This window comes from Dendropsophus ebraccatus, chromosome 1, assembly GCF_027789765.1.
Source record: "Dendropsophus ebraccatus isolate aDenEbr1 chromosome 1, aDenEbr1.pat, whole genome shotgun sequence".
NCBI classification, from domain to species: domain Eukaryota; kingdom Metazoa; phylum Chordata; class Amphibia; order Anura; family Hylidae; genus Dendropsophus; species Dendropsophus ebraccatus.
Window position 1 is genome coordinate 170,489,350 of NC_091454.1, and position 72,089 is coordinate 170,561,438.

At 41.4% G+C, this 72,089-nt stretch overlaps 2 protein-coding genes across 3 annotated transcripts; one reads left to right on the forward strand and one right to left on the reverse strand.

Annotated features, from left to right (window-relative positions):
* Positions 1–24,322: 24,322 nt before the first annotated feature.
* On the reverse strand, positions 24,323–48,112 carry WDR93 (WD repeat domain 93). Its single transcript, XM_069984587.1, has 16 exons — positions 47,780–48,112; positions 46,016–46,350; positions 42,019–42,214; positions 41,863–41,927; positions 41,701–41,779; positions 40,720–40,835; positions 39,059–39,143; positions 38,229–38,412; positions 36,655–36,719; positions 35,470–35,556; positions 32,563–32,697; positions 32,278–32,473; positions 31,807–31,867; positions 30,297–30,453; positions 25,287–25,449; positions 24,323–25,196 (listed from the first exon to the last, which is right to left on the reverse strand). The coding sequence occupies exons 2-16, from the start codon at positions 46,280–46,282 to the stop codon at positions 25,094–25,096; spliced, it is 1,959 nt and encodes a 652-aa protein (XP_069840688.1). The 5' UTR covers positions 46,283–46,350; positions 47,780–48,112; the 3' UTR covers positions 24,323–25,093.
* Positions 47,870–57,339, forward strand: PEX11A (peroxisomal biogenesis factor 11 alpha). Of its 2 annotated transcripts, none has more exons than XM_069984566.1 (4): positions 47,870–48,187; positions 51,034–51,110; positions 51,284–51,399; positions 54,409–57,339. In XM_069984566.1, exons 2-4 carry the CDS (start codon positions 51,055–51,057, stop codon positions 54,954–54,956), a joined length of 720 nt encoding a protein of 239 aa, XP_069840667.1. In that variant the 5' UTR covers positions 47,870–48,187; positions 51,034–51,054; the 3' UTR covers positions 54,957–57,339. The 2 variants fall into 2 exon arrangements, with proteins under 2 accessions (XP_069840667.1, XP_069840676.1); XM_069984575.1 differs by having other exon boundaries at positions 47,870–48,170.
* Positions 57,340–72,089: the final 14,750 nt, after the last annotated feature.

Sequence of the window (72,089 nt, forward strand, 5' to 3'; positions counted from 1 at the left end):
TTTACTGCACCACGTTACTATTCAGTAGCCAACACAGAGACATAGTACCGATTTCCTTTTACATATAACTTAAATTTAGCAACGATTTCGTGATATGCCACTTTCTGAGGATTTGTAGCGGCGGTAAAGATTATCTGGCCGGTACTGCAGTACCGACCGGATGATCTGTTCTGACACCGGCTATTCTGTGACCCGGCTGGGTCACGGAATGGCCGGTGTCATACCACGTCTGAACATAGCCTAATAGCTGGAGAATATGGATGTCATACTAGGCACAGTATTTCATATTTTCATACTTTACTGCATCTAGAACACTCGTGTGACCCACTATATCGCTTATGTCTGTGATTTGTCTCCACTTACAAATGCATTGTATATTTATGTTTACTTTTAAAAATGTAATAAAAAAACTTATGAAACGAAAACTGGAGTATAAAACACTGGTATGGAAGTGTCACTTAAATTAGAACAATACAAAGAATACAAAGCTCTTCCAGTGAACTTCTCTATGACAAACAGTATAGTTGGGAGTGCTGTCACTGTATGTCTGGGAGCTAGGCACAATTTACAGCTTTTCTTTACAGATTTTACCTGCGCTTTAGGAGAACCTGATGCCATTGATTCCTACAAAAACTGGAGATATTTGAGACCTGTTTTCTTTAAAATGTATGTCTCATTGTGGCCTCAGGCTGCTTTTTTGCATGTCAAGATGTCAAGAAATCAAGATGGAGCACACATGATATTAGCCAGGAATGAAGCCCAGAGGATATCTCATTGTCAATATGGAAAGGTTATCTTGGCGGCAATGAAAGTAGGGACATCCATAATCTATATTGTCCAATTACATGGACTGCAATGAAATGCTGATTTGTTTCAGGTGCAATGTAATGTTTAAAGTGTCTGTAAAGCTGATAACAGCAATTCCTATCTCTAGTCTATGCCGTGCATAATAAACATGCTGGTACCCGTGGAAATAAAGAAAAACTGCCTAGTCTGATAAGCATCAAGTGGGCCGAGAATGAAGGGTGATGAAGTGGTATCTAGTGGCTGAGATAAGTGCTCTCAGAATTAATCATTTGCATCGACCAGTCATTTGTATTATGATCATTCTGTAAGTGAAGACATCACGAGGTAGGATCTACGTCCTCATAACACGTTATATGGAGTGGCACACCTCCTTTTGTTATGAGAACACATTTTAGAAAAATGTCTAAGTGCCTTTGTTCTCCACACATTGGGGGCCAATTGTTGAAAATGGAGCGGACAATAATACAAGTGATGGAGACATTGGTGCCATATTCATATTACATATAGATGATGCTTTTGTTTCTCTATTATACTGATATTGGCACTGTCACTTTCAAAAACGTGTTGCACAGAGTGAACGTAGCCTTAAAGGGGTTTTCGCATCATAGGAAATCCATGGAAACTACAGCCACAATGTTGATCAGCTGATCACAGCAAGTCTGAAAGTGAAGAACCAAAGAGAACAGCTATTTTTTAAGGAGACATTACTATTAGAAGCTCATTTCTGCTGAAGCAATCTTTACAGCAATACATGGATAGACAGGGACCATCTGAGTAAGACCTGTTCCCCACTATGACATCCATGTGCCCTAATAGGGTCTATGGAAAAGGCATGTCAAACATTTTGATCATTTGGGGTCTCGGGGCTAAAACCCACATGTGCGCAGAAGTGCGCTAAGTGCATTTTCTCTTAGCTCTGTTCATGAAAGTGCCGGGGAGCCTTAAGTGCATTCTCTCTTAGCTCTGTTCATGAAAGACAGAACTTTTATAGAACAGGCCTGTCTCCTGCAGTGCACACAGTGTGGGAGAAGCAGCATTCAACCCCCTGCTTCTACCCCTCACCCTAGTAATTAGTAGGATCTAAATACCCAGACCCCCACATCAAAATTTTTGATATGGCACAGAAAGTAGATAAAGGTAGAATAGATATGTGCCCCATACATAAAGCTATTTGCACACACTCCTTTGCCCGTTATGTTGCTTACATCTGGAATATAAACAAAAACATGTTCACATGCTATATTTTTACCTCAATTTTACAGCTGTATTTTATTTTAATTTTATTTATTTCACAGAGTATGAACATAGCCTTAAAGGGGTTTTCTAATCACAGGAAATCTCTGAAAACTATAGCCACACTGTTGATCAGCTGATCACAGCAAGTCTGAACCAAGGCAACCAGCTATTTTTTAAGCAGTCATTACTGTAAGCTGCTTCTTTCCTTGAAGCAGTCTTTACAGAAGTGGAATTAAGTACATCCATACAAAGACCTGTCCCCCCACTACGACATCCTTGTGGCCTAATAGGGTCTTTAGAAAAGAACTGTTGAGATTCAGTTTGGTATACTCACCAGTTGTTTTGGTGTAATTACATAAGTTCAATAAGTGGGTGCGACATGGAGTAACATGCCAATTATCTGTATCCAGACAGCCCCATAAACTTGTAATGGAGCTGTCTGAATGAAGAACACTGCAAGTTGGGGAATGAAATCCGTTACCACATACTGTACTTCTCCCAAACTATTTTTCTGATCGTAGAGGTTTCATCAGTGAGATCCTGACCGATCAAAACCTTTGACATACCCTGTGACATGTCCAAATGTCGGCAGTAAGGGCTCTATTACACGGGACGATTATAGTGCAAAAAATCGTTATATCGTTCAAATTTAAACGATAATTGTTCTGTGTTATTGCAGGCAACAATCAAAAAATCGTTCGCGTGTCGTTGATCGTTAATTTAGATCTGAACCTAAAATCATTGTTAATCGTTTGCTAATCGTTCGCAGTAATTCCACATTTGTTCACTTGAGTTTCGCATTTAATCACTAATCATTCAGTGTAATTGCACTTATTGCAAGTCATCGATGATGACATCAGGGGTCAACGATCATGTTGTCGATAAGGTTATCCTTGTTGTCAATAAATGTCATCAATGATGTCATTGAGGATGTCATCGATGATATCGTCACTACTCGATGTTATTGATAAAGTTATCCTTGTTGTCAATGATTGTCATCAGTGATGTCATTGATGATGTCATTGATGATGTCTTCAGTGATGTCATTGAGGATGATTACTCGATGATTATATACAAATAGGCAGGCACCACCTACAATATATCCAGAGTGCCAGTCCCTTCCAGATCCAAACCAACCATATATGTGTACCAAAAGAAATTGATTTGGAAAAATTGGGTCTGCACATCCAAAATGTAATCAATATCCTTTATTTAGATTAAATCAAAAACACACAGAAAAAAACTATTTAAAACCACTTAAAAACATGGAAAATCCTCTTCCTGGCCACAATACGGCACAGTAAACCACCGATCCACCCCACATGATGATGCAGAGACAGCAGCAATATGAAAATTGTATATAAAAGTGATATAAAGTGCTTGAATAGGAATGTAAACTATCTAACCCTATCACTAAGTGCCACTAAGTACAAGTGCATGGGCCAATATAAGAAAAACAATAACCTGAAAAAAGAGAAATTAATAAATTGTGGAAAATAAAAAAATTACAATGCAAATACAAATTTACTAAGGCTGGGTTCACACTACGTATATTTCAGTCAGTATTGTGGTCCTCATATTGCAACCAAAACCAGGAGTGGATTGAAAACACAGAAAGGATCTGTCCACACACTGGTGAAATTGAGTGGATGGCCGCCATATAACAGTAAATAACGGCCATTATTTCAATACAACAGCCGTTGTTTTAAAATAACAGCAAATATTTGCCATTACATGGCGGCCATCCACTCAATTACAACATTGTGTGAACAGAGCCTTTCTGTGTTTTCAATCCACTCCTGGTTTTGGTTGCAATATGAGGACCACAATACTGACTGAAATATATGTAGTGTGAACCCAGCCACAAAAACAATATAATAGAATATCATAATTGCTGTCTCACGGATGGATCAGGTAGATTAACCCCACGCGTTCCGTCACATGGACTTCATCAGGGGGTAAGTATCCTGTGTCATAGTGCTAGTATATATAGTACATATAAAGACTTGAATTCAATTACCATGATTACAGTGATGGGGTAGCATATAAAACATGGATGCACTTATTTCGGCTCATATATTAGATTGCCCAATCCCGCCAGCCACATCACATGCAATACCTGAAAGGCAGCGGCACCCTATAAGCTGCTAATGCCGCCGATGCCGCCGGCGTCCAGATGTATGGGGCTCCGGGACGGAAGTATGTCATCAGAGTACCATGTGATCACATGTCATGTGATCGGAGAGAGCCACATGGCGAGAGGCAATAGGTACACCTGCGCACTCTTGAATAGACAGGCGCAGATTGCCATACCACGCATGCGCCACAGATAATCCTTCAATGAACGAGTTCAGCATATCACAGTGCGCCCGCGTCACCCGGCCCAAACATCACAGGGCCAACAATGAAATACATACGCATGCGCCAGAAATCCATCACTTGAAATCCATTTCATTGATAATGTCATCGATGATGTCATTGATGATGTCTTTGATGATGTCAACGATGATGTTGTCGATTAAGTTATCCTTGTGGTCAATGATCGTCATCACTGATGTCATCACTACTCGATGATGTCAGCGATGATTTAAACAATCATGTAATCAGTGATGTCAATGATGATGTTGTCGATAAAGTTATCCTCTTTGTCAATGATTGTCATCAGTGATGTCATTGATGATGTCATCAGTGATTACATCACTGATGTCATCAGTGATGTAATCACTATTCGATAATGTCATCGATGATGTCCTTGATGGTGTCATCAGTGATGTCATCACTACTCAATTATGTCATTGATGATGTCATCACTACTCGATAATGTCATCGATGATGTCATTAGTGATATCAAAGATGATGTTGTCAATTAAGTTGTCCTTGGTGTCAATGATGTCAACGATGACATCATTGACATCATTGACGATAGTAATGTCAACGATGTTGTCGATAAAGTTGATTGAGGATGTCATCACTGATGTTATCACTACTTGATGATGTCATTGATGATGTCATCAGTGATGTCATTGAGGATGTCATCGATGAAGTCATGGATGATGTCATCAATGATGTCATCAATGATGTCATCAATGATGTCATTGATGATTTCACCAATGATTTAATCAGTGATGTCATCGATGATCTCATCAGGGGATGTCATCGGGGATGTCATTGATGATGTCATCAGTGATGTCATCAATACTCGATTCCATCGATGATGTCATCAGTGATGTCAACAATGATGTTTTCAATAAAGTTATCCTTGTTGTCAACGATTGTCATCAGTAATGTCATTGATGATGTCATCAATTATATCATCAGCGATGTCATCACTATTTGATGATGTAATCGATGATGTCATCAGTGATGTCAGCGATTATTTTGTTGATAAAGTAATCCTTGTTGTCAATAACTGTCCTCAGTAATTTCATTGATAATGTCATCGATGATGTAATTGATGTCATCACTGATGTCATCACTACTCGTTGATTTCATTGATAATGTCATCAGTGATGTCAACGATCATGTTGACGATAAAGTTATCCTTCTGCTCAATGATTGTCATCAGTGATGTAATTGATGATGTCATGGATGATGTCATCACTACTCGATGATGTCATTGATGATCTAATTGATGATGTCATCACTACTAGATGACGATGGTGTTGTAGATAAAGTTATCCTTGTTGTCAATGACTGTCCTCAGTGATGTCATTGATAATGTAATCAATAATGTCATCAGTGATGCCATTGATGATGTCATAAATGATGTCATTGATGTAATCACTGATGTCATCACTACTCGATTATGTCATTGATAATGTAATTGATGATGTAATCAATGATGTCCTCAGTGATGTAATTGATCATGTTGTCAATAAAGTTATCCTTGTCAATGATTGTCATCAGTGAAGTCGTTGATTAGGTTATCGATGATGTTATTAGTGATGTCATCACTACTCAATGATGACATTGATCATGTAATCAGTGATGTCATCGATGATGTCATCCCTGATGTCATCACTACTTGATTATGTCATCGATGATGTAATCAATTATGTCATCAGTGATGTCATTGATGATGTTGTCAATAAAGTTATCCTTGTTGTCAATGATTGTCATCAGTGATGTCATTCATGATGTAATCGATGATGTCATTGATCATGTAATCAGTGATGTCATCGATGATGTCATCCCTGATGTCATCACTACTCGATTATGTCATCGATGATGTAATCAATGATATCATCAGTGATGTTAACAATGAAGTTGTCAAAAAAGTTATCCTGGTTGTCAATGATTGTCATCAGTGATGTAATTGATGATGTCATCCGGGATGTAATTGATGATGTCATCAATGATGTCATCAGTAATAACATCACTACTTGTTGATGTCATCGATGATGTCATCAGTGATGTCATTGATGATGTCATCAGTGATGTTATCATTACTCGATGATGTAATCAATAATGTCATCAGTGATGTCATTGATGATGTTGTCGATAAAGTTATCCTTGTTGTCAATGATTATCATCAGTGATGTCATTGATGATGTCATCAGTGATGTCATTAATTATGTCATCGGTAATGTCATTGATGTCATCAATGATGTCATCAGTGATGTCATCATTACTCGATGATGTAATCAGTGATGTCATCATTACTCGATGATGTCATCAATGATGTCAACGATGATGTTGTCAATAAAGTTGTCATTGTTGTCAATGATTGTCATCAGTGATGTCATTGATGATGTCATCAGGGATGTCAACAATGTCATCAGCGATGTCACCACTCGATGATGTAATCGATGATGTCATCAGTGATGTCAACAATGTTTTCGATTATCCTTGTTGTCAATGATTGTCATCAGTAATGTCATTGATGATGTCATCGATTATATCATCAGCGATGTCATCACTACTCGATGATGTCATCGATGATCTCATTAGTTATGTCAGCAAAGATGTTTTCGATAAAGTTATCCTTGTTGTCAATGACTGTCCTCAGTGATGTCATCAATGATGTTATAGATTATGTCATTGATGTTATCACTGATGTCATCAATACTCAATGATGTCATTGATGATGTCATTAGTGATGTCATTGATCATGTTTGCGATAAAGTTATCCTTCTGCTCAATAATTGTCATCAGTGATGTAATTGATGATGTCATTGATGATATCATCACTACTCAATGATGCCATCGATTATGTCATCGATGATGTCATCACTACTCGATGACGTCATAGATGATGTCATCAGTGATGTCATCACTGCACGATGAAGCCATCGATGATGTCATCAGTGATGTCAACGATGGTGTTGTCTATAAAGTTATCCTTGTTGTCAATGATTGTCATTATTGATGTCATTGATGATGTCATCACTACTTAATGATGTAATCGATGATGTAATCAATTATGTCATCAGTGATGTCAACGATGATGTTGTCAATAAAGTTATCCTGTTTGTCAATGATTGTCATCAGTGATGTCATTGATCATGTTGTCGGTGATGTCATTGATGTCATCGATGAAGTCATCAGTGATGTCATCACTCTTCGATGATGTCACCGATGATGTCATCACTACTCGATGATGTCATTGATGATGTAATCAATTATGCAATAAATGATGTCATTGATGATGTCAATAAAGTTATCCTTGTTGTCAATGATTGTCATCAGTGATGTCATTGATGATGTCATCAGTGCTGTCATCATTACGTGAAGATGTCATCAGTGATGTCAACGATCATAATGTCGATAAAGTTATCCTGCTCAATGATTGTCATCGATGATGTAATTGATGATGTCATCAATGATTGATGATGTCATTGATGATGTCATCAGTGATGTCAACGATGATGTTGTCGATAAAGTTATCCTTGCTATCAATGATTGTCATCAGTGATGTCATTGATGATGTCATTCAACACTGATGTCATCACTATTCGATGATGTAATCAATGATGTCATCAGTGATGTCAAAGATGATGTTGTTGATAAAGTTATCCTTGTCAATGATTGTCATCAGTTATGTCATTGATGATGTCATCGGTGATGTCATTTATGATGTCATCACTACTCCATGATGTCATCGATGATGTCATCAGTGATGTCAATGATGATGTTGTCAATAAAGTTGTCCTTGTTGTCAATGATTGTCATTGATGATGTCATCAGTGATGTCATCACTACTTGATGATGTCATCAATGATGTAATCAATTATGTCAACAATGAGGTTGTCGATAAAATTATCCTTGTTGTCAATGATTGTCACTAGTGATGTCATTGATGTCATCACTGATGTCATCGATGATGTAATCAATGATGTCATTGATGATATTTCCAATAACGCACAAGATGCAGCTCTGTATAGGCTCAGCAACATGCATGCATAGATCCAGAAAACTCATTCATGAAAGACGAGATTTTCATTTAACAAGGTCAGTGTGACATTTTTCACCAGGGCTTAAGAACGGGATTTAAAACATATAAAATTGCTCAAAACACTTCCAACAGGTTTTACAGCATTCAGTGCTGAATTCAAATAAAAATGTATAATTTATATACTGTTATGTTCTACGTGGACTGTCCAGACTTGTACCAGAAAATGCAGATGGTGTCCTAATTCTTTTGCTCTCTGAACTTTTTTTCATGTCTTTTCACTGAATACCCAGCTTCATTTAAGTAGAGCATTGTGGCACAAAACAGATGCAAAAGAAAGCCAACATAATTTTACTCATCTGTTTGACAGGAACACAGTTAGGACCCTATTACACGGAGCATTAATCAACAGAATCAGCCTGATTGTGCAGATTATCACTCCATGTGATAGAGACAACAATCCGCCAATGAAACAATCATTGACTGATTCTTTCATTAGGCCCAGACCTAAAATCATCGCCCAGGGACTACTTTTGGCTTCGTCCAATAGCGATGTGTGGTCGTTGGCTGACAACTGCCCAAACAGTTAATACTTTACCTGTCCACGCTCCCGGTCTTCTCCTGTGCTCTGGAGCCGTCCTGGCACCACAGGCTATAGCTTTAGAGCGGCCTGTCTGAGTTGACAGGCCGCTCAGCCAATTATTGGCCAGGGCCACCGCGGTCAGTGATTGGCTAAGTGGCCTATCAGCTCAGACAGGCCGTTTTGAAGCTACAGCATGCTGTGCCAGGACGGCTACAGAGCATAGGAGAAGGCCGGCATGTAAAGTATTAACTGTTTGTGCAAGAGCTGCACGGACATGGCTAACAATGTCCCTGCAGCCCTAGCTAAATGATTATTAGGCCTTGTAAGAGGCCTTTTAAACGAGCACCAATCTAGAAATATTTATCGGGCCTTCATAGACCCTTACCATACAGATAATATACTGTTGGATTCTATAGTTTGTTTTAGATTATGTTCATGCAACGTTTTTTGAGGTAAAAAGATGGACATATTTTGATAACTGCGTCCGTAAATAAGGATCATGATCATAATATTCTCCATGCTGCTGCTACTTTCTGAGTGTGTGTTATAGTGATATAAGGGTGCAGGATCTCCTCTCCTCTGTGTGTGCAGTGAATGGTAGGCATCATAGAGGCTAGGCTACAACGATTAGCTCTGGGATAGCTAAACAATAGAGATGAAAATCTAGTGAGCAATGTCCTATACAAGTTATATAATAGGCAAAAATAGTGCTACCCATATCGCAGCTTATCCGGAAAAACTACATGAAATGACATGCAGATATCAGTGGTTATTACGCTATTCTGGATTTGTTATCAATGTAGTTATACAAGTCAACTCAAGAACAGCTATAAAGAGTCCAATTTAGGTATTTCTAGTCTATTTCCATGTGTTTTTTTATTTTCTTTAATGACACAGTTTATAATATTTGGGAGTGCTATATAATATGTGTTCGGTGACAAAGCTCCGCTAGTACTCATGTACTCAGGTGTATGACGGTAATGATACACTTCTCACTAGCTTCCTTCTGATGTGACAAGATAATCTGCTCTCCCAAGTGTTTCAGCTATGCTGTCATCTTGACCCAGTAAGTTATATAATACACTTAACAACACTCAATGTGTGCACTCAAGACACAGCGTCCTGCTTCTCTGTCACAGTGAATACCCTCATTTCAGCTTTTGCTTAAAAAAACAAAAGTGAACGGCAAAAGACAAAAATAGGCTCAGAGTGGAGATATATATATATTTCTAATATGAAGTGGAACATTATCTATACTTAGAATCTGACTTATTAGGTTATTGTTCCTTTATTTAGACTCTTGTTTTTGTCTCTTATATCTGAATGCAGGAGACTTAGGAGGACATTTATTAAGTCCGGCGTTTTTTGCGCCGGAAGTAAAAATGTCCGTGCAGCTCCGACACTACGGAGATTTATGTAGAGGCGTATTGCCTCTACAAAAATCCTGTGTGCACCAGTGTTTCCTGACAACGAAAATGATAAATGAAGTTGACCCAGAGACCGCGCGCCACGTTCCGCCCCCTCCACACACCCTCCCCGCCCCACTGGTGGAGCTGGCGTAAAATGGCCAGATGAGAATATTTTATTTGCAAAACAGCCATGTGCGAATAAATTAATTTTTACGCCAAAAAATGCAACTTTCTGGTTTGATAACTTTCCCCCTTACTTCCCCCCCTATATGAGTAAAATGCATATACATTATCCACAAACATGATCTTGCCCCTTTGAATGTTTGCCTATAGAATATCCTACTAGGCTTGTAAATCTGATAATATGAATTAAAGGGGATGAACCATTAACTCTTATTCCTTATGTAAATAGGTCATAAGGGCATGATCATAGGGGAAGGGGGGTGGGGTGGTTTCTGACCACAGGACCCACCCATGATTTCTGAATAGAGCAAAGTGAAGTATGCTCACTGCCATTCCATCCATAACCTAAAGAACTGCTGAAGATAGTCAGATGATCATACACTTAGAGGGTCCTAGGGTATGGGTCCTAGGGTACTGGCTACAGAAACCTTGTACAGCAAATCTCTTCATGGCTACATGGATGTAGACTCTTGTAGAAGTGGATGCCTTTTTTCAGCAGCTGGACTAGGGTTCAAGCTTTAGGACGGTTTAGGAGTAAATAACATAACCCTGCCATATTCTAGAGAGTTCCATGACCTGTTTGCTGACCATCTGCACTCATATCTTCAGGAGGTCTTCCACAGCCACAAAAGGGCAATGCTTCATTTCATCAGGCTCGGATTACTTTGGTAAGAAAATGACAATTATTTATCCACTGCCTTGGCCCCCAAAGCCACCGGACTGGTACCCAGTAGAACATGTTTGGGATATACCGGAATGGGTTGTGAGTAGTGTTAAGCGGAATAGCTGAACTGTTTGGACTCAGCAATGTTCTCCGAGCCTGAACCCTTGGCATTTCATTCCCAGTGGCTGGAGAAGTTTGATACCGCCCTAGGGAGTCCTGAAACCATGGATACAGCCATAGGTTCACAGCGAGTTATCAATTTAATAGATGACTTTGGTCGCAGTAAAATAAAACTAACATTGGCATCCATGATGCATTGGATCCATGATTCATAAGAACAACAGCAAATATGCATGAAATATTAATGTTCATTCAATTTCACATGTGAATTAATACAGAAAAAAGTAAACAGCTGCGATCTGGGTTATTGGAGGCTTCATTGTGTTTTGTTTCTGGAGAAGGTTAGTCTATTCTCTCTGGTACAGCAAGCTTAGTTTCAAAGAAGATGTTTTGTTTGTAATGTTTTATGGATGTCCCATGTGTTCATGTGTAAATTGCATTTAGTATTCTAAACGTGTCGGGATACTTCAGCTTTAACAAAAAAGAGCAAAGCCATACAGTATTTATACATACAAATAGGATGGCTCAGAGGCTATGTTTTCTGGCTAAAAGAATACTGCAAGAAAGGAATTAGGTAAAATTAAAAACAAACTGTGTGCCTTTTCTTGGCAGACTCACTGCGGCAGCATCACCTCCATTTATTGTTCCTATTAAAGGGGTTATGCAGTCTAAGGCCACGACCACACAGCATTAAATGGATGGATGATATGGGCCCTCTGTCAGGATGGGATTCAACGACACAGGACAGGTATAGCCCTGCACTGAGACCCGCCCCGCTGTCCCTGCCTACTTACCGCTAACTACTCTAGACGGCAGTGGGTAATTGGGCGACAGTCCCTGACCTGAGTTGGTGTAACACTGAAACGGAGACAAGACAAACAAACACAATAGTCTCTAAGTGAACAAGCCAGGTCGGTAACAATCGGTCGGTGTAGTACAAAATCAGTAGTTGGGAGAATAGTCAAAAGTAAAGCCACATCATAAAAGTCAAGCTATCAATCGGAAAAAACAGGGAATAGCAATCAGGAATAAATGCTAGCTTAGTCACACCCTAAAGAGGCTCTATCGCAGGCAAGGAAACATGATGGGAGTGGTGGTTAAATGGAGGCTAGAGTCCCAGACCGAGACGTGATAGGGGAAGAGACTCCAGCTCCCAGCACATAGTATGGAGCTGACTGGAAGTGCCGGCCGCCAGTCAGCAGTTACAATTCAGAACACCTATGCCGTGGTGGAGCTCCGGCCGCGGCAACAACAAAGACCACATTGCCAATGCTTCCCTAGCAACCAGCCTGGCCGGTCATCAGGGACACCATCGGCGTTGCCAGGGGGCGGCCATACACTCCGACCAGAGCATGGGCAGCCTTGCAGTTCCCGACACCAACTTTGGTGGAAGCAGGGAGGACAGTGTCGGCCCTTAATTCTGCCACTTAAGGTATAATAGTATATAATTAAAAATTAGACATTGTTTTAACATTGATTGGTATTACAAATATACCTTTATTAAAGCAATTTTAAAAAAGCTCTCTTTCTCTCTGGAATACCCCTCTAAAAAACTGTAAAATCTACATTGGCACAACAGTTAAAAGGTTATTTCCATTACAGCTTGTTATCCTTAATTTATAGGACAGGGATAACAAGCTGATTGTTCGGAGGGGGGGGGGGGGGTCCAACCGCTGAAACCCCCACCAATCCCAAGAACAAGGAAACCCACTTTAACTCTCAGTGTATATATGTGTAACCTGGGAATGATGGTGGCTGCACTAAAAATGGTTATTTAACTTCCTAGTGCCCTTCAATAACACATTAAGGGACATTTATGAAGTCCGGCGGTTTTTACGCTGGGCTTACAAATGTCCCCGCAGTTCCGGAGCTCAGAGAATTTATGTAGTCGCATTACCTTTACATAAATCACGATCGCACAGAGCCGGTCCATGCAAAAGATTTTGAAGGCATAGGTTTAGGGTCATTTTTTTATTGGAAAAATGATAAATGCGGCGCACGCAGAAGCCGCACCCCCTCTCCGCCCCACTGACGAAGGTGGCATAGATGGGGCAGATGCGAACAAAATATTTGCAAAAATACCCTTTGCAAATATTTTGACACCAATCTGCCCCATCTGCGCCAAAAAAAGGCATTTTTGCCTTTTTATATATGTCCCCCATTATGTTCCTGGACCCTGTACATTAAATCTTTAGGCTAAGTTCTCGTTTTCAATCAATAAATGCTTGCACATTAAATACTGGCAGGTCACCTAATTCTTTTTAACATCATAAACTAACCATACAGCATTGCACTTAACATTGTATGGATGTTATTGTAACCCAAAAGTAGCTGTTGGTTTGCAATAACCTTTGTATGTATTGTCCTTATAACATAGATGCTTTAAAATAGTCTCCTGATCACCAGAATACCAAGACCACCACCTCCACCACCATGTACTGTATATTGGCTCATATTGCTTTGTGCGCAGCAGCATCTGCAGAACAAAAGGTGGTTTTGTCACAGCTGACATGTCAGTTCTTTCAATGAAGTTCTGCTCTTAAGGCTCCATACATATATAACATATTAACACAGGTAGTTTCCATGCATGATAATATCACATACCTCTAAAAAGGTTAGTAGAGTTAGTAAACAACACCAGTACTAACAATTATCACTATAACTGATAAAGACCAAGTCCAGTTTACTAAGATCAATAATACCAACAGCAACAGATTACAAGTTGCAAAAAATTCCACCACAATGTTATTGAATATAATTCACTATAAAAGACCAATATTCCCCATACAGTGCCCATATAAAGGAAGATATCAGCTTTACACAGGCTCTGAAAACCATAGAAGAGTTTATAGTGAACTTTTATCCAGTGACTTACATGAGTCCGGTTCCGGCGCCATGCGATGAGGCTGCATCGAGCTTCAGCTCCGCGCCTGCAGTGAATATACAGCTGCCAACTACCCGCACCACAGCCCGGAACACGGCCATCGAGACCCCGGCGAGCTACTGAACGCACTCATGGACCGCTTTGTCCAGAACAAAGGTCCGAGGACCAGGGGTCAGTCGCACACCAGGCTCGGGAAGGAACGCACGCGTGGCAGAGAAATGGCGGACGACGCGTCCATGTTGGACTCCAGGGAGAGCTCCCCATCCCGCTCCACCAACTACATGTCTGAAGGTGAGGACTCCCTCAAAATAAACTATAAGAAACTGGCCCTGGCTGTGGCAAAACATATTTTACCTGACATCCAGGAAACCTTAGCCACCATGGTCTCAGCCTCCCTGAAGCTGTTGCAAGCTGACATAGCCCAACATGCCAGCCGCCTGGATGAGGCTGAAACACGCATAATGAATCTGGAGGAGGGCATGGACTCTTTGATTCCCAAAACTAGAGACTTGCAGGCTGATAACCAGAGACTGTGGGAGAAAATTCAGGACCTGGAGGACCGCTCCAGGAGAAATAATTTGTGGATTCTTGGGGTTCCTGAAGCGGTGGCGCAGAAAGAATTAGCCGCCCTTTGTGAAGTTACTATCCCATCGCTGCTGGGACTGCCTCATACATGTATGGTGGAGCGGGCCCACCGCTTGGGCCCTGACACAAGGATGCAACCGCAGGGGGTCACTCAGGCTGCTTTGCAGCATCGTAATTGCCCGAGACAGATAATTGTTAAGTACCTGGACTATACAGATAAAACTGAGATCTTGAGGGCGTTTCGCAGGCTGCGCGAGGATCTGGTATATCAGGACCAACGACTCTTCATTTTTGCTGACTACTCAGCGGAGACTACACGCCGCAGAAAGCTATTCTCTCCAATATGTTCGGCGCTGTACCGCAAGAAAATCAGATTTGCTCTGCTTCATCCCGCCATCTTGCGGATTTTTCACCAAGATGGGTCCTTTTCCACATACAGATCGCCTGAGGATGCGAGGGAAGGCCTTCAGATGATGGACGAACCCTCCCCAGCCCGGAGGTCACGTTCCCCCACTCAACGTAAATCACGCTCTCCTCGTGAGGGAGAGAAGGCTGCTAAAGGGGGGCCCTCATCTGACTGGTACAGTGCACCCAAGAAATAGCGGCCCCGCAGATCATCGCTGCCTGACATATGAACTCGCGCCTAGATCTTTGATAAATGGTTGAAGGTACAAAGACTTACCAAGGGACTCCGCCGAGGACATTTTGATGGTCACTGTTCCATTTTTCCTTTTTCTCAACAGAGGATTAGTTGGCCGCCTACCCCTTTTAACCCTTTACTAAGCGGAAGCTGTAATTTGAGTTATTGTTATCAGCTGTTCAAATGAGAAGTTACTGCATGGAAAAAAGTGAGGTCTCTAGACGCTGCTCTCTGGCAAGAAGGAGGGAAGGGGTACAGCCAGAGCAGCTTGTCAGTTATTTGGTTGGGATTGTTGGGACTGTTGGGGTAGGGGGTGGGAGGGAGGGGGGGCTCGCTTGCAGATCAAAGGTACGTCCATATGCCTAGTAATCACTGTCCTATGTCCCGGAAGCCGCCATGATCCATTTACTATCATGGAATGTAAAAGGGCTCAAGTCGCCTAACAAAAGAGTGATGGTCCTCAGACATTTGAAAAGGTTTCACCCTGACTTGGTTCTTTTGCAGGAGACCCATATGACCCAGAAAGATTATTTTAGACTTAAAAAGCTGTGTGTTAAGGAGGTGTATGGGTCTCCGGCAATCGAGCGCAAGGCTGGGGTACTTATCTTAGTAAGTAAAGCATTTTCGGGGGAAGTCATGAGCTCCTCTCATGATGAGGAAGGGAGACTCTGCTCACTGCATATACGGGTGGGGGAGGAGGATATCATGATATATAATGTATATGGTCCAAATGGACATAAGGCCGGCTTCTTTACATCCCTTACTAACCGCCTACTCTCTGACCCAATTCCAACAAGAATGTGGCAGGGGATTTCAATGAAGTAATGTCTTTGGTAGAAGACAGGACATCTACTCGTTCTGCCAGGGGTAATATGCTGCCGAGATCTTCTCAGTTGGCGGACTTGTGTCAGACAGTAGGTCTTGGGGACACCTGGCGCTATCTCCACCCCGACTCTAGAGAGTTTACATTCTATTCCTCACCTCATGATTCTTGGTCTAGAATAGACTATGTGTTTGTTACTAACCCATTTCTCTCTAGATTGCTTTCTCACTCTATTGAAGATATGCTTATATCTGATCACTCACCTCTTTTCTGTTCCTTCTTATCTCAGATTCAAAGGGGACAAGATTTCCTATGGCGTGTGAAGGTGTTTGGCGTCTGCCCGCATGTCCTGATGTCTTCATGGACTTTTAACCACAAATGTTATGAATAAAGAAGTCGTTGTGCCACACATGGGTGAGTGCCCTCATCTTTCTTTCTCTATATGCTTGGATTCTGCATGTTGTAACATGTGAAAAACTTTAATAAATATATGTTTGAAAAAAAAAACAAAAAAAAACAGGACATCTTCTCCGATTCGAGTTGTTTACCTCTCCCTTTCTTCTTAATTCAGCATGGGCCATTACCTCTCAACAGAATCTGTGGGCCAAACATTTTAGATTCTTCACTCCACCACAATCTCAACTCTACACAAACTCCCCATGTCTATTGCCCCTGTGGGTCCTCATATACTGTTATACCAACCTCTGTGACCCCATATAGTATTAGTCTCCACTATGTTCCCAGATAGTATTAGGCTCCTCTCTGTCTCCATGTAGTAGCCAGACCTCTCAGTGCCTGCTCCCATATAGTAGTTAGGTTCTTCTGTGCCCCCAAATAATGTTGGGGCCCCTCTGTGCCCTCATAGTATTGTCAACCTCTGTGCAGCCCCCATATAGCATTAGGCTCCCTGTGTGCAGCCCTTATATAGTATTGGAGCCCTCTGTGTACCCCCGAAATAGTAGATAGCCCCCTCTGTGCAGCCCCAATGAAGTTTGTGGCCAACTCTGTGAAGCACCCATATAATGGCTTTTTCTGTCACTCTGCCCCCTTCCCATGTCCCTCATATAGCATTAACCCCCTTGTGCAGGCCAACTATATAGCAGTTGGCTCCTCTATTCAGCCCCTATATTGTGTTAGGCTTCTCTGTGCATCTCTCATTTTAGACAATAGGGTGTGATTTACCTGAAAGCAACTGTGGTTTTACTAAAGAATGGACATGACTTTAATGCGCCAAAAATGCCCCAAATCTTGGAACTAATTTTTAATGCAAAGCTAAGCCACTTAAACAGATTTTCACGTAATATCAGCCATAATAACAAATCTGGTGCATTATTACACGGTTTAGTCTAATACACTGACTTTACACTGTCCAAGAATTAGGCCGTTTTAATTTATCTTCAGAAAAAAATGCTCTACAACTGTTAACTCATGAAGAATACAAGTATTTACTAAGACAGGTCAGGGGTGGTGATAGGTCCTAATAATATTTCAATGTATTCTCTTGATAGAATGGAGCCGTAGATTAAATAAGTCACTAAGTCTAATAAGTATGCTTCAGAGATGGAGCAGATTTAATGTACCTTTCTGAGCAATAAAATGTGGAGCCAAGCAAGGGTACAAAGTGTCCCAGGGTATGACGCTGTCTTCGGTCTCTGTGATCAAAGCTTTGGTGCACCACACTGTATCCTAGCCAAGGACATCTCAAGGTCATGAGTTGATGAAACAGCTTGCTATTACCTTAATGATACTACTTACAATGCATACACTGACACCCATGTTAAAATATGTTCCTACATTACCAGGACATGAATCACTTGGTTTCTAGTATATGTTAATCTAATAAATTGATATCCTTTCAAGGATTATTCTTGGATTTCTTTATAACATGCAATACAGTTAGGTAGATTTCAAAGACAACTCATATATCATTATAATGATATTGCTTCTACATTTAGAGTAAATAATTTTATTAAATAGGAAGTATATGAACTCAATGGAATCAGTAGAAACTTATATTCACCATGAGCCCTGAGTATATACAATGACTTATTCTACAATGAATGTACAATTAATTTTAATGATTTTTGAACCAATTGTTATAATGATCGATATACTTTTCTTGCTGTTATGCTAAACTTTAAATATAGCACCATTACTTCATAATATATATATATATATATATATATATATATACACACACACACACAGTATATATAAAAAAAATGGTTTAGGCTGGGTTCCCACCAGTGGCATAGCTTTAGAGGCCACAATTTGGCATCTGCCTATGATTTTTACCAACAAAGGTAATTTGTATGAACCTGAACTCTCGGCTTCTGATTCCCGCTGTCTGCCCGCTCCGTGAAGAGGGTGGATACAGCCTGAGGACCACCTGGAAAACTGGGATACAGCCATAGCCATAGGCTGTATCCACCCTCTCCACGGAGCAGGCAGAGAGTGGGAATCAGAAGCCGAGAGTTCAGGTTCATACGAAACCGAACCTCGGACGGTTCGCTCATCTCTAACAATCATGCATAAAACCATAATGCGTGTGATCCCCATTTTGCACCCAAATAGAAATGTCAGATTGCTGCCCAATATAGATACTGGGGGTTGCTTTTCCTGCTGCACTATAAAAAAGGCTCTTAGAGGCTACTTTTAAAGAGTGTACCTTGTTGCGAAGTCACTGACTTCTAAACATGCTTCTAATATGCACTCAAACACATTTTGCAGAGTTTTCAGACTTCAAGACACTGTCCTGACCAAGCTGTAAGGAGGTGTTGGGAGCAGTGGATATGTGACACAGCAACAGGCTCTGGACTGCCCAGACAAACCACCAGTAGAAAGGATCATTACATCCACCAACAAGCAAGAGAAGCTCCTACACGTTCCTTGTACTCCATCCAGACACAGGTATCACCTTCACTATACACCCATCTTAGCCCACTCCATTTTCGGACACTAAGTAGAAGGAAATCTATCACAGTGCCCATTACTTGTTCTGCCATTGAGAGCCAGCCACTATCACTTTGTTTACAGTGGTGGACAAGAAACTGGACTGCTATGGACTAGAATCTAGTTGTGAATCCAGGTTCTGTTTGGGATCCAGTGGTGGTTGGATTTAAAGGTGACAGAATTCCCTGTCAAAATCTTGCTGCCATGCTCCTGAGACAGCTGAGAAAGGCGAACGCCGAAACGTCCTTTCGTATTTATGCTGGATATGTATTCTCTACAATAAAAGTATGAAGCATTTATGGTGAGTGCGGAGATTGACTTTTTACAGTATTGCTGGGATTTTTTTCCTACTATGTGCACCACCCACAGACACAGAAGTGCATTCTAAAGACTTTTTATCCTTTTATGCTCTTGATGCAGGCGTACGCCGGAGATGCATTATACAGTGCAATCAACTAAGCTGCTGGACAATTCCATCTCCCGTGCGCCTGCATTAGGAGCATGGCAGCAGGATTTTGACAGCATATTCTGCCGCCCGCTAAAGATTATAGGTATACTTCAAGTTTTGAGGCATCAAAGTGCCCACTTCAATCCTGCCTTTGCTGTGAGGCAAGACACTGTCCCAACTGAGAGTAGGGTGATCCGGGGATCTTCTAGTAGTAATACGAGGGGCACTCGCTGATGGGATGGCGAGGGACAGCTCAGCAGTATGTTAAGGACATCCTATGGCTACTTGTGTTGCCTCTCATGATGGGGCTTCCAACTGGCATTACTCAGCACGACAATGCTTGCCCACATAGAGCAAGGTTTTCCCAGGAACGTGTTCACCAGACTGCATAACTTCCTTGGCCTGCTGGGTCACCAGATTTATTGTAAGTCAAGATTTTATGAAGTGCAGCCCACAAGTGTGAAAGATCTCCAGGCCCTTCTGAAACATTTGAGAGCAAATGTACCACAGGAGGCCATACGGAACCTGTATGTATCCATGCCTAACTGTACCTCATCCTGTATGCAGGCTAAGAGTGGCCCAGCAGGGTACTAGAGCCTCCTGCTGTACTGTTTTTCCAATGATGTTATCCTTTCACTGTAATATAGTAATCACTTACATATATGATTATTACATTATTATATTCTCAAAAAAATAAGTAATGCACCTCCAGTATTATTCTTGCTGCACAGTGATTTATTTCCTCAAGAAATAATGCCAATAAAGTAATGCACATTCCTTTTCATTAGTCCCATCATGACTATTGACTTTTTTTAAAACTTAAACTTTTTTTTAACTTAAAAGTATGTTAAAGAAAAATCCAAGAGACATTTTTTGTAATTCATGAAAACACCCTAGCAGATTTAATTTGAGTCAAAAAGTACAATATTTTACAAGATTAGGCCAGGGCTACACTGTGACTTCCTGTAGAATTAAAAAAATTATTTTAACTATTGAGCGGCAGCTGCGGTCCAAAGCCTTTGTTGGGCTCCATGTAATCCTGTACACTGCAGTTGTCACTCAATAGTTAAAATTAATCTTGTAGTGATAAAAAAAAAATGGAAATGTACCTTGGTTTTAGGTTACTTTTACACTAAGCGATTTTTAAACGATCAATGATTAACAATTTTAAACGACCGCTATGGCGAAGGACCTGAAATCGTTCACCCAATTACACGGAACGATGATTGCCACTTATAAACGTTCTTGCGGTCATCTTGTCATCACTATTACATTCGTTGCTACTGCGAACGACGTCTTATTCCATGCGAACGATTTGCGAATAATCAACAATAAAAATAGGTCCAAATTCTATCAAACGACCAACGATTTCTCTTTGGCCGTTAAATCGTTGTCTGCTATTACACTAAATGATTATCGTTCAAATCTGAACGGTCTAACGATTTTTCAAACAATAATCGTCCCGTGTAATAGGGCCCTTATAGAGGGAGATTAGAAATTTCTTCTTTAGTTTAATGTATCATCCCAAGTTAAAAGAAAGATCCATGAAAGGATCTGTTTATATACATGTTAGCTTAAACACATCAGCATCAGTTCTTCTCATATATAATTATTGTTACATTATGGACCACTAAGAATAGAAGTTATCATTTGTATGTTGTAATCAATGTGAAATTGGCACATCTCTTACATGAAGTTTCACTTTAACCCTTGCTTGGATTACCACAGTGTGTTGTTAACATAATTTTCAGCAGTGGTCCCTAAATTTCTAGTATGGTGTAACAGCTATAACAAGGAGCCTGCGTTGGGGATCAATATGCATTATAATAAGAAACGCATAGTTCTGTCTCTAAATAGACTATTTACAAAGTAACACGAGTAACAGTATGTTTTATGTGACATATGCTAGTAGGCTGTCAGTTTGTTAAGAGATGGAACCACTATTCATTAAGTATATGGGTACGTACGTAGCCTCAACAGGCCAGAAGATATATGAAGACAGGAAATTCATGCTTTCACTGTATTTTTGGTCTATGATCATCCATATAATATTCCTGCAATTTCAGAATACTAACAGCAGGAATGTGACTTTAAGGACTTCTGAGAAAAGCACTTTGAACATATTAGCCCCCTGCTCAAGATCGCCCACTCATACTATTCATATATTCCTGATACTTGAGGATTTCAGGATATGGTGACAAGTAATAGAAGGTAGAATTAGTAATCTGCAGTCAAGCCATTTAGGAAGCTTAACAGTTAAATACAGTTACATTGGGGATGGATCCAGGAGTGATATATGATGTCCGGGGGGGGGGGGGGGGAGTGCGTTACTTGGTCATGCCGAATTTTTCCAAAAACAGAGCCATATCCATCCACATGATGGCGTAAACAAAAAATACCCCTAGTCAGATACCAGCTCTAGTTTGGCATTCTGTAGAGTATTAAAACACAATAGACCATATAAGAGAACACAGCACTGACCAGACACAGTTATAGGCAGAATACACAATTGAAGGGATATTCCGGTATCAGAAAATTGTATTTAAATTTTTAAACAAAACTATTACCCCAGTATACTATTCATCTGAATGGATGCTGCAGGGAAAATCCATGAAAGGATCAATCGTCCCCCCAGCAAAATCAGCTAATCTTTGTCTGCAATGAGATAATATTGAGATGCAATAATCCCCTTTACAATTGGGAATATTCCAGCAATAAATCAAAATGGCTGCATACATGGACACCTACAGATACATATGGAACGGATATATTATGCTACATGTAAGCCATTTCTTTGTAACAGATTCCCACTTTGTACAGTGGTATATAGGACAGCAGGCTTGAGCAGAACACATCATTCACGATAGCCGTAACACTGCAGGCAATACATCTGTGATTGTGATATGATGTGCCTCCAGCCTGCACTGAGCATTTCCAGTGAATAGGCTGCTGCACAATCGTCATAGATAATAAAAGAACAACCCCCGGGGCAAGGATAGAGGGGTGATAAACCAAATATTAAAATAATGAGATTTTGGGGGATAGGAGAATCAGTGTGTCTGCTTAGCTGTATTCTTGGATCTTTGCTACAGATGAAATTGAAGCCTGTCCAGAAAGGGAAAGGGAATGGGAATGCAAGTGTGCTTAAAAAACATTTTGACAAAAGGTAAAAAGTGTTTTTTTTTATTGTTTTGTACTACAAACATATATATATATATATATATATATATATATATATATATATATATATATAAAACCAATGTGCAGTGCTTAAAACATATAGAAAAAAAGTCTGCAGGGCATAAAATTTTAAATGTTCATACACGTGCGTTAGTACAAAATTAAAGGAGACTTACAGGAATACGAATTCTTGTTGTCAGAACAACAATGTAATTTTGGGGTATAGGGGAGACAGTTCACCTGTTTTCAGCAGCTGAGCTTCATACTAGTCCTACAGAAACATGTACTACAATTAGGAATCCAGAACAGATGCAATGAATTCCCAAATGTTAGAATTCCCGATGTTAGAGTCTTCCGTAAGTTTATTTTTGCATAAATTTGTGCTATATATTATTATATGGAACTGTAATAGAAGTTATCATGAAAAAGTGGCTTCATCCGCACATTAGTAATTCCTCCTCTGTACTTGAAAATATACAGGTTCTGGCTGATTTCTATCTACAGCCTCCTAAGAAGTGACTGGGAACAGGTAATAGAGAACAACCTTGCCCCCCCACATCCTGGCTTCTTCCTAGTGCACTGCCACTAAAATGAGTCACTCTTGCCATCACTATTTGCGATGTTCTGGGATCTGAATCATGCGAGATCCTATTAGGATATATAGTCCGGGAATCACAATCTTGTCTACTGGACAATCAATCTGTGCAAAAGATACTAATGATCCAATTGATCACTTATCGGCGTACGTTTACTTCTCCGGACAAGGATAGATGGCCATATTAATAATTCAGCCATTATGACCACTGATAAGCATTTGATATAATCGGAGCGTCAGTGACTACATACCTAGCAGCTGTTCTGTGAGCGATGTCAGACACTACAAATTGGATAGAATTCTTCTGTATGTAGATCGGGTTCTGACCATGGGAATGTAAAATCTGAGATTGTTGATGGGTTAGTAATGAAATACAATAAAACAAGTTCTGCCAAGTGTCAGTGCATGTGAAGCATCATTTGTTAAATTGACTGTTATACATTGTGCACATTTGTACTTGCAAGCTTCGCAGTGACAGAAAGTGCTGCCTAAACACCGGTCTCAGGATTTGTCCATACATATGAACACTTTGCATTCATGTGTTCTCAATGGGACGAGGGAGCGTAAAGTAACATGCCCAATCCTAATCCATCTGTTGGTGGAGAGTCAGGAGGAACTCATGCATTTTACATAAATGATGCGCCTGGCTGACACATCTGTAAAGTGTATGGGGGAGTTTATAGCAAAGGTACCTGTTCCCTGTCTTTGTCGCTTGTATGATTGTATTGGCACTCCTAAAGATTGTTTAAAAGGGATATTTCCATCTCAACTTCCTGTCCCTTATCCATAGTAAGTGCAGCAGTCAGATCCCCCCCCCCCCCAAGATCAGGGATAAATCTGTCCCAGGATGAATGTTGTGTGTGCACCACGCATGCACGACCTGACTTGCATTTATTCTCTATGGGGCCAACTATTTTAGAGCACTAAATCCACAAATGTTTGGCAGCCCCTAAGAGAATGAATAGAGAGTTGGCCATGTACAACCAATGCGCACCATTCACTCCAGGGACAATTTTGTCCTTGTTCTCTGGATCGGTTGGGGCCCCAGCGGAAGGAGCCCACCGATCAGCTAGTTATTATATGGATAGAAGGTGAGATGAGAAAACCAATTTAAATGTGCTGCTTTTACCCTCACAATTTTAACAATTGTGTTCTTTTTGTTCTTTCTGTATTCCCTACACGTTTTAATGGACAGTGATTAAGTATAAAAAGAGAATTCTCTGCTGGAAATTAGACAGGGGAAGGCACTTTTTTGGACTGTGGTGGATGCAGGTATCAGACCCCTACAGATAAAGAGATTTATGTTACTGCAAATGACAAATGAGCATAAACCATTGATATATAGCACTGCAGTTAAGACTCTAAGCAGGAAAACTCCATTGCAGTACTGAATTCCTGTCTACATCCTCTACAAAGGTCCAAAACACTATTTTAATACAAAAGTTTTATGATGAAGGTGAGCCATAATCTAGAATCTGCTACATGTAAGACTGGGAAACTTGGCATTGGTCCGATATCATCTGGGTAGTTTTCTTTGTCTAATTTAATAAAAATAAATTAAGTTTTAATAGCTTTTGCTCCTCTGCTTCTCCGTCACCTGGTCAGGTTGCTGCTCCGTGTAAAATCGGTGGCCTGTTTTCTAAGAAGTGACCATGATTCTGTTATCTGTTTTTTCCTTTCTGGAAAAGTTTGTAACCTAAAGAAAACATAACGGCACATACAGAGATGGCTACTATTTCCTTCTGATAATTTCATTTATTGTATGTAACATTGTCCATGTACTCACCTCATCTGAAACAATGACTTGCATCTTTCCTCCCAGCGTACACTTTGCGAAGGGAGGACGACCAACTGTTGAGGTTTTACCATAGATTCCAAACCATCCAGACTAAATGCAAATATAGAATTTTCATTGCTCAAAATTTCTCCAGAAACCCTGTTCTCATTTGCTGGAGAATGAAGACAGAGAATGGTAAATATGTTTTATCTTCTGAGGAGCAACATTTACACTTGAGCTGCAATACAAGGTACAGTTGCTGCTGAGTATAGAGCTATGCTGGATAGGAAATGAAAATTAGTGCTGCTGCCCCATCAATCAGCTGATTGCCAGGGGTGTCACTGATCGGATATTGATGACCTATTCTAGAGTCATGAGATGCATACTGCAGAATATAACTATAGCAAAGATTTGGTCATGATTTAGGCTGCAGATTGGCCAGAATCCCCAAAGAGACGCATGGACACATCACTGTTTATGTTTCTGCTCACAGATTCGGGAAAACTTGCACCATGTGAACTACGGTGTGGAATCCCAGTAATGATAACATATTGTGTTATATTATGTTATCTTAGTAATTATAACATATTAACCCCCTCTCACCCAACCCAATACACATTAGCTGGCTAATGCCATGTTCCCCTTGCTGTAACTTCATTAAGTTCCTGCATACGGAGCTGTTAGCACGTTCATGCTGTTACACTGACAGCCCCAGACTGTACTGTGATAGACGACTGGGACGACCAGTCCATGTCACTAAAACTAGAAGCACATCAATCATATTGAGGAAGGGGTCCCTAAATGACGAAACAACTGCTTCTCCATGCTACATTCACTGCTAGAGAACCCAGTGACCTCATTCACGTCCCAGGGATTCCCTGTGTACTTGAAGCTTGCAGGCATGCAGAGAGGTCTCAGATCACTCTGTATATAGATCACTCTGTGTATAGATCACTGGTAACAGAGATTTCATTGAGTGTTACCATTAGTTTACTGCTGATCATCATTGATGTGTTCCTGCTAACCTGAGCCCCTATAGTAATGCATGGGTATTAACTGCTCAGACATTAATATGATCCTATCACAAGTAGGTACATTACCCCATTCATATACAATAAATACCCAGGCTCTATATCAGTGATTTTCAACCTTTTTTGAGCCGCGACACACTTTTTATACTTAAAAAATCCCGGGGCACACCACCAACCAAAATAGAACAAAATGACAGTAAAACAGTACATATTATACATATAGTTAATAATATAGATTCTAAATGTATTTATACTCACTCAGTGTGAAACCTGGGCCAGTTTTTTTCTCCCCCTGTGCTTCTCTCCACCATACTTCTCCCCCCTGCTTCTCTCCTGTGCTTCTCTCCCCCATGCTTCTCTCCTGTGCTTCTCTCCACCATACTTCTCCCCCCTGCTTCTCTCCTGTGCTTCTCTCCCCCCTGCTTCTCTCCTGTGCTTCTCTCCCCCATGCTTCTCTCCACCATACTTCTCCCCCCTGCTTCTCTCCTGTGCTTCTCTCAACCATACTTCTCTCCCCCCTGCTTCTCTCCCCCATCCCCATGTTTCTCTCCCCCCTGCTTCTCTCCCCTGTTTCTCCCCCATCCCCATGTTTCTCTCCCCCATCCCTAGGTTTCTCTCCCCCATCCCCAGGTTTCTCTCCCCCATGCTTCTCTCCCTGTTTCTTCCCCCCCCCCCGTTTCTCCCCCCATGCTTCTCTCCCCCATCCCCAGGTTTCTCTCCCCCATCCCCAGGTTTCTCTCCCCCCCTTCCTCCTCACCTCCTCTGAGATGGTCACCGCTGCTGTCCGCCTCAACTACTGGCCGCCCGTAGGGCCCGGACGTGCTCCTCCAATTAGTGGAGACCGGGAGCATGGTGCGCTGCGGCGGGTTGTAGCACACACGTTGATTGGATGTGTGCATCACGGCCCGCTGCAGCGCACCACGCTCCCGGTCTCCGCTGATTGGATAGAAGGAGCACGTCCGGGCGCTACAGGCGGCTAGTAGGTGAGGCGGACAGCAGCAGCGGGGTGATCTGCAGGGGCACCATAGTTTGGGGAACTTTCCCCGCGGCACTTTCGACCATGTGTCACGGCACACTAGTGTGCCACGGCACACTGGTTGAAAATCACTGCTCTATATGTTCTCTTTACTAGAACATTTCTGTAAGTAGAAATTTATGGTAAAAAAATGGTGTCTTGGTATTATGCAAATGATATCCTAGACCACAGGTGTCAAACTCAGGCTCTCTAGCTGTTACAAAACTACAATTCCCATCATGCCTGGACAGCCAAAGCTAAAGCTTTGGCTGTCCAGGCATGATTGGAATTATAGTTTTGCAACAGCTTGGAGGGCCAGAGTTTGACATTCCTGTCCTAGACAATGAATCAGAATTTTAAAGCTGCATGAACCCACACTGTGTGGTTTTACTCACAGCAACCAATCACAGCTCAGGTTTTATATTTCTTTATATATGAGCTCTGGTAAAATCAAACCTGTGCTGAGATTGGTTGCTGTGGGAAAAAACAGACAGTGTGGGTTAACGCATCAATCTAGGCCAATGTGCATAGATTTCACATCATTATTCTCAAAAGAATTAGATGATTCAGTTTTAGGGTAATTATAATTGACTGGACAAACTATACTACAAAGAGAAAAACACTTTTTTTCCTGTGACTATTATTCCCTCAAAAAAACGTACAAAATAACGGACACTAGGATGCAGACTTTATATAGCTGACAATACTTGGAGCAACCAAGGTCGGAAATCATTCTCATTCTGGCTGTTTAAAGAGGTTCTCCATAGAAACCCCATTGATGGTCCACAGGATAGGCCATCAATAGCTGATTAATAGGGGTCCTAAAAAGCTGTGGCACCGCGAGCATTGGCCTGAAGGTGAGGCTGTGCGGGCTGGGGGTAGACAGTGTCACAGACACACCACTGTGACACTGTCAGGCTAGGTTAAAGGAGGAGTCCAGAAAAAAAAATTATTAAAGTATGGTATTGCACCCCAAAAGTTATACAAATCACCAGTATACACTTATTACAGGAAATGCCTATAAAGTGCTTTTTTCACTGCACCTACTACTGCATCAAGGCTTCACTTCCTGGATAACATGGTGATGTCACGACCCGAGTCCCAGAGCTGTGCGGGCTGTGGCTGCTGGAGAGGATGATGGCAGAGGGACACTGAGGGACACAGGGCACTGGAGGGACATTGAGCAGGGAAAAAAACAGCGTATAAGTGTATATTGGTGATTTGTATAACTTTTGGGGGGCAACACAATACTTTAATAAAAAATTTTGCAGGACTTCTCCTTTAAGGGTACGTTCACACTTACCGGATCCGCAGCTGATTTTCTGCTGCGGATCCGCAGAAGATTTCATTTAAATAACTGAACACAGCATCAAATCTGCACCATCAAATCTGCTGCGGATCTGCTGCAGATCCTGTAGGTGTGAACGCACCCTAAAGATCAATTTTTATGAAGATGGCGGATCACAGGGCAGCGCAGAACAGTAAGTATGTACTGCTCCTGTGATCGGCAATGGGAAACTAACAACTGGGAAACGGATATAAGCATGTCCGTGCTTTCAGTTTCTCTTTAACTACTCAATGAATACATATCCCTGTCAGCCTCAGTAAATATGTTTTTATGCTTTTAATAGTCTTTTATCAGATATTTTATGACTGCTTAAAAGCAGATACAGTAAAAGTAACTATACATTTGCTATCTAAATACAGGGTATTGTTTACAATGAACCCATTCCGATGCTTGTGAATACTGAAGTGATGACATTCATTAGCCCCGTGTCTCTGCACATTATTTATGAAGCTAACCTCTATATCAACAGTCATTGTAATGCACACATCTACATAAGCATCCATTTTTAGATGAAAAGACAATTTGTATAAAATTATATCCTTGCACTCTCTTACATACTGAATCTGTGCAGAGTAAATTGCTTTGTACATAAAAAAATATGGGGCTGTGATTGTGCAGAGGAATTGTATAGATTGTGGCAGGCGTCCAGGATGAGTCTCAAAGGGATATTCTTAGAAGAAGATCAAAAGGTTTCATTTCAGAGAAAAAGAAACAAAGAAATCATTTTAACTGTTAAAATGTTATACAAATGTGACACTGGATATTTTAGGTTAATATATAAACTGCTATACCATCCTCTATAGCAATAAGACATGAAATACAGTCTTTAATTCAGGTAATGACTATATAACATGACTTGGGTGAAATCTATAGTTAACGGGGTTACCCAGGATTAGAGAAATATAGTAATTGTTACAAAAAGAGCATCACGTCTGCCAAAGGATGTGTCTAGTACTGCAGCTCAGCTCCAGTGAAGTGAATGAGGCTGAACTTCAATACCACACACAGCCCACAAACAAGTGTGGTGCTGTTCCTCTAAGAAAGCAGCCATATTTCTAATCCTGGACAGCCCCTTTAAAGTGACACTGTCACCCCCTTTGTGCATTCTGACTTCTCTACACAGGTGTAAAGGGTAAATTTAGCGTTTTTCATACCTTATTTCATATCATACGTCATGGAGCTTGTTCAAGTAAAAAGTGTCCTTTTATCAACGGCAGATTGTATTAAGTGGGCGTGGCCACACGGCATTAGCGCCACTTAGCCCCACCCCCTTGACGTCCATTGGTTGGCCGACGTAAAGGGGGTGGGGTCTAGACCTTTTGGCCAGCCTGTTCCAATGGCCGGCGAGGGGGCGGCCCACTTAACTCAATCTGCAGTTGATAAAAGATGACTTTTTACTTGAACAAGCACCATGACGTATGATATAAAATAAAGTTTGAAAAACGCTAAATTTACCCTTTACACCTGTGTAGAGATGTTAGAATGCACAAAGGAGGTGACAGTGTCACTTTAAAGTCATAATCCTATATCAAAGAGAATAAGAAACAAATAAAAAGTCCTAGTAAAATTAAACTTCAGCACTTAGTTCGCAATCATAGAAACATGTTTCAATGATTATTACTCACCTTTAAGAAAAACAGAGTGTTTTGTTGCATCAAGAACATACACAGGTTGCCAGGGAAAAGCTACTTTATAGGGAAAAGGGAGACCAAACTGGCAAACCAGTTGTCGTTCAGCAATGTCCATAAGCTTCACCATACCACTGCGGTAAAACAGAAGCACCTAAAAAAATAATAATAGATTGTTAATAAACCTATTCCGATATTTTCTATACAACATGCATAGGCATTTTGTATATTCTTGCTTTGCACCTATGGTGTACTATGGTACAAATAACTTTTCTTTAAAGGTCTTTATTAAAAAAAAAAAAAAAAAAGTGTTTATTTTAGCTTTGACAACCTTAGTTGGTGTATATGGTGTAGTTGGTGTATAGTTTGGTGTATAAATGTAATTTTTTCTTTATGACTGTACACAACAAATATGATTCTCTCCAGCAGGCTGCCTTAAATCTGCTCTACTCTCTCTATACAGCCTGTGTAAGATGTCCCTGCCTATAACTACAAAACCAGGGGTATCATTGGGATTAACTACAATGGTAGGGGCATCATGGTGGTTTAACTACAATACTAGGGGCATCAAGGGGCACAATACTTTGCCATGCCCTGGGTGCTGCCAATCCAAGCTACGCCACTACCGTGCACAGCATAACATGGAGTGCAGCAGCCATGTAGTGTAGGGCTCTCGAATGAATTTATCATTTATGTACGAATGTCCCTCAACAGGAATAGGGTTCCTCACTCCTGCTATAGGGGCTCATAACAACATATCTTAAAGACACAATCTAAAGTCAATTGACATTTCAGTATGTATCAAGCATATAGTCTGAGCAAAATTCTTATACAAATAAAACACTGAAACTCTATATAGACGTTGTCCATGGTCAGAGTCAGATTCAAATTTTGGACAAAATGCTTTAAGACAACAGTGCCAAACCCTGCACCTCCATATTGTCCGAACTTACAAAAGCATAATAAGTTTACACACTAGGCCAACCAACCCTATGGAACCTGCACACTTCTATCACTAAGAGAGTTTATGTATCGGACCCAGCATAAAATGGGCATAATTTATAGATAATGATACGGGACGCTAGCGTATAGAGAAACATGCCATGGGATACAGTTAAACATGCAGGCGAAGAACATGACATTCAGATATCGATTGAAGAAGTAGCATATATCAGTTAAAATGGAAAAACATAGGAAAATGACATTCATGTTTATAAAGTAGAAAAGTAAATACCAATATTTATTGAATTATAGGGAACACAAATATATGAGTCATAGGTAAACATAGGAAGACAACCATATTCCGCCATATCCCATGTGAGATACATGCAAACATGGGCGGAATACTAAGACTACTGTATACTCATGGGGTAAAGGAAATAACAGCAAAACATAGAGACTAAAGAACACATAGTAAAATAATGCTAAATCATAGGCACAAAGATGCGATAAAACATGGATGCGTAAAGTTCAGATGAAAGGTTACAGGTAATAAACTAAAACTCACACCATTAGGAAGTGAGGGGTCTGGGGCCACGGCACTTATCAGTTCATCAGAGAAGCCGGCACTATAACAAGAATAAAGACAGAGGGTAATATACCATATTAGGTCTACCTATATATTATACAGCCTCATATACTGTATATAGTGCAGATTACCTCCGTTATGCTGTCTTTATTACCTACTTAGTATTATAAAAAGTGATCCCTATTTAGGAATAATGCATGGAATAGAATGTACAAAGAAACCATTTATAAAAATGAATGCGTTAGAAGCAACTAAACAACCAGTAATTATTACATACAGAGCAATCTACTTATTACCAACCAGTAAGCATAATCATGGATAAAAGTGTAAAACGTGGGACGGATTCTATAGCTTGGAACACACATGTACCGTTATAGCCAACAACTGGCTCACCAAAACCATACACAGGAAGAACGTATTCCATTTATAGACCAGGAGGAGAAGTCTCACCTGTCATGGAGAAGAACAAGGCTGGACTCCTTTCCCCCAGCTGCAGTCATGAGGTAGAGAGACTTATCCGTACACCACACCACAACCTGGGCTCTGGGTAAAGCTGGAGTATCTCCGTTACAAGTTATGTGCTCCAAGAAATAAAAATTACCTAGGGATTTTCCCTCTGGCAGGACAACAACACCTAGTGGGAACCCTGAGAAAGAAAGAAATTTTCAATAAATAAGTACAATAATCTGTGCCAAATAACATAAAAACAGCCCACAAACAAACACAGAAACCCACCAGAATACTTCATATCCCAGATCGTAAGTGTTTCATCTTCAAGGCCAAAAGCGAAGTATGCAGAGCAAGAACTGACTGCTGAGATCCTTATAGGAGCTGCACATGGCCACACCATATCTGGTTTTATGTCACCATCTAAAAAAACAAAATATATAAATTACAGGAGGAAGCAATCTAACCCCTACTAGACCGGACCCATTACCCACCATTATGACCAGACGCATCTGCATTTCTTATATATATAAGATACATAAGGTTTTTATTTATTTGGTTATTTAAACAATTTTTGTGTAATTTCTTTTATGATACATCAGGCTTTCTATTTAAACAGAGGGCCACAGCTGTCTGATACTGTTCTTCTCCGATCTATGCGAAGAAAGGATATGCAAAATAGCTCTCACACCTCTTGAGCAAAGTGATGTCCCTTCAAGTCAAGTATCACTCAATCAAGGAGTCTTAGAACATGGACTGGGGATTTCTATGCCAAGCCAAACAATCTCTCCGATCTATGCAATGCTACATACAGCTAAAAAAAGATAACAACTTTGAAGCTCTAAACTCAGGCTGTCAATCAAGCCTGACTGGCAGGCGGAGGGTGTGAAAATTAAGAAAGCATGAGTCCTCTCTCTGTAAATGCATACCTGTTACAGCTGCTCAAAGTTAATATTTTGGCTTTATGTTGCATTGGCGTGTACAGTTCTCTTCACCTGTCAGGTCCTAGGACTGTATGTAAGGCACCTGGAATCTGACAGGTTTACCATTGGGCCAATGGGCAATATATGACACTGAATGGCTATTCAGAGACATAAGCCAACATAGGACAAAGAGAAAGAGAGACACATTTGTGCAAATACTGGCATCAATCTGACTTGATCTAGTTTGTCAACAGGTACTTTATATTCACAGTAATTATAGTACTGAGAATAAAAAGTTCAACCCAGCACCTTATAGCCTAAATATGATCACAGACTGGCATAGGTACAAATACTCGTCACTGCGGTCAGAATTTATACATGACATTTAGTTGTGAGACTTACGGGTCAGCAGTCTTCAAAAACTGATTTTATTTGTTCTCTTGGGATTCTTTTTACTTTGCAGTAATTGTACTCTACTGTATTATTTGGTTGTACGATATACCTAGCTTAGGGTTTCTACCTTTCTTACTGAACTAAGCTATGGACAGCTGTCAGCACAATACAGTATTGCTGGATTTCTGCATTATCCAGGTCCAACAGAATTACTACTGCATGGTATGGTATGGCAGAGCTTGTCACTAAGCCAGGGCTACAATGTGACTTTTTATAGGGCTATTTAATTGCGGTGGTCACTCAATAGTTGATATCAATCAAGTAGTTCTACAAAATGTTCACAGTGTAGCCATATAGTAATACTGTACATTTAACAAATAAATGCTAAATATTCAGAATTTACTATTGATTCAAATTAGAGACAAACCCAATCTCCTTTGTGGACAGTAATCCTGCAGCTCACAAGATGTTGGATTTCTGTTTTTGAATATTACAACAGTCTGGAAAAGACACTAAGCCATTTTTCTTAAGTATACAGTGGTACCTTGGTCTAAGACTAACTTGGATTGAGAGCGTTTTGCAAGAAAAGTTTTTCAAAATTGTGACTTGGTGAATTGTGACGTGGGGGAGGGGCATGGTCTGCATAGCGGGGTCTACAGCACTGTACTCTGACCCAGGAAGTGTCTCTCACCTTCCAAATCATAGCAAATGCACTTCAGGCTGGGGCTTGCATCAGGGGACAGGACTGTGTAGGTAATCTCTCCATAGCTGTAACCAGGGGAGTAACTAGAAATGGCTGGGCCCCATAGCAAACTTTTGATTGCCCCCCCCCCCCCCCCCCCCCCGACTGACCACTAAACGGTCAAGTGAAGTCATAACTACATAACTGCTAGCTCTGGTCAGGAGTGCTTGCAGTTAAAGGGACATTTGCAAAACCCAGGAGACATTTGCAAATGATGACGGCTCAGGGGGCCCAGTGTATTGCAGGAGCAGGCCATGGGGCCCCCTGATGCAGCGGGCCCCATAGCAGCCGCTATGGCTGCTATAGTGGTAGTTACGCCCCTGGCTGTAACCCCTCTCTCCCCAGACAGAGAGTGCTGCATGTATGTGCCCACATATATCCTGCTCCTTCCTTCATGCTCCCTGCAGTCTCTGTCAGTCCTTGTGTTTCCCATCCTCTCCATTCCTGCTATAATGTGCCTGCACTAAAACTCAGCTATACAAACTGCTGCTATAATGTGCCTGCACTTACACTTAGCTATACACACTGCTGCTATAATGTGCCTGCACTTACACTCCTCCATTTAAACTGCTGTATAGAAAAGTTTCTGTCACTGTCTTCCTGCACAGCTGTCATTCTCACTTCCTGAGTGGTCCAGGCTGAACACACACCCTTCCCTACTGCAGTCAAGTGACCACACAGACCTCTGACAGCAGGCCTGCTTCTCTATTCTAGCCTGTTGTACTACGCTACTGCATTATAGGGGATCTGCAGCTCCATCCTGTATCTACAAACTGCTGCTGTTTTTTCAGGTTTATGCACTTACTATACATTATACTTCACATGCTGATTATACATTATACTCCACGTGTGATTATATGACATATCCAGCTTTCTAAATGTTTGTTTTATTTGTTTTACATGTTATTTAGAATAAAAAATCATTATTTTTGGGGTGTGGAACCAATTGTCTGCATTTCAATAATTTCTTATGGGAAAATTTGTTTTGGTTTAAGAGTGATTTGGATTACAAGCACAGTCCCGGAACGAATTATGCTCATAATCCAAGGCACCACTGTACATACAAATGGTTCTGCCAAGCAACTGCTATTTTACTTTCGGTTTTACATACAGAAAACCCATATTCAGTATAGTTACCTGTTTTGTCCTTTGTCTGTTTGCCCAGTAGATACATGAGATGATTATGGCATGCATCCCAGTGCACGAGTATGGCATTAGGTAGAGCTACAAAAAGAAACAACACTCAGAATTGGATCATCTGTATTACCCAAAAGTCCATAATACTGAATAGTAGGTTGAGGTGTTGTTGCCATCTAGTGGCCATGAGTGATATTTACAGACCAAAACTGTAAACTGTAAGGCTATGTTCACATTTTGTATGAGACCGGCCGTTCTGTGACCCGGTCTCAGATAAGAACATCCTTGCCGGTACTGCAGTACCGGCCGGATGATCTTTAGCGCCGCAGAGTTCTGAAGCAGGTGCATCCGTGCGCGCCCGCATCAGAACTCCCCACTGCACACTATGGACCGAGCGGCCGGAGCTGCTTACTCCACAGTGCGCACTGACAAGGCTTTCTGCGGCCACTATTCACTGAATAGCGGCCACAGAAAACTGACATGTGAGTTTTCTACGGCGCCGCTAGAGATCGCAGGCGGAGCATATACTATGTGTATACGCTCCGGCCAGGATTCCATAGAGGCCAGGTCACGTGTATTTTCGTATAAATCACGTGCGTTGTTGCAATCATTAACAACGGCCGTACTTTTACGAAAATATGCATTGTGTGAACATGGCCTAAGGGTGCCTTTACACTGAGAGATTTATCTGACAGATTTTAGAAGCCAAAGCCAGGAACAGACTATAAACAGGGAACAGGTCATAAAGGAAAGACTGAGATGTCTCCTATTTTCAGATCTATTCCTGGCTTTGGCTTCAAAAATTTGTCAGATAAATCTCTCTGTGTAAAGGCACCCAGATGCTGGTTTATCCTAAGTGTGATAGATGCACATTTCTACAGTTGAATCAGGAAGGCACGTCCTGGCCTGATCGCGTTACACCTACACAACTGTAATATTTCCGTTTCTGCACTATTTGTGCCCTTCTTTAAAGACTTATTACATGTGATTGTTTTAGATCACTGATCTGCACAGTGATCTGGATCCTTACAAGGTCTCCATGGCAAGGCTGATAGGAAGTAACACAGATAGGAAGTGTTGTCAGGTGGACATAGAGTAAAGAAGCTGAAGAGTTCAGGCCTGTAAGTACTGACGACTAAGCAAAGAAATAACCTATAAAAACATGTTTTATTACTGTAGACTTACCTATATTCGCATGCTCTGAATCTCTGCGCAATTTATTATGGTGGACAAAATGAAACATGGTGTACCTAATAAAGAAGATTTTTTTCAGTTCTTACTTTAGTTACTTTATGTAGTTTAATTACTTTATGTAGTATGTGCACACTTCATACTAGCTGCAACAAACAAATAATAGAGAAAAATACAGAAACAACAAAGCTAAATTTTATTATGGGACTGCATTGTCTGTGTACCTGAAAGGGAATGTGCCTTCAAAATTGATAAAATTGAGCTTTATGTTAAAAATATTTTAAAAATATACTTTTACTCATTTTTTATTTTACTATCCAAATAACTCTGAAAAGTAGCATTTTTATTCTCGTCACTAGGCCTGAAACTAAGCTCAGATTATATTTGCAGTACAAAAAAAGAACAATGACAGCCAAAACTGAACACCACACAAAAAAAAAAGAAAAACCCGTTCAAAAATGGGCTGGGAGCAACTCAATAAGGTCCTGGTAAGTTGTCGCCATGACTGGTGTTAAAAAGTTATACAAATTTGTAAATTACTTCTATTTAAAAATCTTCAGTCTTCCAGTACTTATCAGCTGCTGTATGTCCTGCAGGAAGTAGATTTCTTTCCAGTCTTACATACTTCTGACTGCTGTTACCTCTGTCCATAACAGAAACTGTCCAGATCAGTAGCAAATCCCCATAGAAAAGCTTTCCTGCTCTGGATAGTTACTGTCATAAATAGAGGTGGCAGCAGAAAGCACTGTGTCAGGGCCCTTGCACACTGAGAAAATCACGCAGATAACATGTTGCAGATTCCGTCGCTCACCCACACACACGGCTCCCGCTTAATGTTCCGGTGGTCCCATAGGCTCTATTCTATGGTCTGGCAGATTCCATCGTCTGCCCAAAGTAGTGACATGTAAATTCTTTGGGTGGATGGTGGAATCTACCCAACCATAGAATGGAGTCTATGGGACAGGCACATCTGTGGCAATTTATCCGCGTGATTTCCTCGGTATGCAAAGGCCCTCAGAGTGGAAAGAAAACTCCACTTCCTGCAGGACATACAGCAGCTTGAAGACTTGAGGTTTTAAAATAGAAGTAAATTACAAATCTGTATAACTTTTTGACACTAGTTGATTTAAAAACATTTTTTTTTTTCTTGAAGCTGTTCCACTGTATTGTGCTTCACCCTTGTGCACCTTCATAGCCGACATTCACCTCACACATCAATGGCATGTGGTGCTCCAGTTTTCATGTCACTTATTTGTAATGGTGCCATTTGGCCAATCACAATATACTTTCACTACAGCAACAGACGAACAGTTGACAAACTACGCAGTTTCAGAAATACTGCCATCCCGAAAGACAATAATCATCCCTTTTTCCCTTGTGAGAGCAATAAACAATTTAAGTGCAGACAGCCTATCACACACCTATTATACTGAAGCACCAGAGCATCTGCAGATGGCAAGAGGGTCACATGCAAGGGGACTGAGAACCACGTATGGCTTTCAAGCCCCTGGTCTAGAAGTAAAGATGTACTGTACATCATGTATTCTCCTGTCTGTCATCTGATTTACCTTGACATCCTTAATTCCTCTGTGCTTGGTAAGTCTAACCTCAGATAGTTTTCATACATTCCCATAAATATTGAATCTTGTTCATCCCATTGATGAGACGTGATCAAGTGATTCTGCCCAGTACCAAACACACCGCTCTCTTCATTCTTTTGCACTGCGTCCTGTGCACTTCTGAAGATGCTGCCTAAGTGACAAAAAGTGAATAAAATGTATGCTAAACACTACATAAAGGTTTAATACTGTGAAACCTCATCAAAAGCAAACCTTTTTGAGAAGACCTGATTTCATGTGACAGACGTTCAGCCCACCATACATTAGGCATAGAGGCCTTTTTCTTCAAGACGACCACCCCCATAGAAGATCACTTCTCAATTTTTTATTTTATTTTATTTATTTATTTATTTATTTTGGGGGGGGGCCACGCACAGCGCCATCTATTCCGGGTAACTAGCCCAGCCTGAAGCACTGGAGGTGGGCCTGTCCGCCCCAGTGTGACGAAACCCCCTTCCCTCTGTGACGCGGCTACATTTATTCTAATGACGCTGCATCATAGAGGGGAGGACAGAAAGTCACACTGGGGGTGGGCGGGCCCACCTCCAGTGCTTCAGCCCGGACCAGTGACCGGGAATAGACCGGCGCTGTGCGTGGGAACTAGGCAGCGGTTTAAAACGGACCGCAGCACCAGCATCCCCTCGCCAGTGCCAGTCTATTGATGTAAAGATCTTAAACCGATGTACCTGCTGGTACATTTGTTTTAAAGGAAGAATCCCCAGTGTAGATATAACTTATAAGGGGTTACTGTATACCCAACAGAGTTCACAGTATTTTACCTGTAAGTGGTTTAGGCGGCCTAATCTTCATTACAAGTGCTGGTTGTGTTATCTTTTGATCGGTGATAGCAGGCATACTTGCTGACTGTGAGGCACAAATAAATGTTACTTGTCAGAGCGAGTATAAACTGCATTAAAAGTTATAAATCAGTAACTGAGCTGTACATAAATCACACCCAATGTAAGAAGCAAATCTGAACGATGACAGATTAGAACTTCCCAGGCTTGTAAACAATTACAGCTGACAATTTAGCATCTCTGAAAGCTTCATTGACTGTACCTTTCAAAATCTGAAAGCCAATAATTCTCATTCAGTAAAATCTCTGACAAGCATATGTGCTCTGCTAAATAAGCCAATTTAACCCATTATGTATAGTTGATTGCCCTTTCACATTTTATTTTTCCCAAATGCTCATTTTCCACAGCGCCAGCCACCCACTGCCGAGCTACATGACTTGGACAATTTGGGATGGACCCGCTTTCCCTTAAAATAACCCCATATACAGTAAACATTGACAGTTTAATAAATGCACAAAACTAATTTTGATGTCAAAATAGCCACAGCTTTATTTAAATCACATAACTAAAACAATCACAGGAGTAAGGTAAAGTGCTAGACCGATGAATACTGGGAGATACACAGCTGTCTGACATACTGTATAGTACCTGGCCAAACAGCAGTAAAGGGCAGGCACGCTCTGGCTTGTCATTTTAGCAGAGCCTACTAAAGATCCTCAGCCTATTCACCACCATGAGGTTTAACATTCGGATATATTTAATACTGCATTAAGCGCCCCACTTACTGTGTAAAATAAAGCGTGAAAAACATTTGGACTCGCTCCAGCTCAATCAATGCTTGATTTCATATCAGATAAAATGCAGATGCTTTTTGGGCTGGCTAGCCCTAATGGTGCTTTTACACAGACAGATTTATCTGACAGATTTTTTAAGCCAAAGCCAGGAATGGATTTGAAAAGAGGAGAAATCTCAGTCTCTCCTTGACCTGTTCCTTGTTTATAGTCTGTTACTGGCTTTGGCTTCAAAGATCTGTCAGACAAATCTGTCTGTGTAAACGCACCATTAATCATGGCTCTGTAGTGGCCTTCAATCTGTGGTATATTCCATCAGGCCAGTAAAGATTTCACCAACCAATGGGCAAATATAAACCAGATGTGTTTTCATGCAGGGTGTATAATCCATTCGCTGCACTATCCGCACGTGTTATACAATCTGGCCACTAGATGTCACATTGTATAACACACTTTATACTACACAGTTAGTGCAATAATAAATATATCTGTATTTCACATATATTGGCAGCACAGGACTGGCAAACGGCAGGTACTGCAAGCAAAGCATCGTGTATAGACCTTCACCTTTTAGGTCTAGGGTCCACTTTTGAGGTTTAAGATTCTCTTATACACTCACATATGGTGCTACGCAGGTCCACCTACTTTACTTTGTCAAGAACGATAGACAAACAGAAGTACCATAGGTAAGAAGAAAAACAGCTAGTAAATTTATACGGCTATATTTTCTAAAGCAAAAACAAATAATTATAATAGATTCTTGGACAACCCCTTCAAAGTGTCTAATAATAACCTAAATGTCTGGTTCTGGGAGGTTTACCAATACCATTCTTATTATGTCAATGCACTGACCTGGGTGTCTGATGGTGATATGTTTCCTGCAAGCTGAGCAATCTTAGAAGATTCCAGTTCCTTTAACCAGATTTCCTTTGGCAGCTTATACACCTCCAGACAGCTATCCTCCACACCTGAGGAAAATAGACTGATATTTTAGTGCAGTATACCAAGAGTTTAATATAATATGGTATCATATTATCTGAACAAAATTAAAAAGTGCTATGCCTATTGAATGTTCACTGCGTGGAAAGTAAAAGTCAGGGTTAGGCTACATTCATGCTGCAGTTAACATTTTACATTGATAAAATGTGCAATAGGTTTCTTAGGTTCTAAAGCTGTTGTCTGGGGACTAATCTTTATGTGTAAATGTGGCCAGGATGGGATAAAAGAAATGCAAATGTACTTATTCCCTGCCACCACAGTTCAACAGTGCCTTGATCACTGCTCATCACAGATCTCAACTTCACTGCAAGGAAGTGTCGCCTCTGCCATCTGGGTTACAGGGAACATCCTTGTGTTGAGATAGAAATCAGGAAGTGCTGAGCAGCACTCCCAGGCATCAGAATGACAGCAGTCAGGTATCAGGGCATACAACTACACATAGTTTTATTATTTTATCTCAGCCAGTTCACGTTTACACAAAAGAACTAGTCCACCTTAAAGAGAAGGTCACTTTTGCAAACATAATACATGTAAAATACATCTAAATTAAGAAATCATCTTTGTTGTTTTGTGTCTACAGTTCTTGCATACTCTGTAGTTTAATCTTGCAGTCAGGTTTCCTTCCCCTTATATCTTAGTAATACATTTTGTAAATTAGCAAAAAGAGAATATGACAACAGGTTTTGACTAAAAAGAGTCGGTTTGTAGTTTGTACACGTAGGTCTCCAAAGGTGCTAGAGGCGCGAAACACTTGTTTTTTTTTTGTTGTTCTGGCCATCTGTAAGCTTGCTTTATTTTAGATGCACTACAACTATAATTTTATACTGTACCCACCTTCGAAAAGAATGCAAGCATAATCCCCTCCTTGGGACAGCTGGAAGGTTATGCAGTTGGTCCTCTTACTTATGTCTTCCTGCGAAAAAAACATTACATATACAATTGTGGCAGATGGTTTCCTCCAGAACACTCTGTTTTCTTTTTTATAAGGGATCTTACCGGCTCATTAAAGGTTTTTACAAAACTGAGGTTTTCATCAGAAAAATAAAAGAGACGAGAAATACCTGCAGAAAAAGAGAAGCGAGATGAGCACATCCTCCATCTACATGAATGGGAGTGATGCATGTAATGTGTCTATGAATGCAGATACGTTACCCATGTCATCCACTGTGCTGACAAAGTAGACTTGGTTCTGCACCTGGCACACATTGAGGGTACAGATTTCTACTTTACTGGCCTCCCAACCACAAATCCAATCCTGATCAGTTAAGCTGAACACTGCCAGTCCCTCGAAGAGACCCACAAATAAATACGAGCCTCCAACAGCCATACAGTTAACTCTTTTGGACACCTAGTAATGTACAAAGAGAATACAAGGTTGAGTGGTTAATGAAGAAAAATGCATTCCAATGGATATAGCATCTTCAAAGGCATAGTTCTTTCTCTAGGAAAAAGACCAGTACTGCCTAGTCTGAGATTAAAGACAAACCTGGCTCCTCTCAAAGTGGAGGATAAGTATGACATATGATAGTATAAGCACATGTAAACAATGAAGAGGCTACAGTACTAAGCTCAAATACTGCAACCTCTTCAAACGTTGATCAATTGGAGTACTGAGCATCGGACCCCCAGTGATCTAATATTAATAGATAGCCAATCAATTTTTATAACCATTTCAGTCTTCAATAGTCTTCTTAGGGGATATCTATTTTGTTATCCATCATATGTCCATATTATTGGAAAATATCATACTCTAGAGCAGTGTTACATAACCAGCATGTCCCTTCAACTGCAATTTCCAGTCTTTGGCTCTCTGGGCATGAAGGGAGTTATAGTTCTGCAACAGCTGGAGAGCCACTTGTTGGGGAACATTGCTCTATAATATAAAATCTAGGTGAGAACATACAGGTACATAAGTGTAACATCTCATTAGATCAACATTTTACTTTCAAGACAGGACTACTAGTGTATAGAATGCACTTAATGTCACATACAGTACTTTTGGTAGAATGCTTCCATACTAGGTGAGATCTTACCAAAGTTATTGCTTAAATATAGGATTTTTTTTTTCTCTCAATTTCTGAAAAAAAGTTGTTTCTGTGGACCTGGGTAGAACAGGGGCATGTGCACATGGGAATAATTCACACCCGTGAAAGGGCAGCATGAGCAGCATGAGGGAGATCACTCCTGAAGCTCCTGCTGGCTTTAGTAGGAGATTTAGTGTATAACCATGCATTCTTTTCTACGTGGTTCCCAGTCTCCCATTGAAGGCAATGGGAGTAGGATTTTTGACTGTGATACTGTAGTTGTAGTTGTGAACTATTGATGCCCGAGTTGGTTGCTAATGTTAGGTGACTAAAAGTGTATTATGGTTCACTGGCTACTAAAGGCAACTCTGATGAACCTATAAAAAATTATATCAAGGCAGAGCCAAACAAATAGAAGGGAAGACAGAAAACAAATTACTTTTATAAGGTTATTCTCCTCTCATAAAAACAGGGCATTATGCAGGTCCCTGAGGTCAGACTCCACAGATCCAGAAAATTAAGGGGCCATGGTGCTGATTCTGCTCTAGGGCCCAATCAGTCTTTCCCTCCATATATGGGGCTAGCCAGATATCCCTCCAGGAAGGGGTATTTTGTATATCTGTATTTCCCAGGGAGCAATGTACCTAGGATTTCACTGTATTGAGTGCTTCAACCAACAGCTAACAGTGTTTTCTTTGGCTGGTCTCCCTGAGATCAGCGATCTGCTTCTCTTATGGCTCTACTAGGCATTGCTCCCACCTAGCCAGAATCCTGCTCCACACTGATGTGGGGCAACACCATGAAACAGCTGTCTGTGGATGGATACCTGGCCTTGGCTTTCCCTTGCCATTACACTGACTTATAGGGACACTTAATATGGTGGTTTTCCTACAGGAGCCACCCCTTGGCTGGGTAATTCCTGGATGGATATCTTAGGGCTGGGCGGTATACCGTCAAAATACCGATACCGTCACTGGCGTCGGTTAACCGACCTCAACTCTGCCAGGACGGTATCTGCGGTATTCCCCCCCCCCCCCCCCCCTCACCCGGCAGCCGCATGCTCTGCTCTCCTCAGATCTCCCTCGCTGATCCTCCGATTCACCTCCCAATCACAGCCAGGGAGCACATATGCAAGGTATGGAAGATCCTGCTGCGGGGGCTGAAGAGGAACACTCTGACAGGCTGCGCACAGGCGTGCTGTGTGCTCAGCGCTGCTGATGCTGCTGCTGCCCGGCCGGCTCACTTCTCCTAGCTTCTCTGGAAGCTGCACAGTGAGCCCTGCCCCCCCCCCTCCTCCTCCCACACATACAGTGGCTGCAGGGGGTCAGCTAAACGTCAGCACATCCTGTCTCCCATGGGCACCGCACTCTCTCCCGCACAGGAGTCCTCGGCGCCCCGTAATCTTTTGATCTTGTTCTGGAAGCAGCCATGTGTGACGCTCAGCCCGGGACACAGATATATGTGCTACACCGACACTGAGTGACAGGGGCCGAGGATTCCTGTGCGGGAGAGAGAGAGCGGTGCCGGTGGAAGCAAGGAGGTGCCGACCTATACCTGACCCCAACTGTATGTGCGGGAGAGGGGGGGCAGGGCAGCATGTGACAGTGACTGGGGGCAGAGAGAGAGATAGAGAGAGTGATGGATAGATAGGAGATAGATAGATAGATAGATAGATAGATAGATAGATAGATAGGAGTCCTATCTATCTATCTATCTATCTATCTATCTACCCAGTGTGTATATATTATATTATAATATATATATATATATATATATATATATATATATATATATATATATATAGACGGACAGACAGGAGATAGATAGATAATAAATAGTAGATAGATAGAAGACAAGTAGATAGATATATTATAGAGAATCCACAGCACCTTTGAGTAAGCGGAGAAAAAAATCTGTGATTTATTTCTTTAAAGCCTAGTGCAAATAGATAGATAGATAGGAGTTCTATCTATCTATCTATCTATCTATCTATCTCCTGTCTGTATGTGTATGTATATGTATGTATGTATGTATATATATATATATATATATATATATATATATATATATATATATATATATATATATATATACACACACACACATGCTGTATAGATAGATAGATAGATATAGCTAACAATATAGGCAGCACACTAAACGAACTGTGGGTGCCAGCAGACGAATCCCAGACCTTTTGACCAAGTAAGCTAGTAAAAAAATACTCTGCAGCACTCCGATGGCAATACAAACGTGAAAACGTGAATTTATTCCATATAACAATGTGCAGCAAACTTCACAAGTAATGTATGACATTTTGGCGTCTTCTATGCCATTTTCAAGTGCTACTTGAAAATGGCGTAGGAGATGCCAAAACATTGTGTATTACTTGTGAAGTTTGCTGCACATTGTTATATGGAATAAATCCACGTTTGTATAACCATTGGAAAATAGGGTTTTCAAAAGAGGTGTGGCTTTTAAAAGGGGCGTGTCATAATTATCGTTCAATTTATCGTTACCGCGACGACATGTATGATAAACCGCGATATTGATTTAGGCCATTATCGCCCAGCCCTAGGATATCTGGCTAGTCCTGTGTTCTGAGACACTTAAATGAGGTTCCACAGACTCTTTTATGCATATTCGGATTTCCCAGGGAGCAATGCATCTAGGATTTCACTGTATTGAGCGTTTTAACCAGAGTCTGACAGTGTTATCTTTGGCTGTTCTCCCTGAGATCAGTGATCTGTTTCCTATATATTCCCCTCTATATGGCACCCGATCAGCCACTGTGCAGTGAATGGGGGAGTGCTGCAGCTCCCTTCAGAGCTGTTTGTCTAGAAGCACAGAATTAGCATTGTGACCCTGTCTGTTTCACAATTGGTGGGGACCCCTTTAAAATGACCAGATATTTTTTTTTGCTGTCACCAAGATGTGACTGACTGTGTTACTATTTTATGTGTTTCTAGTAAATTTTCTATGCAACTGCATCATTTTGTGCAGGCTTACCACAGTCCTTCCTATAGAGACACACGCAGTACTGAGAAAACGAGCATACATATGATGGAAAACTGAAACAATGTTAAAAGAGGGTGTCAGTATTTAAATACATGTACCCTGGTCCTTACATGGATTTCAGTAGTTGGCTGCAGAATATTCATTTTTGCTTTGAGTTTCTCTGCTTCCCGGTTTTGCTGCCGTAGGTTGATCTCTTGCACAGTCTGGTCAATGAGACGTTCCACTACTTTGGCGATCATCCTGTATGGCTGTGGTAGACAGTCTCTTGACTGGTCTGGATCCCTCAAAAAATAATCTTCTTCTTGTTCTTCATTGACCCAGTCTTTCTCAGATCCTGGAGGAATTTCTAATGGCCCCTTTCTTATGTACACAGGCATGGTGCAGGCTCTGGTAAGTGAAGGCACAATATCTGTAAGCTGATTTCTTCTCAGATTTACCTGAAGAGCTGATGACAAAGAAATAGAGACGAAAATGTTTGTATGGTTATAACTATTAGCATTGCAATAGATTGCTTATGCTTCATGGTTTATACAAGTGGTGATATACTGTACATCTATACTGTATAACAGTGCTTCAACAGTAAATCAGAAGCCACATGCGGAACCTGAGCTGTTGGCAGCACCAAGTACTGTTGTGTCCTGGTGGCATCAAGTTTATAGCTTTAAAGGGGTTGTCTGAATTACTCATTACTTTTCTTACAGTCCAATATGTTATAAAATAAAAAATATTAATGCTTTCAGCAGAAAAAAAAATGCTCATTTTTCATAATATTGCTCATTTTTGTGCAATTCTCCCCAAAACACACTTTAGGGCAAATGGGCGACTGCTCAAAAAATTAGCAATGATTTTACTAAAAAAAAAACGAAATCCCATTAACCAATTCCCATTAACAAAATCCCATTAACTAATCCTACACTGGTGATGTGGATATCTGGGCAGATCATTGCTGGATTTGACTATGGGGTATTTTAATTTTAGCACAATACCAGGATGTAAGAAATAGTTTGTAATTAATTGGATAAATTCCTTTACTATAATTTACTATGATATACAAAACCACATCACAGGCAGCTAACACTGGGGACACCAGTGTAATACAGACACGTTTTTGCATGGTATTGCTGTTGAAAGTTCCAGCCTGACAATGAGTCTGATGATCTACGACAGCTGTCACCTCAGATCATCAAATCCACCATTGCGCTGAGACTTACGCCCATAATACGGTTGATAAAACCTTCTACATTACGTCAGTATCAAACCAGCCAGGGAGCCATATCACTCAGTGCCTATATTTCTCATTATGTTTCATTGTTCTGTATACAAAGTGTAGGTGACTCTGCTACTGTATACAGCAGCCAGGGTAAGGCAATGGAAAAAAAAGACTTTACTAAAAAGTATAGAATGTATACATTAAAAAAGAAACAGCATTGCAAACCCACATACAATATACACCATATTTTAAAGGGGTTATCCAGCGCTACAAAAACATGGCCACTTTCCCCCTACTGTTGTCTCCAGTTTGGGTGGGGTTTTGAAACTCAGTTCCATTGAAGTAAATGGAGCTTAATTGCAAACCGCACCTGAACTGGAGACAACAGTAGGGGGAAAAGTGGCCATGTTTTTGTAGCGCTGGATAACCCCTTTAACATTGTGTACATTGGGGTCACTTAAACTAGGGTTTCCAAGCTGTTGCAAAACTACAGCTCCCATCATGCCTGGCCAGCTAAGGTCTGTGTGGGGACGCTGGGAGTTGTAGTTTTACAAGGAATAGCACTTTATACAGACAATGTCCCACAGATAAGCAGCAGGAGTCTCTGAGCTGTACACTATCTAACGCTCTTTACCCCTGTGCCCTATATACATGTATACCTCACCTACTGAACTGCCGGTCACGGCTCCCAGCACCAGCCTCCTGCACTTTGCTTCGCTTGTTACTCGTCACCATAGTAACCACAAACAGGAAAAGCCCGGAAAACAGCCGGAAGTAGATAAACGCCTTGCTTTATTTTATTATTTTTAAACCGCTAGCCATATAGATTGTGAGGCTAATAACCGAGGTATTGTGGAGCATATTACTGGATCGTGAAGCGATTATTTCGCTGATCTACGCGTCACGGATTGTGAGCCTACGGAACGATCCCAAGATGTGTGCAGTTTCCGGCGGAGGGTGCAGCAGTCGGGCGGTCACGTGCTCACACCCTTGTCAGTCACTTGCTGAGGCCACTCTCCGTGCTGCAATGAGTAAGGGACGGCGGCAGTGATCAGGTGACGGCTCTTATTAGGTAACCTGGGGGTCCTGTGCTCTCTGCAGGGGGCACTGCACACACCTGCCATCTCGCACATAGTGGTTTGCTAATATGGTTCAGATTACTTGGCGGAAACGTACTTTAATCCTTAGGAGTCTGTTCACATTAAGTTTTCTGATTAGGTTGTTTATATCGATTTTATGCCAGACCTCGCTTAAAAGCCACAAAGTTTAGGTCTAATTATAAAATCAACATCAGTTCTTCATGCGTTTTTTTTTTTACTATTGAAATAAAACAAAAAAAAAACACAGCAGTTTTCATTTCTACATCAGTTTTTCCTTCTTGACCTTTAAAGGAGAAGTCCGGCCAAAATTAATTTTTGATATGTTGTTACTTATGAAAAGTTATACAAATTTCTAATGTACATTAATTATGGGAAATGCACATATACTGCTATTTCCCTTAATTTAGTAGATCAGGAAGTGTTAGAAATATCTCTGAAGAAGTGACGTCACGACCCAGGGTGTAATTCCTATGGAGTGTCCAGCAGGGGGCGCTCTCTATATAGAAGTCTATGGGACTTTATTGTTTCTATGGGTTTCTATGTAATGTAATGTAATGTAGTGTAGTGTACAGTGCTTTATTGAATGAATACATCTATGGAATACTTTGGGGAGCAAGTGTCCTTGCTCCCCAAAGTATTGCATAAATGTATTCATTCAATACATAGTAAGCCCGCCGATCCGCCGCATTTCCGCCGAATTTCCGCCGCATTCCCGCCGATCCGGACCATATACATTGAACTACAGCTCCCATCATCTGCTTCTAGTATGAACAGGTGATGGGAGCTGTAGTTGGGTAAGGGATATCACATGCCGCCGGGCGCAGGGGGGAGCCGCTCAGTACACAGGAGCGCTCCCCCCTCCTCCTCCTCCTTCCGGGATAACTTCCGCCTATACCAATGCTGACTCCCTGCCTGGCCGCCGCTCTCCGCTCACATATACCGGCTCCCGGCATCAGCGCGGACACCAGGATGCATCGGGAGCCGGTATGTATGGGGGGGGGGAGCGGAGAGCGGCGGCCAGGCAGGGAGTCAGCATTGGTATAGGCGGAAGTTATCCCGGAAGGAGGAGGAGGAGGGGGGAGCGCTCCTGTGTACTGAGCGGCTCCCCCCTGCGCCCGGCGGCATGTCATATCCATTACCCAACTACAGCTCCCATCACCTGTTCATACTAGAAGCAGATGATGGGAGCTGTAGTTTAATGTATATGGTCCGGATCGGTGGGAATGCGGCGGATCGGCGGAAATGCGGCGGATCGGCGGGCTTACTGTGTATTGAATGTATTGAATGAATACATTTATGCAATACTTTGGGGAGCAAGGACACTTGCTCCCCAAAGTATTCCATAGATGTATTCATTCAATAAAGCACTGTACACTACATTACATTACATTACATTACATAGAAACCCATAGAAACAATAAAGTCCCATAGACTTCTATATAGAGAGCGCCCCCTGCTGGACACTCCATAGGAATTACACCCTGGGTCGTGACGTCACTTCTTCAGAGATATTTCTAACACTTCCTGATCTACTAAATTAAGGGAAATAGCAGTATATGTGCATTTCCCATAATTAATGTACATTAGAAATTTGTATAACTTTTCATAAGTAACAACATATCAAAAATTAATTTTGGCCGGACTTCTCCTTTAAGAGCAAAATATTTTTTCAGTCCACTTAGCCTGTTGTAATTATTTATTAAAATGTAATGTGGAACAAAGCAAAATATTTGTGCAATATTGGTATTAGATTAGGGATGATGAGGCTTTTTTTTGGCTGTTTTCCTACTCCCCCCCCCCCCCCCACTTCAGAAGAAACAAGATTTCTGTGTCCATTATGCTCTATGGAGAGGGGAGGGGTTGAGGGGGATGAGTGAGCATGGAGAGGAGAAAAGGCAGCTCTGCAGAGCATATCATCCTGCAGTCTTCTCTCCCTAAGTCCCCAGACCTTTACTGACCTTTCTGCCCTATGAATCCAGCGTTTTAGATGGCCAGTCTCCAAACTGTACAGCAGCTGGCCTCCTCTTCCTGCTCACTCATCCCCCTCGGCCCTTCCCCCCCCTCTATAGGTTATAATAGACTGAGCAAACCTGTCTTAAAGAGGTACTCCGGGCTAGGGGTATTCGTACTTTATGGCTGGGGAGGGGGTGGATAAGGACGCCGCCGTCCACTTACCTCCCCGGTTCCAGCGCCGGGTCCCGGATCACACCGATCCCGTTCTTCCGACCCGGATCACGCTGCCCCGTTTTCCCGTCCCACTGCCTCTTCCTGGTCTGAGCTGCGGCTTGAGACGTGACGTCTCTCGAACCGGGGATTTAAATGGACGGCGGCTTCTAAATCCACCCCCTCCCCTGCCATACAGTAAGAATACCCCTAGCCGGGAGTACCCCTTTAACTTTGCTTCTCTGTAATGAAGACGACTTTGCCTGATAATGCACAGATAAGAAGTCGGGGGGGGAGGCTGGGAGATTGCTTTTTTGAGTACAGAAAGAGTCTTTTTGCCTAATAAAACCTAATACAGAGTTTCTTAAAATCGCTTATTCTACTGATTTCTGCAAAAATATTTTTAATGACCCTTACACTCTAAATCACTTATTCCCTATTCTGTGGATAGGGGGGGTGTCATTGCTTTGACAGCTAATTTAAAGGATTGCTGATGGAAATCTTGATACATCAAGTTGACCTACTGTATACCAAAACCCTAGATAAACAACGCCTTTAGGTGGTTGTAAATCAGATATTATTTGATAACCTATTTAATGTATACTTATGTGACAGCAGGTTGATAATATGCCAATAGTTTAATGTCTTATTTCAGATATTACAAGGGAGACTAAAGATGGATTCATTTGTGAAGTTCACGAACCAGAGTCAGGGAAGAGATCGACTTTTCAGGTATATCTTCTCATTTCATCATCCCTTTTGTAACCTGGATACAACTTGTGGTACATTTATTTTAGTTATTTTAATTTTACCATTAGACAAATACATTTTTTTAGAGAAGAATCAGGAATCCCCAGTCTGTCTTTCCATAAAACCACCATCACGCTCATTTTTTTCCATTTCAGAGCCACTCAGTATGCATGCATGTTGCTTAGTTATGTTTTAGAGAATAAGGCTGGCAGAGAGAAAGTGGTAATGAAGCTCAGACGAGTGGAGTCTAACATGAGCTCTGGCCGTAAACGTAAGTACTAGCCCTGGCTGGGATCCTCACCCTTAGCTGTGGTTTCCCCTGTAATCTCCACCTACACTGCTTATCCTTTGTATTGTCCAGTCTATGTCTGAATACGTTCGTATGTCCAACCAATGTCATGGAGCTGTGCCTATCGTTATAGAATGCAGTAAACACATAGAATGGTGATCACTTTCTCTATATCCCAGAAAGTAGAAATACCCCTTGGCACGCATCCCGATTGGTGTAAACTTCTTTTATTGCTTCACTGCAGGATAAAAACACAGGAGACATCACAGCAAACAAGGCCAATGGCTATTTCATGTCACATGCCTTGACAAAGCTTACGTGTGACGTGCAATGGCCAGAGGCTTTGTTTGCTGTGTTGTTCTTCATGTTTAAATCCTGCTGTGAAGCAATAATCGCGTGAATGCATACATAGTTCTACTTTCTAGGACTTTTACAAATTGCTTCCACAGAGCACCACCTGTGAGCAGCACCTCATCATCTGGGACATTGGGAGTAGTGCTGGTCATTGTGCTATTTTGCCAAAGTATATAACTTTTTCAATATATTTAAATCCTTTTATAACATAAAGGTGACTCAATGATCAGCTGATCATCACGGGTCCTCCGTAAATAGACATTGTCATAAACAAACAAAAAAACATATCAAAAGTTTTGATCCGTCGAGTGTTTGCACAGGGCAACGTGGTTGTCTCCCCAATCTTTTTACTAATCCGTCAGTCTGAACACCTAGACCCTGACCAATAAAAACTTTTGATAAGTCTCTTTGACATATCAAACTTTTTTGTACACTGTAAGAAGTCCCTGTCAATTTGCTGTGATCACCAGATCATCAGTAGCTGCACAGTGTCACCACAACATTGGAGACACTGTGCAGCTCTTGGACATGATGTGCAAGCGTAGTTTTTCCCACACTGGAGAACAGATAACCTCAGCTACCATTTTTGTAGCTCATCTTTGCACCAGTTCTATTTTTATGCATATATTTTTGTAGGTGAGGTCTCCAGGACTGGACACAGTATTCCAGATGTGGCCTCACCAGAGCTCTATACAGTGGGATCACAATCTCCTTCTTCCTACTGGTTATACCTCTAGCTATACAGCCCAGCATATGATTTGCTTTCCCCACCGCCTGGTTGCACTGGTGACTCATTTTAAGGCTGATTAGAAATCACTACCCCTAAATCCTTCTCTTCTGAAGACTTTGCTACAGAACTGCTGGAATAATACTTGGATTCCCTCTTGCCACATGCATTATTTTACATTTGATCTCTCTGAATACAGTTAACCTCAGATATCTAAACTTCAGCCATCAAATCCACTGAATGGTCCAGGGGTTAAGTTTAATTTTCACTAACTTCTCTTATCAGCACTTTATGGGGAACTGTAAGGGGCACCATTTTCTTTCAGCAGTTTGACATAGCCAAAGAATGAGATTAGTTTGACATGATCTGCCCTCAGTAAAGCCATGCTGGTTTTGGTCCATCAAGTTGCTTTTTAGCAAAGATTCCATCATTTATACTAGTAGAGATATCAGGCTAACTGCCTGTAGTCTTGTGCACTACATGGCAGTATTTAGCACTGCGTAGTAGTATGTGTTTGTTGGTGACACCCAGACATTCACATGGAATGCCCGATTCATTTCTTTTAATATAATATATGTACACTGTAGGTGCTTTCTAATGACACATAACCCGATCTAGTGCAGATAAGTATAAAATCAGGGACCGGCTGGTATACTGTAGAGATGACCGTGACTCGAGTCCGATTGTTCGGTAGTTGACTACCAGTGGCTGAAGAAGTTGGATGCAGCCCTAGGTAGTCCTGGAAAATGTGCATACAACCCCTACTTCATACTAATAGTTTTCTTTTTTTATATAGTTAGTTTGTAAGAACTTTTTAAAACATAGGAAACACTGTTTAGAATGGGCATAAGATTTCTGTTAGTATTGGTAACCTCAGATTCTCCAGCCCTGCTCAAATCCTCTAGTCTTTGCCAAGTGTGTACTTTCCTTTATTTTAGCATGGCTTTTATTAGTCCAGAAATCTTTATGGTCTAACATACATGCATCTGAATTTGCAGCTGCACCTAGTCCACCATTGCTGACTCCTTTTACTTTGCTGGGACACAAAATAGGAAGAGGTCTCTATAGCAAGGCAGGCCGGGCAGGAAGAACCAACAGGGAGCCGCTCCTGGGACTTTCTTGCAGTTCCCAAATCCTTTTTAAATAATGTTTCATAGTAAGACAATGCAGTTTGTTACAAGGGTGCTTGTTAAAATTTCATGCTGCTTGTGGCTCATTGAGCATGACTTTCCTGACAGGTTCTCAATGCGTTTTAGACCCAAACTGGATCCTCACGCAGGCTTTTGTATCTTACACAAGCCAGAGAAAGCATCCAGTTTGGGTCAGAATTGTGTTTTATGTGCTATGATCAGTAAACTACTAGAACTAAGATTTAGTATCCAGTGTCTTCTACCATCAAGGGGAAAGGGCTATGCAAAGGAGATCCAGTATTTACAGATGCACACTGGTCATGTCTGAATACTGGTCCATGTATTACAGGGGGGTTGAAAATACTGCCTTCCTCTAGAAACAGCACCACTATTGTCCTTAGTTTTTGGTTAGTATCTCAGTTATATAGAAGTAAATGGAATCGAGTTGTAATACCGCACACAACCTGAGGACAGAAAAAAACGTATCCTTTTCAAATCGAAGGTTAAACAGCTTTAAGAAGGACCAGGAGGCAGCTACCCACACTCGAGTGATCCCATAAGGTTACTGTACCCCAAGCTTAGCACACTCAGTAAGTTCCACTAATCACATGGAATTCAGATTTTCAGGCAGGTCTGTATGAGAAATGATAGTAGAGTATATAGGAGATCATCTCTAAGCCATCTACAGTAGGTTGGGATGTACTTGGAGTGATAACATGGTTGACATTTGTCACAGTGATCGTCTGACAATTAAATAATTAACTATTTGCTGTATTTCAGTGTTCCGACTGGGTAACATGGTGCACGCCATTGAAGCTTCTAAAGCCTCGATCCAGCTGTCAGATCCCATTCTGTGCTACTGCCTGACTGCTGCCAACCTAAACCGTGTGCTTTACTTCACTTGTGACACCGCCCTGTGGGTGAGAAGTGTGGATCTGGTTTCAAACATTGACAAGGAGAAGTGGCGACATCGAGCTAGCCAATGTTATTTCTACTCCCTCCTCTTTCATCTAGCCAGGGATTTGTATGTAATAATAAAATGCATGGAGAAAGAGGGAAAATGTGAGCCAAAAAATGGCCCTTCCCTGAATTCAGGCAGTAGCTTGCCGAACAGTCTAAAGAGCTTCTTATTTGTACTCTGCTTAAGTTTAAAGAACCATCCTCCCGTCTTATTAGACACCATCAAAAACCTGTGTGATTTTTTTAGTCCTCTTGATCGCTTAGGGTATTACAAAACCAATCCTGGATTTATTGGGATTTGTGGCCTGGTATCTTCCATTGTGGGCATTATGACTGTAGCAAATCCACAGTTAAAGTTAAAAAACTGATAGTAGGCTAAAGATCTTCACATCTTCATTTGCTGCTATTTGATCCTAATGATTCTTTTAGATGTGTAGAAGAAGTTGAACACTACTAATGCTGGTTATATGGTAGTAAAGCTGACCATACACATAATGATTCACTACTACCAGGAGGTATTACAGGCTTTCTGTATATGGTGCCAGCATGTTCCCCAGCACTGTACAAGCAGGGGAGTCAGTGACAGCCATAATGGACACCTGTAATTGGAACAAATGAAGAAAGGACCCTAGCTGTAGGGTACAGGGTGCTCATTTTGTGATTTGCTATTCCTTTTTTTTACTATTCTTGAAACTTATGAGTACATTGACAGCTGGGCATTACCATTGTCTTGGCTCCAGGCGAAAGCAATTCTGATAACACTATATTGCTATTTATTATGTTTCTGTAGGTTATAAAAGTGAACCTATAATCACAATACTCCATAGTATTTAATAACATATGCAAACTGTTTTAGAAGCTGCCTGATGTGAGCACAGATCAGGTAGATCTTCACTTGTTTATTGAGCCTGTTATATGGCTCCATTTTTTGCGGACAGGGCTGCTAGAATGATTGCTGAATCATTTGTGTGGCTCTTTTCTCCCATCATTTGTCAGCTGCACATCCCCTATTACATAGAGAGGTGTGTGGCCAACAAACAAGTGAACAAGTATTTTATCCATGTTTGAAAGGTGTGATCAGGGTCTATAGTTGTATTAATGGTGTTTTTAAATATTTGACATTTTGAGTATTCTCATCCAGAACTTTTGATGATAAAATTTCTATCAATGTCACATTTACTGTGCACATACTGTATCCGTTGATGTAATTCCTTTCTTAAAGGAACTTTTTCCTCTACAGCTTCTAAAGGAAGCCATATTCCCAGTACTATGTGTTACTTTCTAGCATGATGTCCTTCCAGGCACAAATTTTCGTCTCAGATCCTGCAAAATAAATGGAGCTTGCGATGGTGTGAACCTGGCCTTAGTTAGAAAAGTGGGGTTAAGTGGAAGCTAAGAGCAGGGTCATACATACGATTCTGCTGGTATGTACTTGTAGGCCCTTTTAATGCCGATGCAAACGATAACCTTTGCTACTGATCAGTTCCACCATTTTTGTATTACCTGGCAAAATCAGAAGATGTGGGTTAGGTAGTTTGGTGCACTGGGATTTTCCATGTCCGCTCACCTAACAGCCTCTTTCTGTGCCTCCTCTTTATGTATGCATAATGTAGTGACGTATAATTTCCCCAGCTGAAGATACCGTGCTTGCCCAGTAACAGTCAAATGCGGCACAGAAGAGGCTGGTGGGTGGGTGGGTGGCCCGGTGCACTGAGGGGCTTAGCAATCCATTTTACTCTCAAACTATTCTCCTTTTCCATTCATCATGGTTTGGCGTAGAGGAAAACTTTTCTTTCTATATTTTTTTTCTAACAATGAGCAGGAAAACATTTTGTGTAAAAGCATCAATAGAACAATGATTCAGAACAGTGAGATTTTTCTAAATTCTAAATTGATTCTATTGAAGTATTATAACTGTCAAATCAGTTTTTACTGTTTTTTTTTTTTTTTTTTTATTCTTGAACAAACACATAAACAGATTTTTGGCAAATAAGAGTGAACAGTAGCTACGGCAGTGCGGAGTTACCATGGTCTCTTTACTGCGGAGTTACCGTGGTCTCTTTACTGCGGAGGTACTGTGGTTGCTATACTGCAGAGTTACTGTGGTCTCTATACTGCGGAGTTACTGTGGTCTCTATACTGCGGAGTTACCGTGGTCTCTATGCTGCAGAGGTACTGTGGTCTCTATACTGCGGAGTTACTGTGGTCTCTATGCTGCGGAGGTACTGTGGTTGCTATACTGCAGAGTTACCATGATCGCTATACTGCAGAGTTACTGTGGTCTCTATACTGCGGAGTTACTGTGGTCTCTATACTGCGGAGTTACTGTGGTCTCTATACTGCGGAGTTACTGTGGTCGCTATGCTGCGGAGTTACTGTAGTCACTGTAGTTGACTTTCTCCTCTAGATTTCCCCAATAGACACTACACTGTAACAATTCCTAGTGCAATAGTAAAAGCTTTACAAATGATACAAGAGCGGATCTGCACTGAATTCTTATTTCTTACTTGGCCAAGCATTATATTTCCATTGGGCTGCCAAATAGACATACTGTCATGACAGATTTCAGCGTGTGTGCTCTTTTTATAGATCTGCTGCTGTATACAGATTCTTATGGGTGTGATTTAGTTATTAACTTGGTTTTATTTAAAAAAGTAAATAGTTATTACTTTAATGCTGCTGTAATATTAATGTACTGTACTTCTTAAAACCTTGAAATTGCAGTGATGACATTTACATAAAACAATAAAATATTTCCGACATTTGTGTTGTATTTGTTTATGTTCATATTTTTTACTGCACGGTTTACAAACTATTGGAATGCAACCATAAAATATGATAGGCTCACTCTACAGCGTTGCTTGAATTTTTGTGATTCCTGTAAGTTTTCAACATTTCTGCATAAATTTGGCCTTAAACTATATCATAAAGGTAGATAAAAACAACTCGGTCAAGCAAATCAAGTCAAAAATATCAAGGCTTGCTGTTATGTTAAAGAAAATTATATGACATATCTGTGATCTTTCAGCATCTGGCATGACCCCTTATGCAGCCATAACTGCTTGTCTTTTACATTCTGTCCTCAGCCTCTTTATAATACCCTTCAGGGTGAAACCTGTTAGTGGGATTGTTCTTTAGTTCTCAATTTCATCCTTGGGCCAAATCTTCTACATTCAACACAGTATGTACATGTAGACTGCAGCTAAATGTCATTTGGCATTACTAACAATACTGCCTATGGAGCATTTATGCTGTTTATTAGACTGTGTGTAGTACAAATACCTATCGTGCATGAATACTGAACATCAGGGTGTAATATGAGTGATCTTAGAGTGGGGGTTTTAGTAATCCATACGTCCTATGAATGTGAGATTCAGCGAACACATCCGCTCGATCAGGACAGGCAAAGGAGCACCTAGACTAATTAAACATGTCCAAGAGGAACATAAGGGAGATGTAAAAGTCCTGCGTTTTATGCGACTCAATCGAGTCCATCTGAACAGTGATAGAGACAAAAACAAAGTCCTTCTGCAAGAAGAAGCTAAGATTATTATAGTTACTAATGCATAAGGGGCTTCAGGTATGAATGATAAAATAGATCTTAAAATGTCCCTCTAAATGACTGCATTGAATAATGATTTGTTTTTAATTATGTTTTTAATCCACTATCATTTCTTTATAGCAGTGCTTCTCAAATTGTGAGGCGGGCCTTACCAGTGAGGCGCTCCCTAGTTGTTGGTGAGGCCCAGCTGGGGAGCTAGGTTTAACAAAGTAACTGATTTGCACAGTCCATTTGCTTTTTGCAGAAATCTCTATTTTAACAACAGTATTAATTTATTTTGTACTTAATTTATCAGTATCTAGAGCTTGGGAGACAGGTGAAAGGTAGCCCTAGCATTATTTTCAGCTTATAAATAGACCTCACCGCAGATGTTGAGGCGCAGGCACCCTCTTGGTCAGTCTGGTGAGGCCCAGGCATTGCCTTGGTCTGTTGGGTGAGGCTTCAGTAGAAAAAGTTTGAGAAGCACTGCTTTATAGTACAGCCCATGCGTGCCCCAGCCACACTATATAGTGGGGTCACGTGTACGCTGACGTAGAGTCAGTAGAAGCACTTTGCTGCGAACACAGCTGTCACTCGTTAAAATCATCCTGCACAAGGCGCCCCCGCCAGCTACACGGCGTTCATGTTCATGTTGCACGTATAAGAATAAAAGAATCATTTTTACGGTGAGTGCCCTCCGAATTTCTTTTCTATTTATGCATTTAGTAATCCTTGTTTAGTGCAATTAAAGGACAACTCCGGCCAAAAGTATTTTTTAATATGTTATTACTTATGGAAAGTTAGACAAATTCCTAATGTACATTAATTATGGGAAATACATATATACGGCTATTTCCCTTAATTTAGTAGTGTTGGATGGAGGGATGCATGTGGGGTGTTTATGGTGATAGGGATTGGTCTGGTACTACTCCCCTATCATCTGCTTATACTATGAGCAGATGATGGGAGTAGTAGTACTGTGTATATGTGTCCAGCACCGAGCAGGGAGGGAGGGGTGTGGTAGTTAGATATACAGGCACCGCTCTCCCTCCCTCTTGGTGCCACCTATCGCTCTCTCTCCCGGTGTGAGCCTGGTCTCTTTCTGCCCTGTGTCCCTGTGATACATTACACACAGTTGCGTATACAATACAGTTCCATAGACTTCTACATATAGTGCGCCCCCTGCTGGACACTCTATAGGAATTACAACTGATTCGATTTTTTACAGAATCTGAACCCTGCTTAAAGGTGTTATCCAGCGCTACAAAAACATGGCCACTTTTCCCCCTACTGTTGTTTCCAGTTCAGGTGCGGTTTGCAATTAAGCTCCATTTACTTCAAAACCCCACCCAAACTGGAGACAACAGTAGGGGGAAAAGTGGCCATGTTTTTGTAGTGCTGGATAACCCCTTTAATCTACTAAATTAAGGGAAATAGCAGTATCCAGCGCTACAAAAACATGGCCACTTTCCCCCTACTGTTGTCTCCAGTTTGGGTGGGGTTTTGAAACTCAGTTCCATTGAAGTAAATGGAGCTTAATTGCAAACTGCACCTGAACTGGAGACAACAGTAGGGGGAAAAGTGGCCATGCTTTTGTAGCGTTAGATAACCCCTTTAATGTACATTAGGAATTTGTGTAACTTTCCTTATGTAATAACATATTAAAAATATGTTTTGGCCAGAGCTGTCCTTTTAAAAGAGATGTTTCCTTTGTTGCAAAGCTTAAACAGTCACAAAATAATACCCCTTTCTCTAAACATTCATCTAACACAAAGAGGTTGTCCATGGAAATCCTAAACCCTCCATACTGCCTCCCAGTGACATTAAATAATTGAGCCATACTTACCCCCTTGCTACTCCTGCTGTGTGATCTACTGGTCCCTGGTGTGTTTCTGTTCTGATGGGGTTTTGCTCCTTGCTCATCCAATCACAGCAAAGCAAGGAGTAGTACATCAATGTACCTAAGCTGGCAGAATAGCAGCACAACTAGGAGAGGAAGATTGCAGGGTGAGGCGATAGGGATATTTGTGTTGTATGGTTTGCCACAGCAACACTACCTTTGTATACACAGTTAGCAAAGTCGGGAACAGACAGCTCTATAAGCAATACTCACAAAAAGTTAGAGATATTTGGCTTGGGGTGAATCTTTATCTTTATTCATCAGGATAAACCTAAGATGCATGCAGTGTAGAGGTTCATAACTCTGTACCCCAGAACGTCAATGACCTGAGTGCTGCCCTTCAATAAAAGTGGAGTGCCATGCCTCAGCAGACGATGAGTTGACTTGTGAACAGCATGAGACATTGTTGTAATTGATGCTCAAGGGCACATGACAAGTTACTCAGACATTGACATTTAAAGTTAGGTTATACCCACCACTGTTGTTGACTTTTATTTCAATAAGTAGTTTGAGATGAGGAAATCAACCATTATTGCTTCTACTTAAAGCGTACCTGTCTTTACCTTTTGACATGTCATCAGACATATCAAAAGGTATTGATCAGAGCAGGTTTCACTGCTGACTCTCGCTTTGATCAAGAGATATACCCCAGGAAAGATCCCTAGCCAGCAGTGCAGTCCATGAAAATTCCCTATAGAAGTCTATGGGATGTATTGAAGTTCTGAGGCGCTCTACTTTCATGATAAAATATCACTGTAGCGGAAACTTTTTATGTTTCCCATAAATTTCACTTGCAAGTCAAATGTCTCTAACTAATATAAGTAGTGTTTGTATAGTGACCATACACAACCAAGCACAGCTACTACACTGTTATGTACAGAGTGGTCTTCTTTCAGCCTTGTACACTTTAAGTATGTCAGTACTATGGCTCTGGAAAACAGCTCAGCCAATTGAATACTGATGGAAAATGCTAAGGATAGGCCATCTATAGAGTCCTGGAAAACTCCTTTATCATATACTGGTTCAGTAAAACATAGCTATGCAGAATTATTGTAAGCCAATGGTTTTATAGTGTCCCTCATATAGTGGTGATAATGGAGGCTCCTAGCTGCCATAATAATGCATGGTTACTGGTTATGGCATGTCAGGTTAAACTGCTGAGAACTGAATTATCTCTGATCCCATCAGTTACAGCAGGAACATGATCTGATGTGTTCACCAGGCAGTTCTTGTCAGATTCCAGCAATGGATATATCAGTTGCTGTGTGGGAGGGATTCAGCACCTGCTAGAAACAGATATATCATTCAAAAAGGGGTGCCATTTTTGTGCCCCATTTAGTAACAGCTGGCTGTTTTCTCATGTCTTTTGTTTCTCCTCCCTGAGGGTTTCTATTTTTCCCAAGAGAGCTACTAGATTTATGGCACCTATTGAATCCTAGTGTACCTTTTCATAAGGAGAGCTCACCGTGAAGGACAATAATAATAACAAGGAAAAGATGAGTTATTAACTATGACAGGTTTAATGCTGTAGGATCTGCTCGCTTGTAAATCTCATCTAAAAACTAGACATACAGGTTTATAAATCTGAAGTTTTGTACTCATTTAACTTCTCGTTGTAACAAAACTTTTTTCCACAAGGTGGCAATATCCACCAAAAAAACTCAAGCCCTCCATTAAGCAGAATCCATGCTAATGTTTTACCTAGCATTTTCCTTTAAATGTTAAAAATCATTGAATCTCCTTAACTATTTTCAGGTTTGCATCTAAGGTTTTGAGAATAGGAAGAAAAATAAGGGAAATAAGGGAATGGAAATGTTGACCCGTACTGGCCACTCCCAGACTTCTCTTGGAATTAAATTCAGGGTTCTTGTTTTTTTGCTTTTCCTTAGAAGGATACAAGTGACTAAGAAGTAAGTTTTCATTTTTATGATCTAATCTGTAATTACCTTTAAGCTCTACATTTTTGCCTTTTGTAGACTTAGCTTTGAGCATCTAAGGTCACTCGGGGGACACTTCAGAGAATCAGGATTTTTATCAGTACTTCTCTGGTGATCTCTAACACAAAGTGGCAGCCGCAATACGAAAGCACCAATAATAAAAAGTTTATTACATAATGGGGCTGTACAACATGATTAGTAAAACATGTCTGCCTTCCAGAAATAATGCAGCAAATGTTGTGGGGGTTAGGTTAGCTCCACTACTTATGGCCCAGTCCATGTGCACTCTGGCTTCCTGCCTCTATAAGCGGCAGTATGCACACCCAAATCCTTCCAGTAATTACCATCTGACACCCGGTATATCAGGCGGCTCCATGTTTCCCAACCTGTCTGAGCAATAAGGTTTCTGCAAAGGTGTTGTGGTTCTTTTGGACAATTGCTCCTTCCCTGCCTGTCACCTTGATGTCTGCTGCATACTTTGACCTAGGCTTGACCCTGAATACAGAACCTTTGTTGCCTGCCCTGCCCTGACCTGTTGCTGGCCTTTAACTACAAACAAAATCTTCCATTCCAGACCTAGTCTAATACTAGGGCTGGGCGATAATGGCCTAAATCAATATCGCGGTTTATCGTACATGTAGCGGCGGTAACGATAAATTGAACGATAATTATGACACGCCCCTTTTAAAAGTCACACCCCTTTTGAAAACCCCATTTTCCGATGGTAATACAAACGTGGATTTATTCCATATAACAATATGCAGCAAACTTCACAAGTAGTACACAACGTTTTGGCATCTCCTACACCATTTAAAAGTGCCACTTGAAAATGGTGTAGGAGATGCCAAAATGTTGTATATTACTTGTGAAGTTTGCTGCACATTGTTATATGGAATAAATCCACGTTTTCACGTTTGTATTACCATCAGAATATTTTTACTAGCTGACTTGATCCAAGGTCTGGGATTCATCTGCTGCCACCCACAGTTTGTTTATTGTGCTGCCTATATTTTTGCTATATCTATCTATATACTGTGGGGTAGATTTCTCAAACATGGTGTAAAGTGAAACTGGCTCAGTTGCCCCTAGCAACCAATCAGATTCCACCTTTCATTTTTCAAAGAGTCTGTGAGGGATGAAAAGTGGAATCTGATTGGTTGCTAGGGGGCAACTGAGCCAGTTTCACTTTACACCATGTTTGAGAAATCTACCCCAGTGTGTGTGTGTGTGTGTATGTATGTATGTATGTATATATATATATATATATATATATATATATATATATATATATATATATACATACACACACACAGACACACACACACACATACAGATAGGAGATGGATAGGAGATAGATAGGAGATAGATAGGAGATATCTACTGTCTACCTATCTATCTATCTATCTATCTCCTATCTACCTATCTATCTATCTATCTATCATTTATCTATCTCTCTAGCTCCTATACCTTTCTATCTAATATCTGCCCCCAGTCACTGTCACATGCTGCCCTGCCCCCCCCCCCCCCCTCTTCCTCACATACAGTTGGGGTCAGCTATAGGTCAGCACCTCCATGCTCCCCCGGCCTCTCTCTCCCACACAGGAAGGAATCCTCTGCCCCCCGTCCCTCAGTGCTGTAGCACATATATCTGCCGGCAGCATCCCGGGCAGATCGTCACACACGGCTGCTTCACCACTGCCAAAAGATGAGGCGAGGAGGATTCCTGTGCGGGACAGAGTGCGGTGCCCGGTGGGGGGAGGATGTGCTGACCCGTACCTGACCCCAGCAGCCACTTTATGTACGGGAGAGAGGAGGCAGGGTACGCCGTGCAGCTTCCAGAGCCGCCCGGAAGCAGCAGCAGCACTGAGCACACAGCACGCCTGTGCGCAGCCTGTCACATCTCCAGTCTTCCTCCTCAGGAAGATTAACAGAGGGGAGCAGAGCATGCGGCCGCAGGGTGAGGAGGAGGAGGGAGGGGAGAAATACCGCAGATACCGTCCTGGCAGAGTTGAGGTCGGTTAACCGACGCCAGAGACGGTATCGGTATTTTGACGGTATACCGCCCAGCCCTATCTAATACCCAGACTACTCTTCTGCCTGACCCCTCAGTATTTTGTTTTGCTGTCACTTGGCCAGCAAGCCCACCACCTACACCAGGATCACCCTTGTGGCCCTATTACACAGCCCAATAACTTTCTGTAAGCGAGTGCTGTTCTCCTAGATTGGCAATAATCGGGCAGCAAGGGCTGGACAGACAGCCCTTGTAAAAAACAAACCTTCTACATACCTCTCCACTCTCCCTGACGTCCTGCTAGCTTCGGCCCGCTCCTGGCACTGTGTGAATTCACAGGCCGCTAAGCCAATCACTGGGACAGGACCTGAATGGCCTGTCTCTTCACACTGGCATGTAGAAGCTAGCAGGACGTCAGGAAGCATGGAGAGGTATGTAGGAGTTTATTTATTTTGTTTTTACACAGTCATCAGCTGCCATCCAAGCATCACTATTACATGTAGCGATGCGCATCCGATGCTCGATGATTTTAGTTCTGAACGTCAAAAAACGATCAGCCGAGTATTGTTTCATTGGCTGATCGTTGCCTGATTCGGCCTATTATCGCTCTGTGCAAAAGGCCATTAGAGTTAGAGATCTGGTGGTCTTCTGCAGCAAAGACAAGTTCCTTCTACAAGTGTTAAAGGGTAAAAACCAGGGAGCCACATAGACAATGCCCTCTGGAGTGGCCCAAAGCCAAACTGGTTAGGTGGCACAATAAATCTATACCCACTGGTCATTACAGTTGTGCGTTATACTGTACTTCAATAGCTGCAAGAAAGCAATTATTTGTTTTAATAATCCCGTACAACACTTTCAAATGGTTTATCCGGGACTTACTATAAAATTATATATAATTTTATATGCAAATGTGTTCAAACAGGACAAAAAAATAAAGGCGTACTCACCTGGTACTTCCTGGGTTTAGATCTTGACGCATGGAAGTACCCACTTGGATAATCACTGGCTGAGGGGAGTATATATTTGTTGGTTCTGCCTGAAAATATTTACATTTAGAGTTAAGTCCCTGGGCAACCCCAGTTAAAAATGTAAAGTGAATATTTTCCCCTAATATTAGTGCTGCTATAAAAAATGTGTTTTATTGCTTTGCTTTACGGCTATAGCAAATTTATTGACCAAGCCCATCAGACAGGAAAAAGATGGGTATTCAAACCAAAGAGGCGCTGTGGCCCTAGGGCATTTATTGAGCTATATAGTACAGTGCTGGTGGTTTAGTTGCATTATGGGGTTCACAGATTTGTGTTAACATTAATCACTGCAGCTAGAGTAAAAAACTATGCAAGGCCTGGATGTGAGTTACTATACAGAAGGGGAGGCTGTGGTGCCAGTTGAGGTACAAATAAAACAGTAGTCCAACAGGTTGAAAAATCACAATAATGATAGTGAGGGTCTGCTGGTCGTTGCACCATATAATAGGAGCGGTGGCAGCAGACCGCCGCTGACTACAATGGGCAGCCCAGAGGATCTAAGCATAGTAATCTGGCTCTTCCTGTTCTGTCTGTTGTGTTACCCCACTGTTCAATTACTCTATCCTGTGAATAGGCTATTAATTGTTGTTGTTTTTTTGTGTTTTTTTTTTCCCTGGACAACTCCTTGAACAACTCCTCAGTACGATGCAGGAGAACGGTAGGGAAGAGGGAAGTAGTCAGGAAAAACAAGTCCGAGCCTTACAATCATAATAAGATACATCTTTGCTGTTCACTAGTATAGGAATGATCAGGATTTGAATCCTGCTGCTAGGACAAGGTGGATGCAGCCTATGGTTCATCTCTATTCACAAGGCTTCAGTAATTGTGCACTCAGGCCACACAAAGGATTGCTGGATCATTCATTTGACCCTTTAAATTGTTAGTGGCCACAGGTCTGCTGTTTATCGACCACAAGGAGATGTGCGGTCAATAATAATACTGTATTATCTGGCATATAAGATGACTGGGTGTATAAGATGACCCTTGACTTTCGGGGGAAGATTTTAAGGGGTTCATCTCATATGCCGGAAAAATGTTAAACCCTATCTGATCACAGCAGGGTTTAACAGCTGTAGCCCTGCTGCGGTCAGGTAGGGGTTAACTAAGGCAGGAGGCAGAAACCCCGACTCCCCCTCCCACTGAAAAAATAAAAATATACTTGCCTGTCACCCTCTCCCAGAAGCCGCGCGTCTCCCCTCATGTTCCTGGCGCAGTGTGATGCAGAGATACTTCCTGCGCTGGAAGTCCACAAAGCTCTCCCGGGCAGCTGAGCATCTGATTGGAGAAGCTCTGAGATGCTTGGCTGCTGTGAGAGCTTCGGGGAATGGCAGAGGTGCCGGAAGCGTCTGTTATTCCCCTGAAACTCTCCCGGCAGCCAAGCATCTCTGAGCTTCTCTGATGAGATGCTCGGCTGCCCATGAGAGCCTTGAGGACCTCCGACGCAGGCAGTGTCTGCATCATGCCTGTGCTAGAAACATGGCGGGAGACACGCAGCTGCCTTGAGGAGCTGCCAGTAACGGGTGACAGGTGAATTGAATTGTATTTTACATAGCGTTCAATACATAGGGTGGGGATGCGGCCGTTTTTGAGCTCCCCCACTGTATGCAGCAACCATTCCCAGCATATAAGACAACCCCTGACTTCTGGGCAGTTTTTTGCGGTAAAAAAGTTGTCTTATACGCCAGAAAATAGGGTTATTTATATGGCTGCAGAAAAGATTCAATCAGCCACACTGATCGCTGGTCCTTTTGCTTGAGCCGATTATCAGGTAAATGAGCATTCCCATATATTAGATTATCCGACAGATTCCTCAGCTTTTAGCTTACATGTATGGATAGCTTTAAAGCTTGGATGTAGGCAAACTTTTACATAGTTTAAAGTCTGTCTACTGTACATGGGCCTCCTGCATCCTGAGTGGAAGACATGCCCTCAACTCCTTTTAAGCTGTACTTTAGTTGACATTGAAAACGATTGTTGTTTAAAATAACTTAAATGGAGACTGGTCTTAGGAACGCCACTTCATCAGAGTCATTCCTTCTACCTCCTCCTCAAGGCCTGTAACTAAACCCCTTTGCAATCTCCCTGAGAGATCGTAACTAAACACAACAAGAGTGAATTCATTCCAAGAAGGCATCGCACTTTTATCTGGATCTAAAATTAAACTGTGATTAATGTTATGAAATAAAAAAATATTTGTGGAGGAATGTAGGATTCTGGAGAAGTACAACGGGCAGAAAGAAAAATATCCAGAGGAAATACCTAACTGAAAGAAAGTCTACACAAAGAGCAGTCTAGGGTTTTAGCAGATTTCAGAAATATTACAAAGAAGAAATTGTCAGATTGTACAAATCTGGAGATTAGCAGTCCGGCACAGGCTGTTCAGTGTGGAGTGTTCTGTATCATTGCTCAAAGTGTTCTGTTTGTTTGACGGACAGAAAAATTGCACACGGCACGGTGCTGAAAACCCACTGTTTGTAAAGCTAATGGATTTTCTGAGCTGTTTTTAGCTTGAAGTGTGCTGGGTACTAGTGGTGCAATTTATGCTGTTTGTTACAGTATAAAAATATGTCCCTTTATAAAAAATAATTTGAACTTTTTTATTTTTCCAGTTTCCGTTGATCAGTGGAAATATTAACTGCTATTGTGTTTATAGAGGAACAGTCTTCCCATCTGTAACAGTCATGGCATAGCCACAGGATCTGTTCAGCTCTTTAGTGAACCACAATGACTTCAAAGGAGAGAGCTGCATGCCCCAATTTTTAAACTATCATATTTTGGAGCAGCAAGTTAACATACTGGAGTCACCAGACCATTACACACCCTAATGAGCATTCAGCCGATAATCGGACATCGTTAAAGGTGCCAGAGATATGGATTTGCCATAAATGTTGAAGATAGGTATACCCCTGGGTATCTCAAGGAAGATTGCAAGAGAACTATGTGTGCGACTGCATAGTATCTGTGGTCACTGGTACATGATTCCTGGCTTTGACACTGGTGGAGTTGAGTCTAAACTGGTATATTGCCCAATCCTTATGGTGTCTGTGATAAATATACAGTGGTACCTCGGTTCTCGAACTTAATTGGTTCAGGAAGGCAGTTTGTGAACCGAGTTGTCTGAGAACCGAGCAGTGTCTTCCCATAGGAAATAATGTAAATGGTTCCAGCACTCAACAATAATTACCTACAATACCCATTTATTACATTGATGAGTGCCCCCTATATTCCCTACAGTACAATACAGCACTATATAGTGTACAGTACATTATAGAACAGCACTATACTGTACAGGACATTATACACAAGAAACATTCAACAAATCCAGCAATTTTAGGACAGTAGTCACTAACTCCTCACTCATCCTTTACTGTATAGTGCCCCCCCACCCCAGCACTGTAATGTATAGGAGATGGTGGTGCCCTGACTGTACTACTACTGTACTGTATATGCACTCCAGCAGTCTTATACAGTACAGGATGGGAGATGGTGGTGCCCTGACTGTACTACTACTGTACTGTATATGCACTCCAGCAGTCTTATACAGTACAGGATGGGAGATGGTGGTGCACTGACTGTACTACTACTGTACTGAATATGTTCTCCAGCAGTCTTATATAGTACTGTACTTACTGTACATGAAGCCTCACCAATGCCAAACTCATCAGATACAACCCACCATCCGCGCTCGCAAAAACATTCAGATACCGAGCAAGGTTTTAATTCTGAGCGTTACTTCCAGGTAAATTTTCGCTTGGAAACCGCGGTATTACTGTACTTCAAGACTGGGTTTCCGAAAAGTGTTAGAGAACCGAGCAAGAGTTTGAGAACCAAAGCAAACTTTCCTTGAAAATACTGTTTGAGTTCCGAGCAGTTTGAGAACCGAGGTATCACTGTACATATAAATGTATCTGATCATAGTCACTGGAAAGCAGCGTTTTATGCAATCCAGTGGGCAGGTAGATTGGTGCACCGTGGGTTAAAGGACTGTCCCTAGTTCACCAAATGACCTAATTTACATATTAATAAAAGTTACTCGACGCTGCAGGGCACCAACATAATAAAGGCATGGTCATCCCCACTGTTCCCCTGTCCTATTAAATCTACCAGCAGGCTAGGATCGCCTAACCTACTGCTAGATTCCCTTTAATGGTACTGACATTTAGAAAGGGCTAAACGTGTATTTATAAGTAGGAATTATCAGAGTTAATTATAACTCTGTGATGCCAAGGTAAGTGAAAAATTGAAGAAAGCTTAAAGGGAATGTGAACCTCTAGGTTTTATCACGACTTGTTAAGTAATAAACACAGAGCAAAAAGAAACAAAATGTAGAACTGTAGGAATGGTGATCTGAAAAAAAAACTAAATTATTTGTGATGAGGGGAATTAGACATGTCATACGTATACATTCATTTTATATATAGTTATAAAGGAAATTGACACTCAAATTAGTCATGCTCCCAAAATTAGGGTTAATTTATCTCCATACAGGACCTCGGAATCTTTTGGAATAGGAGCAATCACATCAGTTATAAAACTCAAGAATTAGTTTTTATGTTTATTCTGTTTATTCGTTCTGCTAGTAGCGTGTGATAGTAATCACTGCTCACTATGCACAGGCTGGCAGGCAGCTTTCCCCCAGTGTATTGTATATTCTAATAATAATACACAGTACATGTAGAGGAGGGAGACCCTCTGCAGTATTAATAGCGCTCTGTTTGATCAGAGTAGGGGACCGGGAGCTACAGAGCCTGGACAGTGCTGCAGTACCCGACATGAGCATTGATGGCAGCAGAGAGGCCCACCCATGTTGCCACTTACTGCTTCCATTTAACGTAAAATTATGTATAAGGCACATAAAACGTAAATGGTAAAATGATGTTAAGGCACATAAAAGGGATGCCTGAACATCTGTTTTAGGGCACCCTTATAGCTGAACTTGTTGGGAACTGGAGATAAGTGGGGAATATTTATTAAGACCTCGACAGTCTTAAAATAGGCCCCATCCTCAGTAACTCCACCAGATTTACTAAGAGGCGCAGGTAAATCTGGCAAGACCTGTACCCGTTGTATGGTGGGCACAGAAATCTACACTTGCTCCTGAGCAAGTGTAGATGTCTGCCATGATTTACACCTGCTAACAACTGCACCTTCTCTGTGGAATACGCCAGGGATGCAACAATGATAAATGTCCCTCAAAGTGTACAATTTTCTGGAAAAGTTATTTTTTTGAAGAGGTTTCATGGTTACATGTGCTTTACCAACACAAGACACCAGGAGTTTCTTTGTCCACTTGACCTCTTCAAGGGATCACAGGTTTATACTGGCCAAAACATGTGTCCTCTCCAGGATGTGCCTGATGGTACAAATTAGCTGTCCTGATCTACATGTCATAAATCAGAAGTCCTTAACTGTACATGAGAAACCAAACAAGCACTTTGTGTTTCCCCAGAAGAGTTAGAGCTTGCTAAATAAAGACTGGGAATCTGGAGAAATGTTGCTCTGTGTACACATCAACGTTATTATGTTGTCACCAAAACTACTGATTTACTCTTGATGCGTGTGCAAAAACTCTTGCCAGTGCTGGTTCATTTAGAAAGCGAGCCCAAGTCGTGTCTGGGAGCCCATATTGATGTAATGCAGGAAGGTATTCCTGCTGGTTTTGTAGTAAAGCTAGAGTAAGGAGCTTATTTACACTGACACATACTTTACACATAATTCAGACAATTGATAAGCTGTCAATACAAACAATCACATTTATCCGCTGTCATGCCTGTGCCTGTTCGGAGCTCCGCCCTCGGCTCATGGTATGCAGCCCAGACTGCGCCAGTAGTCATGTTTGTGTTTGAATTATATGTTTTTGTAATTGTTTGAGCTCTGTCTGAACAGTTTCTACTCCTGCTCTGCTGATTGATTTATCTGCCACACCATCTCTTCCCTGCTGAGTTCCTTCTGGCCATTTCACAGTTAAAGGAGAAGTCCGGTGAAAATTTTTATAAGGCTATGTTCACACTTTGTAAAACAACGGCCGTAGTCCTCGCAGCAAAACTACAGCTGTTGTTTTGAGGTTCCCTATTATAAATGCAATGCAATGTAACTACGGCCGTTGAATGCACACTACGTATCAGATACCGGCCGTTGTATATACGTCCCCGTGAAAAATGAACATGTCAATTATTTCCGGCCGGTAATACTGCAAAAACGGCCGTGGATTTCAATGCGGCCGCGAACGTAAAACGTATATCTGTCGAATTAAAATTGATTTTAATATGAGTGGTTTCTCGGGCTGGGCGCAGTATTTAAAGTAAATGACCTGTTTTAGCCCGCTTAAAAACATGCTAGGAAGCAAAATTAACCTCTTAAGGACATATGACGTACCCCTACGTCATATGTCCTCACTTGCACTTCAAAGCGGGGCCGTGCGGCGGCCCCGCTTTGAAGTGCCGCGAGTAGCCCGGGACCTCTGCTATTAGCGGGCACGGTCTGATCGCCGTGCCCGCTAATTAGCTAATCGGAGGCAGCTGTCAAAGTTGACAGCTGCCTCCGATTACCGGAGGCAACGTTTCCCTGGTGTCTAGTGGGGGAGATCGCTCCTCCGGGACCTTGTCCCGGAGGAGCGATCTCCGTTACTGATGCCGGTCGGGGACGTGTCCAAGATGGCGCCGTCCTCGGCTCGGCACTCGTTCGTTTTCGGCTGCAGCAGCCGAAAGCAAACGAGTGCCGATCTCATGGATCTCTGCAGCATATCTATGCTGCAGAGATCTCAATGAGAGATCCAAGTGTATATACTAGAAGTCCCCCAGGGGGGCTTCTAGTATATGTGTAAAAAAAAAAAAAAAAGTGTTGTTTATAGTAAAAAGCCCCCTCCCCTAATAAAAGTCTGAATCACCCCCCTTTTCCCAGGTTTTAAATAAAAGTAAACAAATAAATAAATAAACATGTTTGCTATCGCCGCGTGCGTAATCGCCCAAACTATTAATTAATCACATTCCTGATCTCGTACGGTAAACGGCGTCAGCGCAAAAAAATCCCAAAGTGCAAAATTGCGCATTTTTGGTCGCATCAAATCCAGAAAAAATTTAATAAA

Coding starts and splice junctions, on each gene's coding strand:
- PEX11A (XM_069984566.1), top strand. CDS start 51,055: ATGGATTCATTTGTGAAGTTCACGAACCAGAGTCAGGGAAGAGATCGA. Junction 51,111..51,283: donor GGAAGAGATCGACTTTTCAG/GTATATCTTCTC, acceptor TTTCCATTTCAG/AGCCACTCAGTATGCATGCA. Junction 51,400..54,408: donor CATGAGCTCTGGCCGTAAAC/GTAAGTACTAGC, acceptor GCTGTATTTCAG/TGTTCCGACTGGGTAACATG.
- WDR93 (XM_069984587.1), bottom strand. CDS start 46,282: ATGCCTGTGTACATAAGAAAGGGGCCATTAGAAATTCCTCCAGGATCT. Junction 39,144..40,719: donor TATCACCATCAGACACCCAG/GTCAGTGCATTG, acceptor TGTGCCTCACAG/TCAGCAAGTATGCCTGCTAT. Junction 31,868..32,277: donor CTTGTTCTTCTCCATGACAG/GTGAGACTTCTC, acceptor TTCTTGTTATAG/TGCCGGCTTCTCTGATGAAC.